General features: G+C 40.0%; 2 protein-coding genes across 2 annotated transcripts; both read right to left on the reverse strand.

Moving 5' to 3' along the window:
* Window positions 1-21,059: 21,059 nt before the first annotated feature.
* Window positions 21,060-25,895, reverse strand: LOC106801593 (serine peptidase inhibitor Kazal type 9). The gene is made up of 4 exons (XM_014786226.2): window positions 25,841-25,895; window positions 24,774-24,805; window positions 22,184-22,311; window positions 21,060-21,105 (listed from the first exon to the last, which is right to left on the reverse strand). Exons 1-4 carry the CDS (start codon window positions 25,893-25,895, stop codon window positions 21,060-21,062), a joined length of 261 nt encoding a protein of 86 aa, XP_014641712.2.
* Window positions 25,896-40,674: 14,779 nt separating this feature from the next.
* On the reverse strand, window positions 40,675-58,229 carry LOC147917227 (serine protease inhibitor Kazal-type 7-like). Its single transcript, XM_087430276.1, has 5 exons — window positions 58,154-58,229; window positions 43,933-44,010; window positions 43,049-43,074; window positions 42,168-42,292; window positions 40,675-40,740 (listed from the first exon to the last, which is right to left on the reverse strand). The coding sequence occupies exons 1-5, from the start codon at window positions 58,227-58,229 to the stop codon at window positions 40,695-40,697; spliced, it is 351 nt and encodes a 116-aa protein (XP_087286402.1). The 3' UTR covers window positions 40,675-40,694.
* Between the last annotated feature and the right edge of the window lie 3,578 nt (window positions 58,230-61,807).

Here is a 61,807-nt window from a genome sequence, read left to right on the forward strand (position 1 = left end):
GAAAGACTGTTTATGTCTCTTATCTCCTCTTTTAACAATTAAGCCTACATTGTTTGCGAAGCCTTTACAAAAGAATTAATTCTTTAGTGGGTTCTCAAAAGATGAAAATAACTTCTAAAATTGGATATGAATATGGAAAGAAGGATAATTTAATTAGAGGGAATTATATAGACAAAGACAAAACTGGAATAGCACGGACCCCAAAATAGTTTAAGTTAACTAGAACCTAAGGTGAGAAAAGAGGAGTTCTCCTTTTAGAGAGAGAAAGAGGTTGAGTTAAGGAGGGTATTGTAAATCATGCAAAAAAGTTTATCCTGAGGGTACCAGTAGTCATTGTTTTATGGAGGGATGTGTCTCAATCAGATTTGCATTTTAGAAGGCTCATTCTTATGGTTGTGGAGAAGATTAGTGCAGGGATTAACGAATTTTTCCTATTAAGAACCAGGTAGTAAATATTTTATGATTTGTAAGCCATAGAGTCTCTGTTGCAGCCTGAAAGCAGCCAGAGACAATCTATCAACAAACAAGCATGACTATGCTCCAATAAAACTCTATTTTCAAAAATAGGTGGCCAAAGTTTGCCGATCCTTGGATCAGACTCAACGCAAGGAGATCATTAGATGGCTTTTGTAATAATATGGGCAAGAAGTGAGAAGGACTTGAATGGAGGCAACAGCAATGAATTTAGACGGAGGAAAAAAATGAAAACACAAAAATTAGGGGCTTTAATTGCTGATGGTACATAAGGAGATGAAGGAGCAGTAAGAGATAGGGATGAGTCCTGGATTTCCCCGGGATCTATTTTGATAAAGAAGTTCAGATTGAACCATATGAATTGCCATTATACCATTATGGTCAAATATTAGCAGTTTCATAGAGTTTTATATGGTTCAACCTAATAGAAATACTACAAGCCTAATGTTGGAAAAATATTCTTATGCAAGAAGTAGCAAACTTACCTTATATGCGACGTTACCCAAAATATCTGAAACGAAAATGTTTAGAAAAAAGGATCAAATAAAACTATGTTGAGATGTGAACACTTAATTAGCCCATTATGTAATCACATATAAATTAATAACCATGCAAGTCATAGAAAAAAATGTAGCTCTTTCACACAAGTTTATCTGGCCATGCCTGATTCCCAAACATTGTTTCCTTCCTCTCCTCCTGCCTGGAACACGTAACGTCCCATCTGAGAATTCAGCCTTAGCCTATTCTTAGGTTTCATGCTGACTTTATTTATTTATTTATTTTTTAAAGATTTTTTTATTTATTCTTCCCCCAAAGCCCCAGTAGATAGTTGTATGTCATAGTTGCACATCCTTCCAGTTGCTGTATGTGGGACGCAGCCTCAGCATGGCCGGAGAAGCTGTGCGTCGGTGCACGCCCGGGATCCACGCCCGGGATCCGAACCCGGGCCGCCAGCAGAGGAGTGCGCGCACTTAACCGCTAAGCCACGGGGCCGGCCCTTCATGCTGACTTTAGGCGGGAGAGATTTAAACCCAAGCTTTGTCCTCTTGGACTCAGCATATTGTCCACTGCTGGGCTGCTCAGACATGGTGTAGAACCCTTGTAGAGAAATGTCTAGTTCTTGATAGTCATCTTGGCTACCTGCTGACAGAACCTGCTTTCATTTTTTATTATTGCCTGTCTTGAATATATTCTTTTTCCAAACTCTGTTTCTAAGGAAGCCTCTTCCTTTGTTTGACCTCTGTGTCAATAATTGCTTGCCCAAGCTTGTTAATGATTCCTATTACCTTCGTATTTTATATTCTACTTCATAGCTTTGACTTCTTTCAGCTGCTGCAGCTGATCCTCCTCCCTGCCTCCCTGTCTACCTGCACCATCCTGCCAGCAGATTTAGTTTCACCTCCTAGGCTTCCCTCGTTGGTATCGTTTTGCTGGAAGATTATTAGGAAGAGCTGAGCCCTCTCTTGAGATTTGATAACGTCGAGTTGTGCTGTAATAGTAAGCCATGTCAGAAACTGACACTGCTTTGTATGGAAGGCAGTTGTGTGTGTGCATACACACAAAATACCAGTGTGTGGGGGAAAGTATTAGGAAGAAGAGGGAGGAGATATGGAATTGATTATCAACTCAAAAGACCAAATTATTTGTCAAATATTGATTATACTTTTCATAGATCATCCCTTATAATATCTCAAGTCAGAACCTGTCTGTGGCAGAGTTCTTGGAATATTAAAAAATGTATTCAACCACTGACATTCATTTTAGTTGAGGTAGTGATTTCTTTATCTCTGAAAGAAAATTCAAAGTTTCAAAAATCTCTACATCTAGAAAACAGTTATCATTGGCTTATTACTTCCCTTGGACGATCAAATGTTTACTCCCTCCCCAACTTTCTTTGACAAATTCTTACATGAGAAATAGCCAGCAGCCAAGATAGCCACAAAGAAAGTTTTCATCTTTTCCATAAGGAACAACGTGATTCATCCACCAGAGTTCCTTCAGTCAAGAGTTTCCTAGCAAATCCTCAAAGGCTCAGTTCTCTTGATGAGCAGAGGGCTATGGCCCCAATGTTAGAACCTCGGACCCCATTATGAAGTCACTTTGCAAATGATCTGTTTACATGTGACACCAAGGGCAAAGTCACCAGGTCAACAAAGACCAAGAAGACGTCGAGGGGAAAATACTTCATTCCTAGCAGGTTGTAGAGGTGTGGAATGACAGAGTGATTTAACGTTGTTTTGTTTGATTGTTCGGTTATTGTTCAATTCCACAGAAGTGCATTCTGTTTTTTTAACTAGCAAGAAGAAGCAAATGTCAAAAAGATGAACTTAGAATGAGAAATTCTGGGGGACTTTTCAAAATTTACATCCGCCTTCAACACCTGCTCCCTTCAACCCAAAGATTCTGATCCAGAGTGTGACCCAGACACATAAAACACACACACACACACACACACACACACATTTAAGTGGCATAGTAGAGTCTAATTCACCTTTTTAATTGAGAACCAATGGATTAAGAGACCACAATTTTATACTAAAGACCTAATTTTCTGGGTCCTTTCCTCCCATACTCCCTAAAGGCAGTTATTCTGTTTCATTAGACAATCTGTTTATCCTTTATTATTACCATACCTATTCCTACTTCCCTAATCATAGCATCTACTGTTTCATATTTAACATAAAACATAAAGAAGTAACCAGGAGGCATACATGGAAACTCAAGTCCATTATGTGTGATTTCTATTATAACGTCTGGCTTGCATAACAGGGCAAGGGCTTGGAGATCATAAAAAATCAGTAATTCTATACTGAAGGTTGTGTTTTGACCAGGTGCAATGGGCCTGAGAACATACTGTTACCAAAACAAAGACATGAGAAAATCAGGCCTAGCTCATAAGGAAGGAAGTCTTCTTTAAAAAATACCACCAGTTCTCAGATTTCCCAGGGATACCAGGTTCTTCTCAGTGCTAGGGTCTGAATAATAAAGGTGGACAAACTTAGAACAGACAATTCTTTCTATAGAGTCACAAAGATTCTTTACTTGACTAAACTTTAGTCAGGCCCCTGAACTTTCTCTTAGGTCCATCTGTGCAATTCCTTGTAAAATCTAGTTTTAGCAAGGACCCTGCCAAGTCAGTTTAACCAGAACCGCCTCCTCCCCCTGTGATATCTGATCACCTAAAATATCTGATCACATTCCTTATCCTCCACCATCCCCTGGGGAGTTGTCTGATCACATTGGCCTGCCTTAAGCAAAAATCCTGTTGGATCAGTTTAGCCAGAATCCCCCTATCCTTGATGTTTCTTCTTCATCCACTGCCCCCAACCCTCATCCTTGGCTATAAATTCCCACTTGCCCATGGTGCATTCAGAAGTGAGCCCATTTCTATACTGAGATCTCATCTCTCTTCCCCTATTGCAATAGTCCTGAATAAAATCTGATTTTACCACTTTAACTGCTATCCAGGTCTGGTTTTTCTTTGACAAGAGCAGTGGGGTAAAAAGAAAAATTGAGTCAAGAGACCTGGGTTCTCCCTCTGTCTCTGCTAGTAGTGCTTTATGGGACAAGAAAGTCCTCCTCTGTTTCAGGCCTTCAGTTTTCTGTCTGTGGAAAAAACAGCCTTCCTAGAGGACCATAATCTTTTTTTTAGATTTTAAGACATAATGTACTGAAAACTTAGGAAAATATTCTCCAGTCAGACCATATTTGGGGGTAATATGTTAAGTTCTACATATCATACTTGAAGTGGGACTCTGTAAGGAGATCAGGGTGCTGAAGGATCTGGATACCAAGTCCTATGAATGGATGAAAGAACTGGGATAATTTACTGTGGAAAATTGAAGATTCAGGAAGACATGAGAGTGTCTTTAATCTCCTTACGGCTTTCAAGTACAAGAAGAAGAAGCTTGTTTTCTGTGTCTCCATACAGAGAATAGGACTAATAATAGTGAACATTGCGTTATTCCTCATAACAACTTTGTCAGTTAGTACTATTAGTATCTCCATTCCACAGATGAGAAAACTGAGGCAAAAAAAATGGTGAGGGAATTTCTTCAAGACCACAGAGATAATAAATTTTTTTTTCAGCATTATTGGGGTATAATTGACAAATAAAATTGTAAGATATTTAAAGTGTACTTTGTGATGATTTGATATACATATACATTGTGAAAGGATTCCTCCCATCTAATTAGTTAACACATCCATCACCTCACATATTTATCTTTTTTGTGTGTGTGAGAACATTTAACTTCTACTCTCTTAGCTAATTTCAATCATACAATACACTGTTATCAACTATAGTTACTAAGTTATACATTAGATACTCAGACTTTACTCGTCTTATAGCTGAAATTTTGTATTATTGGCTGAATTCAAGCCTGGAAAATCTGGCTCCAGTCCTCACTAACTTAACCACTCTATTATTCAGCATTTTGGCTCGACATAAAGAGTTCATTGAGGACAAGGATGATCTTACTCATCATTGCGTCTTGGGCCCCTAGCCCAGTGCCTGGCACATGATACATTGATAGATGTTGGTTAAAAGATTGTGAGAAAACAATTTTCTAAATGCTCAAGATGCCTAACAATGAAACAAGCTGTGTTTTTGAGGCCCAAATTCCCCATCATCAGAGCTACACAGACAGAAGCAAAAGTTGAATGACGATCTCTCAGGGATATGGAACAAGAGTCTTCTCTGAATGGAAAGTTGAAGAAAAAGATCTTCAGTCTTTTTCAAGCTCTGAGATTCTGTGATTCTATGATTTCTTGATAGTCATAAAAATGCATTTTCACAATGTTTTCCAGGTGAAAAGTATATCCACCCACCTGTGAGGTGACAGTATCTCAGAATTCTCTGGGCAGAAGAAAGTCATGAGGCTGCTGTTGCCTGGGGAAGGGCTAAGGGCAGTGGTGAAAGGGAGACATACACTGAAGACAGAGGCAAAGGCAAGGACAAAGGGACAAGAGGTAAGTGCTGTTCTCCTGGGGTTGAGGTGACCAAGGGCAGCAAGGTGGAGTCAAGACAAGTGACCTAGTAGCGTCAGCCAAGCCTCCTGTATTTACATTATATTCAAGCAAGAGAATTTGTCTTGATTATTAAGTCAACTATTAGTGATCTGAGATGTTAAAATCATGCGAGAAACATTTGCTGAGCTGTGAGAAGGCTTCATTTAGGAGAAGAAAGCTTAGAGCCAGAATGTAGAAATAGGGATATAAGACCTCAAATCCCTCAGGGATACCCCCAATTCTGCTGGTCTAGATTTTAAAATACTTAAACCCAGAAGAGCTTCTTCAGACTCACAGCCATGACAAATGTAGATTCTCCTTGATATAGTATCAATGACTAGGTCTTATAAAGTTCAAAGGAGTCAGCATTACCAAATACTATCCATGTTCCTGTAGCACCTAATGGTTTTCCAAGCATATTCTAATAATAATAATAATAGCAGCAACAACAACAGCATTTATACAATCGAACATTGTTAACATTGTTATATGTTCTGAGCACTTCCCTTTCGCATGTTATCTGTTAATCCTTATAATAGTTTTGAAAAGTAAGTATCACTGGTACCATATTTAAACTTTTACAAAAGAGGCTCCCTTACCCTGGACCCCCAAATTTTAGAGGGCTTCTCTCTGGCTTTTCTCTAGCCATGCCTTTCCCCACAGGGCTAGGAGCTTGCAGGTCAAAGACATATGTCTTGCACAACTTGTAATCCCCTTCTAGACTATACTGTGGAACTCTGAATACCTGAATTCCCTTTCCAAGCAGACTTGATCCCGCTTACAGGGCCTATGTAAACTTCTTCCTCAGGTCCATTCCTCCAAGGCAGCCTGTGTTGCTGGTAGGCACACCGTTCAGCCCAACATGTGACCTGGGGTGACTGGCGGGGTTTGAGTCAAGTTTGGACATACAGGCTTTGGGGTGCATGTCCGTGTGCGCAAGGCTCTTCATGAGGTGTGTCGGACCTAGGGGTAGAGCGAGGAGGCAGACTGCGGGCCGGGAGAGGGACCAGTTCCCTGGTGCCAACTTTTCCCACGCCACTACATTCCAGAGAGGAACTCTACGGAGTCTGAGAATTTTAAATTTCAACCTAGACTTTCATGTTGCAATGAAGCTAAATTTGCCAAGGTGGGAGAATATAATTTTACTTAAATGTGAGTTAGTTATAAATTTTGAGTAGTTGGACTAAAGAAATAGTAGACATACAGTACATGGGCTTTCATTTTAATTTTTACGCTGAGCCTCCAAATATTATGCATGGGCCTGAAGACTACTCCCATTTAAAAAATGTGTTAACAACTCTTGAGATGATAAGTGATTGGCTTATGATCAAAAAGGGAGACTAGATTTGAGGCCCGCAGTCTTTGACATGAATGCCTGTGCCCTTTCTACCACCCCACGTTTCCTTTCACATATATTCTGACATAATCCTCACTTCGACTCTGTGAAGTGAGGTTACTTCCGTTTCCATTTTTGCAAGTTGATGAGGGCTCTGAGAGCTGAAAAAACTGATCCAAGGTCCCCTGGCGCAGCAGTCATTAACCCAGCTTTTAGCTCCAAGTCTAACACGTTTTCCACTGTTTTATAAGTAACTTTTGAAAAGGTCAAGAGCTCAAATTGGTAAGTATTGTCATATGTTGTGCTTAGACGATAGGAATATTTCCAAAAATGTTTAACTTGGAAAAGAGAAGACTGAGCATCAGCCTTGAAAGTCATTTAGAAACCTATGATAGTTTGTGACTGGGAAGAAGAAACAGACTTGGTCTGTGTAGGCACTGCAAGACAGAACTAGAACCCATGGGTAGAAGCTAAAGGGAGAGATTCCGATTCAACAGAAGGAAGAACTTTCCAACCATTAGAAGCTTTCAATTGTGTCCATGTCAAGTTAATGAGTTCTCCATTGCTAGAGGTATCCAAGTAGAAGCTATCAGGCATGTTGTAAAGAGAATTTCTGCATTCATAGTCTGGATGCCTCAGGGTTCTCTGAAGTCCCCTAAAAATTCAAAATTCCAATACTCTGATTCTGTAACCAAATGGCCTTTAGTTGAAGACTACCTCCAGGGTAAGTGGAAAAATCCAAGCAGCCTCAGGGGCTGTGTTGAATATCATCAGTACAATCCTCCCTCCTCCCCACTGCTTTGTGCCCTGGGACACTAACTGGTATGGACTCCATCAAAGGGACCCTTTGCCCTGTAGCTAGTGGCTAATTTCATCCAGTGTGGGGTGCAGCCAGAAGATCAAGGAGGAAAGCTCCCTCCCTGTAGGGTCTCCACAGACTGCTTTTCCCTCAATGTGTCAGGTTCTGTCAGGCCATCCTTTCCACACAGGCCTCCCTCTTTCTGGGTTCCCTCCTGTTTCTGCTTCAGGCCTAGCGATGGTAATGGTCACTAGCTGCAGGTTACTGGAAGGTTCCCTGTGATTTCTGTATACTATGCCTATACGTTGGTAAATAGTCCCCTAATTCAATTCTCCTCAAAGTAAACAATTGGAGTGTGCCATCTGTTTACTGCTTGACCCCCAAATGATTCACAATAAGCTTCTCTAGCCTGAGGTGACCACAGTTTTCCTAAGGAGAAATCTTGGCTGCTATTCAGTACAGGACAACTTCGGAAAAGTCTCCTCCCTGCAAAAATGAGAGTCCAAAGCCCTTGGGATATTGGAGAAGGAAGAGAAAGGCTGAGAAAGGAAATAGCCCAGTGAAAAGCTGGTAGTTACTGCATCTAATATATACTTGACACTTTGGAAATGTTTCCCACTCAGAGTAGAATTATGCACCAGATGCAGCCACAACAAATTTTCCCCATTCTCAAGCTTGGCCACTGACTTAGCTGGTGTACTGGTTAAGAGTGTGGGTTCTGGAGTCTGATTCTCTGAAGTAAAACCCTGACTAGGTCACTCCCTGGTGTTGTGACTTTGGGCAAATCATTCTCTGAGCCTCATTTTCCTCATCTAAAAATAGGGATAATAATAATATATACCTCCTAGAATTGCTGTACAAATTAATTTATTCATGAAAAGTGTTTGCATTGCATGGTAGCTGGCAAATGGTAAGAAGGAAATAATATTAGCTATTATTTTTTCTTAGGCCTACTGCAATTCTGGAAACCTCACCTTATCACAGTCTCTGACATCAATTTCTTGTCTGTGGGGAAATCAAGTAAAAAAATCACACACTCAGCCCTTTTAGCAACTAATGCCTGTTCCTTTACTTGGGACCAGGGTTTAGTTGGTCCCTTACGGAGGGAGGGAGGGATTATTTTATCAGGATATTGAATACACAGCTGGGTTCAGTGAAGTGATGTGGTGGTTTCAGGGTGGGTTTTCTAGGGTAACCTTCAACATTAGTTCAGCACTTATTAAATGACCTCTAAGTGTGTTTAGATTCTATTAGGTCATGAACGCAGACGATGATTAAGACACAACCTCTTTAAGAGGTCCATACTCTTGTGGTGGAGTTTTGCTTATCAGAAGACAATTATGTTTCAGCGTGGCAAATAACGTAGAAACGTATATAACATGTAATGGTAGCATCAAAAATGAAGACAGCAAATATTGTTGGAGGAGAGTGAGCCAAGAAATCATCAAAGAAGGGGCTCTAGCTGAAGGATGGGTAAGAGGTCTTTAGTCACATTTATAGAGTAAGGCCCAGATACTTCAAAAGTTTTCTCACAGTGTTCTGGCCTAGTAATTATTTCATTCTCAGATTGCTTGTGATATTTAGTGTCTGTTCTTTAGTATTTATCCTATGGATTCCTGTATTATTATTTCTTTTTGCAAATACCCTCTGTGTACCTGGCTCCCAAGCCCAAATGCAAGCTCTGTAAAGTCAAGAAACATCTCTTCCATTTCTTTGCTTTTTTTGTTTTTTTTTTTTTTTGTGAGGAAGATCAGCCCTGAGCTAACATCCATGCTAATCCTCCTCTTTTTGCTGAGGAGGACTGGCCCTGAGCTAACATCTATTGTCAATCCTCCTCCTTTCTTTTCTCCAAAGCCCCAGTAGATAGTTGTATGTCATAGTTGCACATCCCTCTAGTTGCCGTATGTGGGACGCGGCCTCAGCATGGCCGGAGAAGCGGTGCGTCGGTGGGCGCCCGGAATCCAAACCCGGGCTGCCAGTAGGGGAGCGTGTGCACTTAACCGCTAAGCCACGGGGCCGGCCCTCTTCCATTTCTTTGAATTCTCAAAGAGTATTCATTGGAGATTTTCAAGTGAAGAATAACACAATGAAAATGCTGCTTAAACCAAATTATTGTTCACTCAATAAGTATTTATTGGGTGGCTATTATATTTAAGGTACTATGCTGGGTACGTCATGTTTCCCCAGCTACAAAGAAAACTCAGTAAGAGCAGGGACAGTGGCTATTTTGTTCATTGTTGTACTCCCAGATCCCAGCACAATACCATGCATTTAGGAATTCAATAATTGTTTATTTGATTAATGATATGTGCAAGAGTTTCAAGGATGATCAAGGCACCCTCTTTGATCTCCAAAAATCATACGCTCAAATAAGGGTATAAGATATTTCAGATCTGGTCTTGGATGAAAAAAAAGTAATGGAAGGACAGAAACTGACCCATTAGAACATGCATAACTCTATCTTGATTCACACCCTAGGCGATTCAGCGCAATCTGCTTGGGAGAGAGGGGACAGTCAGAGAGTCCTGATCCAGGGCAGTTCTCAATGTTATACTTCAGGGGAGATCAGCAACTCCTGGTAAAAGTACACTTCCTAGTTGTCTAAAGTCAAGGCTGCAATCTTGTTATATATAAAGCCTTTCCTTTCTTTTTTCAGGTTTTGCTAAGAATCCACATGAACCAAGAAAACCATAAGGTTTATTTCCCTAGCCTGGGTTAGAAAAAAAGCATATGTCTTAGACCCTTTGAGCTACTGATTCCCATTGTTGGCCAGGAAAGAAATTTCTAGCAAAACGTGGCTCTATAGTAGTCTACCAGCCATTAATTGTGACTAAAGTAAACCCCAAAGATTTAATTTCCATGCCAAAAGTTTTAGAAAGAATTTCCTTTAGGTCCATTTTACTTAAAAGCCGTTAAATTTATAGTGGGACATGAGAGGAGCCATCCTTTTCCTGGGAAATAATTGCCCCTTGTGCTTAGAATGCACTACAAATTATTTCAGAATTACTTCACTTTCCCAACTGTAGGAATTCAAGTTTATTATTACTTGCTTCATGGAGCGACAATAAAGACAAATGACAGATACTAAGTGTGTAAGCATTTTCTTAGCATCAAATTTCACCATAGTGACTTAGAAAACTTGTTCCTAATTGTCAACAATTTTAAAGAGAATGACTGTAGCCCAAGAACACCTTAGTGACTGATGTAATGCATTAAAGAAAAACATCTTTCAAAATTCATCATACTCAATTGATATCCTATAAGTAATGATTTTATTCATTGTTGTTTTTGAGGGAGTCAAAATAATTTATAAACTTTCTTTTATTCTAGATTATTACTTATTTTATTTTTTGGCAAGGGGTGAGGAAATCTGAATAAACTGCCAGATATATTTTATGCTTGTTTTCTGTCATAAATAGTACATTTTGGAAATAATTAAAATGAAAGATATTTACTTTCTAAAGTTCAATTGTAATTTTGTTGTATGTTTCTTCATATAGTACTAATGTGTTCTTTAAAATGACAATTTTAAAATTATTAGACTAGTCTATGTAATTTATTCTTCAAATTCTCCTTTGGGGCTCCTAGAACAAAATTGTCTTAGGTTTAGCAAAACATTTAAACCATTTGCCAGTTTTTAACATATAGAACCAAAAATGTGGCCTTTTTCTAGCTGTCAGAGCTGTCCAGAAATGTGTTTTGCAAACTAAGAGGGAGTGAGTTTCCTGCCACTGGAAGTATTCAATGTGACTTGGTAGGTCACTTCGTGGGCTTGTTGATGACAGACTTTAAGCAATGGATGTGTGGATGGGATATTTTATGATTCTCTGGCTCATCTTAGCAGCCAGCTTATGCTGTAGAAAAAAGAACATGATGGATCTGAAAACCCTATACATCAACAAAATACTATTCTTTAGAGCAAATGTATGAAAGATTAAGTCCCCCAAAATACCTTTTAAATGAAATTTATAAAACTTAAATATAGGACAAAAAGCCATTTATGTATTTCACTTTGGAGCAAAAGTGTTAATTTTAGGAATAGGTTTTGCCTATAGGTTCATAACTTTTGATATATGATAGCTCCTCCTGGTGGCAGCTTCCTATAAGAAAAATATTTTTATATCTTTTAATAATATATATTAACTGTTCTGAGCTATTATTGATTCTAGATATTGGGCTTTTTCAATTAATTCTGGCAGATTCTAAATACAAAAACCTGCTCCCTCTCTGTCTCCTACGAGATACATGAAGGAGATGAACCTCTGAATTGCTCGACTTCTCAAAGCTCTTGTTCTTTGTCGGTAAATAATCACACCTACCTCATGCATTTTTAGTGAGGAATAATAAAAGCAATCAAGCATGTTTAGTGCTTAGTATAGTGTATTACAAATAGTAAGGGCTAACTTAGTTATTATGTTTAGCTGTGACTTCAATTATACATCCAGATGACTGCAAAATCTGCATAGGTATCTCTTAGCATCCCAGAGTTCCCATTCTGAATTTCTCCCCAATTGTTGAACACTTCTACCTGAATATTCTGCAGAACCTGCAACCTTCACGTGTCAAAATTAAACTCATCTTCTTCCCCCTAACCTGCTTCTACCATTTATTTATTCTGCTTCTACATGTTGTGGCCCACTGTTTTTCAGGTATTAGGATGGATGCTGGAGTTATATAAGATATGATGCTGGCTAAGGAGAACCACAGACTAGTGGAGACGAGAATTACAATATTTCTTGAAAAATGTAAGCTAGCATTAAGTACAAAGGGTTGGAACACATGGAGAGCAACACATTCTGCACCTAGTTTTATAGAAGACTGTGACTGAGAAGTCATAACGTCACCATGTAACCAATTATCCAAACCATAAACACCATCAACATCCTAAAGATTTGACTCTTTCTCATCATCCATATCAGATAGTTTGCCAACTCTTTTTCAGTTCTATTACTAAAATTCCTCTGCAATCGTTCATGCTCCACTTTATCCTCCTGATCACTAATCTTGTGCAGAGGCATATTATAATTTCCAAATATCTCCTAACTTTTCTCCTTTCCTCTTTACCCCCATTCTCCACCCACTCTCCCTCCTCCATAGTTCACCAGAGAGCTGCCTCCTCCTTTACTCTCTCCTTGTATTTCTCAGCATCTGTTCATCTCATAGCTAAGCAGAGGCAGTGTGGTGTAGTGGTTAAAAGTAGGGACTCTGCTGCTAGAATTTCTGGGTTCAAATCCTGTCTCTGTAATCTTGGGAAAATTACTTAACCTTTCTGTGACTTACTTTTTCCATCTGCAAAGTATGGTAGAAGTATCTACTTTATATAGTTGTTACGAATATTGAATGAGTTTATACTCATAAAGCATTAGAATAGTAGCTGGCATGTAGAAGGGGCTATATGTATTTGCTATAATTATTTTTACTACTTCTGGCATTCTTGCTTGGAGAGTGATTTTTCTGAAGCACAGATCTGCTTAGAAACTGCCTGCTTATAATGCTGTGCTAATGTCCACAAGATAGAAGCTGAATGGCTCAACACCACACACATTAGTCTTCACTACCCCAGGGTAACTTCAAAGTCCAGTCCCATGACCCAACCTCCACCCTCTACCCTCTGCCAAGTACTATTTGCTTTAGGCTTGGCGAAATTCTCACTGCATCCAAATCAAGGTCATGTACCTTAACGCCTCTCCCTGTTTGCTTAGAAAAAAATCCTACTTCTCTCTCAAGACCAGCTCACCCATTCATCCCACAAACACTCTGCTTTCACCCTCTTTACAGCCTGCATGCTTCCTAGGAAAGAAAAATGGTAATAGCTGACATTTATGGAACTCCTGGCTAATTGCCAGGAACGCTTGGAAGACCCTGAGTGTGGTTTACCTTTTAATCCTTGCCATCCTTTGAGGTAGACGCTATTAATATTTCCTTAATAAAAGGAAACACAAACAGAAAAAAGTTAAGTAAATTTTCCAAAATCATATAGCTAGTAATTGATGAACCTATTACTTGAACCCAAGTCTGTGACTTCAAAGTACCTATTCTTAATTTCTATGCTAATTTATTACTCTCTTTTACTTATGAGACACAGCCTCAAAGAGAATTAAGGGTGTCACTTAGTTGAAAGTTTTTATTACCACATATGAGAATTCTTTAAAATATATTAATAATTTTCACACTGAATCAAAGTGAAAGGGTTAAATCATGTTCTTCACCCCCTGATGAGTAAGTAAAGAAACATGATATTTTGTAATAATACTAGCTAAGGGGCTAGCCCTGTGGTGCTGTGGTTGAGTTCGGTGAGCTCTGCTTCAGCAGCCTGGGTTCACAAGTTCGGATCCTGTGTGTGGACGTACACCACTTGTCAGCCATGCTGAGGTGGCGACCCACAAATAAAATGGAGGAGGATTGGCACAGATGTTAGCTCAGGGCTAATCTTCCTCAAGCAAAAAAAGAGGAAGATTGGCAACAGATGTTGGCTCAGGGTGGCTCTTCTTCACCAAAAAAATAAATAAATAAAATAAAATAAAATAATACTAGCTAAACATCCTGGAATTCTTTTTTTTTTTTTTGTGAGGAAGATCAGCCCTGAGATAACATCCATGTCAATCCTCCTCTTTTTGCTGAGGAAGACTGGCCCTGGGCTAATATCTATGCCTGTCTTCCTCCACTTTGTATGGGATACCGCAACAGCATGGTCTGACAAGCAGTGCATCGGTGCGCGCCCAGGATCTGAACCCGGGCCGCCAGCAGCAGCGTGCGTGCACTTAACCGCTACGCCACGGGGCCAGCCCCCATCCTGGAATTCTTATTATGTACCAACGGCTATGTTTAGCTCTTTGCAAAAATGATAGGATTCAAGCTCACAGCAATTCAATGAGGTAGGTATTATAATTATCCTTATTGTATAAATGAGGGAACTGAGGCCCAGAAAATTAAAATTATTTCTCCTAGTCACACAGTAACAAAAGCTGAGAACCAACAGAATTCGGTCTGCCTCTAAAGCCAGTACACTAGAACACTATGCTCTATTGACTCCATTTAATAATGGTTTGAATCTAAAATTCTCTCAATAAAACCAGCTTTGACACTTAAAGATGTAAATACTCAGCTACACAACATATCTCCAATGATTCTAGATAAATGATTCTGAATCATATCTTTTACATATTAAAAGATTTATGAAAGAGCTTCTGATTTTGAGATAGAAAAATTTATCCCAACTTTGAGGTTGCATAAAAGTAGTAATTAACACATGTTGTGAATGACCATTTCTCTAATCAAGCCAAGTGTTTTTGGAAAAAAAATCTGATTTTTCCTTCAGTTCTTAGTCTGTACAATCTAACATAGTGTTCTCTTCAAGGTTTTGAATCAGAATAATAATCAGGTTTGATGATTGCCCTTTTGGAGTAAGAATGGAGTACAGGAAAAAGGACCTTGGACTGAGAAGATGATTACCATAACGAGGGATTAGTTTAGTAAATGATGCCAGGCCATATTCAGTGCTCAACAAATATGGAATGGACAAATAAATGATATATTTTTAAATTCTTAAAATCTTGTGTCAGTCATATATGATAAGTTGAGTCAATGTTGATTTCTACTCAATAAAGTAAGAATATTCGATTGACTCAACTAGGTCAAGAATGGGCTGTTTTTTTGAAAAGAGAGTTTTTGCATCAAAGCAGAAGCTAGATGATGATCACTTCTCTGGGATCTCATAGGAAGCTTTCTTTTATAGTTAGGAAGTTGAATTAGATGAGCTTTATGGTCCACACCAACTCTGAGATTACGTGATTCAGCGATTCCTTGATGGAGAGAGAAAAATGCATTAAAATAAAAACAAAAACAAAACAGATTTGCTCATCTTTGTGATGAAAGAACCTTGGAATTCCCTGGACACAGGTTCTCAGTTGAAATTTCTAAAGATAAATGAATGTTCTGGGACCAAGAGGGACTATTGGTCCCATGATGCCGAAAGTGGCCAAGGGCAGTAAGGTGGAGTCAAGAGAAGTGACCTGTTATTATCAGCCTAGCCCATTTGAGCCTTGCATTATGTCCTGGCCAGATGTGTCATCTCTATTAAGAAAGGCTACTTCCCAGAACAGGACCCTAGAACAGGTTTAAATGACTCAATGAATCATGGGAAAGATTTCCTTGTGAAAGATGATTACATGATATGACCCAAATTAATGCATTTGGATGGTCATAAACAATTCTTAGTGCTTTTATGTATATTATATTATTTGATTCACATGTAAGTCTGAGTTGGGTAGTACCATCATCTCTAGTTTATAGAGGAGGAAACTGGGTCTTAGAGAAGTTAATAACTTGCCTAAGATACCAGAACTAGTAAATGTCTGAAACAAGTCTTCAAGACAGGTTCCTGGGTTCAGTACTCACTTTCTGCAATAGCATCATTTTCATCTGAGGCTGATGCAGTGATCAGTATGGCTATCAGCACCAACTGTCTTGGCCCTTTACTCAGAGTCCTCATCAACTGGAAGCCTGCCAGCTCTGGTTCCAGACTACACACAAAGCAGAGGAATCCATTCACTGATCTTGACTGACAAGTCTTAACCAGTGATCCATGCTCTACAGAGAATGGCTTTCTTAAAAGCCCCCAATTTTGTGGTGCAGGTGGAGCTAGTGAGAGAGCTAGCTGAATATCTACTGGGAATACCCCTAGTCTCTGTGGGAAGCTGCTTATTAAAGTTTCCTAAGGGGAAGATCACTGGTGTCCTCAAGCACAGGAATGAGGGTCCATGTGGGTATCTTTTTTTTTTTTATGGTAAGTAACATTGGCCCTGAGCTGACACCTGTTGCCAATCTTCCTCTTTTTGCTTGAGAAAGAGTGGCCCTGAACTAACATCTTGTGCCCATCTTCCTCTATTTTGTATGTGGGATGCTGCCACAACATGGCTTGATGAATGGCGTAGGTCCACACCCAGGATCCAAACCTGCGAACCCTGGGCCACCGAAGCGGAATGTGCCAAACTTAACCACTGCACCACCAGGCCAGCCCCTCATGTGGGTATCTTAAGAATCCAATGGTGCAGAAGCTGCACTGACCCTGATGTTTTGGCCATGAATGTTTTGTCGCCAAACAGGGTTAACCCTAAGAAGCCAAGTACAGTTTGACGGATCAAGAGCTAGAGACCTCCACTGCCTTCAGTGTAAAGGGACAGTCTTGGCTGGTGATATCATCAACTGCACTGCCATTGTCCAAAGGAAGGGCAGCATTTGCACTTCTCTCTGTGCCAAATGTTAGGAAGTAACTTACTTATCTTGAATCAAGATTTCAACAAAACATTCTTCATTTACGGTGTTTGCTAAATACTACAAGGACTCTTGACTATGTAAAACAACAATTTCAGAGAGCCATTCCGTGGCTCTGTGACAAGACCACTGGCAACTCCTCTTGCCTTTTGAGTTCATGAGCTAGAAGGCATTCTCTATAACACCAGTGGACATAGTGCATGGCCTGAAAAGTCGGTGTGACAGAGAACTCACATTATCTCCCCGTAAATGAATAAAGACAGCCAGTATCTAGTTGAGCTGCTCTGGGGATTGGGAATATGATGTTGCCTCAGACACACGGTATAGCAATGTTTAAGAGCTTGAGTGCTAGAGTCAAACAGAGCTCTTGTCAATCATAACTCTGCCATTTCCTTTTCATTTTGGACAGCATATGTGTCATCACTAAACTTTATTTTGCTTAAGTGAGAAAAAAGTAGATTCATTCATTAACTTACTACTCTTTTTTTTTTTTTTTTGAGCTTCTATCATGCTCCAGAATTAAATTAAGTGCTGTTTACCATGGTGAATATTATAAACACCCTCATTTATATTTCTATAAATTTATTATTAGAATTGTTTTGTGAATTAAATGAGATCCTGATGTAAAGCATTTATTATAGGACCTGGTCCAAGGTTTTCTTCAACTAATATTAGTAAACTCAGGAGGTACACAAGAACTACCTTAAAAACACCGAAAGAGTTCTTAATTAGACTTGTTCTCTGTGGCTCCCAGGACTATATTTAGGACAAATGAGGGGGTAAATAATATGGGGTAAAGCTAAGCTTGATAAAACTAAGAAATTTGGATAGTAAGAGTTCCCCCTTAATGACTGCCTCAGGAAGGAGCAAGTGCCTTCTCTCTCCAAGGGTCCGAGAGGAAGCTGCATACACATATATAAAGTTTAAATAATGACAACACCACCACGAATGATCATATGTCTCTCATGCAGTTTAAGAAATAGCACAAGCTGTACCTTTGAAACCTTTTTTATTACCCTTTCCTAACTCCTGTTCTTTACTGCTATTCAGGCTGCCAGCTCCCATCTAATTCTACCCATCTCCCTCTCCTCCAGCAAAGACACTTATGCAACCACAGACCCTAGAAACACTTCTCCATCTGTGGAGGAATTACGGTGGTTCTCCCATTCTCTGCCATTTGCTAAATAATACTGGTCCCTTTTGTTATTTCCAGGCAACGCAGAATTTAGTGTGGGACTCTTAATGCCCTTAGGGTGTTGAATACACGGCTTTCAATACGTTCAACCTAAGTCTGTTTTGATGGTTTTTGTCCTGACAGTTTAAAAATTACATATAAATGGCAGGTACTGCCTACTATATGTCAGGCAGTGGAGAAACAAATAAACAAATATCCCTTTTAGACACAAAGATGAACAGGATCCAATCCGCTGCTCTCAGGGTACTCAAAACCAGAAGATATTTTTTCTCTCTCTTTTTTTTTTTTTTACCAAAATTGAGGATAACCTAAAAAAAATCTTTCCAAAGTCCTTGATGGGAGGTTGTGTATTTTCCTTTCATTGCACTCAACTACTTTGCTGACTTCTGTGGCTGTAACAGCAATGATTTGCTCTAACAGAGCAAATGAACTGAGGTTCACTATGAACAGAGGTTCATAGTGCTGTCTCTCAGAACTGGGTTAGGCAGGGGTCAGGCAGGGATCACAGGGTGGGGTTGGGGAGAAGGCAGTGAGGGGCCAGAACCTAAAATAGAACCACCCATTGTGCTTAGGAGACAAACTTAGGACAACCACAGATTTTTGTTGTGAAATCATTCATTTATTGTTTGCTAACTATGTGCCAGGCACAATATTATATACTGTATGTACATTGGCTAATGCCAGTCTGTTAGGAATTGCTGTTGCCCCATTTTGAAATTCGGGAACTGAACTCAGAGGTTAAACCATTAACTCAAGGTTACTCAGAGGTGGCAAATCTAGATTTGACCTCAGGGCTCTCTATCTCCAAAGTCTCCTATTTTTTTTTCTTTAATTTCCTTAGGTTTTTTTTTTTTTTTTCCTGCATTTAAAAAAAATTGAGGGGCCAGCCTCATGGCCTAGTGGTTAATTTCAGCTTGCTCTGCTTTGATGGCCTGAGGTTCAGTTCCCAGGGGCAGACCTATACCACGCGTCCATAGCCATGCTGTACTGGCGACCCACATACAAAATAGAGGAAAATTGGCACAAATGTTAGCTCAGGGCGAATCTTCCTCAGCAAAATAAAAATGAAAAATAGAAAAATAAAAAAATTGAGATATAATTGGCATGTAACATTATATTAGTTTCATACGTACAACACAATGATTCCTTATTTGTATTTATTGCGAAACGATCACTATCTTAAACCATTATATTCTATAAGCTTCACAAATAACTTCAGTCTGATAGGGAGGCTGTTAATATCTAAAGAGTGTGGCAGGAAACAGATGGTAGTTTAGGCAGTCTATGGGCCTCATAGATAAACAAGAAATAACTAGAGCCCAGACAGGTTGCCAAAACAGAGCTAGGGTGACCAGGGAGGTGAGCACCACAACAGAAGTCAGCTAACACTTTTGGACATCTGCCTCTGGACTCTATTTCTAGAGGTAAAGTGGAGAGGAGGAAAAAAGCAAGGGGCACACCTAGAAATGCAAAGAACCAGACGGTCGGGCTGCTGGGTAGATTACACGGGTATAGGCCTCAGAATCCACTGTGGTCAGAATCGGGGTCTCACGCATGCGTAATGAGATTCAGGAACTGGGCGCAAGGAGAATGAAACCCGAAAGCCTGGCTTACTCTTTGGTGAGTCACGCAGGGCTTGGCTGGCACTGTCCTTAGTTGTTTTAACCTGGGAGCCTATTTTTGAGCATTAAATGCTTCACGTCCCAGGAAACAAGAGAGTAGGACTCTGGCAACTGGGAATGATTGGATAGTTTCCTGAACTCTCCAGAAGCATCTTTGGGAACTCCAGTAGTTATTTTCCAATGTTTAAGCTGGCACTCTTAAAAAACTTAATTTTATATTGACTCAGCCTTCCTTAAGAAACTCTGAACAGTTTTCAGGATGTGTGCATGCGGATGTTTGGTTACGGCATGTACATTTAGAGATCTGGCTTCCATTTCCTTGGTCTGAACTCTTATTATGGTTAATTAAAATTCCAGAGTCAATCCTTCAGCTTGACTTTGATTTCTGAGAGAGACATGAGTTACCTGTTCCAGAAGGACCAGTTTACTGAGTGTAGTAGGGCCTGCTTTGCTTAAATATGAGGCAGAACCAATTAAAAATGAAACAGAGTGAGATTTCCTATAATTTGAGTAGGCTTCACTTCTAGCAACAGGTTTTGGCAACGTATTTAATTGTTTTTATTTTATTTATGCATCTTTAAAATTTTATGGAAATTTTATTCTCATGTTACAAATGACAAAGATTTGCAAGAGATGACTGTAGAGGACAGGACTATAATGAGGGGTTTTAGACTGTGGGTGTGCAAGGTAACTGCCATCTAGGTCACTCTCCACAATCTCTAGAAAGGCATTCATTGCTCTCTCTTATTTGTGTGTCTGTGGATTCTTTTTATGGGAACTTGAGGCAACAGTTCGGAGTTCGGGTTGTCACAGAATGCAAACAGAGTGCTCTACATTAGAATGCTGTACAGTCTAATGCCTGAGCCAGATCAGGAGTTGACCTCTGACTGGGGGGTTATCTGGGGTAAAACACCATAGTTTCCATGCTTACTTGTTGATAGAAGTCAAATTTAATTCATTTTAATTTAATTTAGTTAATTTATAAAGCATTAACTGAACACCCTCTTTATATTTTCACTTTTCAGGACTAAGTATTGCACAGGGGTGTTTTCCTAGCCTGAGAGAGAAGGAGGCATGAGTTTCAGGACCTTTGAGTTCCTGGTTCCCACTAGTGGTCTTAATTGGTCCCTTTCCTCCGAGGATGAGGCCTTAAGATGTTCTATTAGACATCACACAAATCTAGAAGACTCAACTCTTAAACAAAAACAGTCAGACATATATTTATTTCACTTAGGTCTACTTTATTCTACGAAGAAGTCAAGACATCATGGTGACAAGATGAGGCAATGTGGCATAGATTATACGGGATAAAAAAATGTGTCTTTTGTGAATTGGAATCATAAGATAGACTCAACACTCTCCAAAATGTACAAATTTAAGTTTGTGGTCAGTTTTCCTGGGGAGAGAAAATGACAACAGATGAGAATAGCTGAGGCCATAGGCGTTTCATTAGCATTCACACTTCACCAAAGAACCTAAAAAAGGTACCCAAGTCTCTCCACTTACTGATGTTTCTATAAGAAGTGACTACAATTTAGGAATATTTTAGCAACTGGTGCTGATTACATAAGTATGATGCTCAAAATATATCACAGTTTATATGCCTGAGAACATATTTTCACGGAATTTTTTTATTTAAAGGAGACACACATTTAGAAGCCTGTTTTCAGAAAAGATTGTAATTTTTTTCTTATTAAAAAAGAACAAGAACAATATGCCATACATACTAGGTGTTTGTTTTCATTCATGTATGTTTTGTAAATACTTAAAAGGAACTGTATGTTTCTGTGTATTCTGGTACATCAGTCATCATTTAATATTTTTTGAGCTGATGCTACTATAACTTGCAGATGATTACTTTGTAACCTTTAAACTACTTTTGGCTATTTGATTTTCCAAATTTAATTTTTGTTATAGCTCCAACATCTATTGTGTTGAGAAATAATATTCTGAAACAGAACAAGTTCTTGAGGTTGTTCAGATATAGTCCCCTTTTATACCAATCGTTAGGGGGCTCTAAGATTTCCAAACGTAGTTGTTGAAGCTGAACAATGAACACGGCTCATTCTAACGGACGTGGACTGGCCTGCCTATGAGGAGGGATGTTCCTTATCTCTGGAAATAAACATGCATAGACTGTGAAGTGACTTGGTGACTTTTTTGTCAAGGGAGTTTGAGCAATAGATTAGTAAGTAGAAGTTGCACTAGATGACCCTTAAGTTTCCTTCCAACTTAGAGATTCTAGGATTCTCTGATTCACTATTACTGCCAGAACATGTAGGGATACAGTGACACTAGGGACTCCCAAATCTTATAAATTGTGAGAATTCTATTCATTAGAGTCAATGGGAGATGATTCCTATACTCCTTATGCCCTAAACTACTTCTTCTAATTGAGGTACATTTGTCTTAACACATTAATTTTTACACTTTAAATATAGAAAAGAAAAATATTTCAATACTTCAATACTTACACAACTTCAGAACAAAAGACACAATTATTGCTATAAGTGTGGCCATCAGATCCACAAATTGGGGCATATAGTTGATAACACATTCTCTCTTCTCCTGGCGGTAACTTTTTAAACCCACTGCAATCAACCTGAAAACACATATGAAAAAGCTTCAATTTCTTCTATCAAATCTTTATTCCCAGGATTTAGGATTTTCCAAGGAAGTTCAGAGGGATTTCAATGCATATATTTCTTATTCCAGTTGTTCTCAAACCCTCTTGAGATATGTCCAGTATAAAGATCTTTTGTTATATCAGATATAAAATCATGAACCAGCCCTGGTGATCTAGTGTTTAAGATTCGGCACCCTCACCGCCACGGCCCAGGGTTCATTTCCTAGTCAGGGAACCACCCACCTGTCTGTTGGTTGTCACACTGTGGCAGCTGCATGTTGCTGTGGTGCTGGAAGCTATGCTGCCAGTATTTCAAATGCCAGTGGGGTCACTATGGTGGATAGGTGTCAGTGGAGCGTCCAGACTAAGACAGCTTAGGAAGAAGGACCTAGCCACCCACTTCTGAAAAAACTGCTGTGAAAATCCTATGAATAGTAGCGGAGCACTGTCTGATACAGCACTGGAAGATGAGAGGATGGTGCAAAAAGGCTGGCTAGGGTTCCACTTGGCTCTACACAGGGTTGCTAGGAGTCAGAATCAACTCAATGGCACTAACAACAAATAAAATCATGAGTGATAAACTTCCTTATGGTAGCTGGTAACCCAATCATGATTTATTTAAAAATAGAATCTTACCGCTCTACTGGTTGATGCATCTGTTGTCAACACACACAACATATTCATAAGTGCCACCATCCTCATGGGAGCACACAGAAGTGTAATCAGTTTTCTACATGCCCTGCTATTCCTTTCATTTAAAAAACTCTATCTGAAGGCAAGTGTGAGATGCATTATAGGGATAATTACTATAGTTTCAAGAACTAGGATATCACTGGCAACTTTTACCATTAATGGTCGGTAACAAATTACTTATACACTTCACCAGCACATAGACTGACTAATGTATCTTAACATTGTAGTTGAGAACCACTCTTCTAAATTCCTGGAGCAAAACAAGCAAGTTGACGAGCTGCCTGTGGGAGCAAGTACACAATTGCCAAGAAAGAATTTTCTGGGTTTTTAGTCTATGAGTAAATTGAAGAGTGTGGACAGTAAAGTCAAAGACTTCGGAATTCAAATCCTGACTGTATCATCCTGACATTATTTTACCTCTCTAAGTCTTGCTTCCTTTATTTAAAAAATGAAGGTGATAATAACTACATTGTCAGGTTAAAGTGAAAAATATATAACTGACAAGCTATCTGTAAAATACTTAGCACTACATGGCATGGAAAATACTGAATAAATAATAACTATTATTTTGATCCCTTGGCTTCACTTCCAGGCCTACACAAACTTTGGCTCTGTATAGAGGACTGTACATTTCCAGCTCTTTCTATCCTAGAGTTCCAGCCGTGATAGTTTACTAATTGTTGAATATCTGCACTTGGATTGTCTGAAATGTGCTCAAACTGAAAGTTGAATTCATCTTCCCCTTCTGATATGTTTCATTAATTAATTTATTCATTCCTTCAGTTACTATATTCCATACACCTTCTAAGTTTTAGGGCTGAGCTGAGTTCTGGCAATACAAAAATTAGTAAGCCTGACGTAAGAACAGGAGGACCTTGGAGGCTGTGGAGCAGTGTGGACATTGCGGTGCCCCGAGATGAGTAGATGCCGGCAGGTTTTCACCTCCTCTCCTCGCCTGCTCAAGCCCCAGTGCCAGAGATAATGTCATACTCACATTGTGACCAGGAAACTAGCACGGCTTAATATTCCTTAACCCTTTTCATTCTCAAACAGCTACTAAATCATGAAGGATGGCTTGAATTCAGGCCTCTTTGACTCCAAAATTTGTATTATTAATTCTATTATTTTCTTTAATAGGTAAAACAAAAAATTCCCGGTGTGACCTCTGCCTAGGCCCCAGGGACCTAGAGCTAAAAAGCAGTAGAACTTAGACTAGAGCCCAAATTGCCTGACTGGTGGTTTAAAGTTTTCATTCCCACGCCTAGATCTTCTCAACAATAGTCACTACTTAATGTGAGTTATGAAGGAAAGCTTAAAGTAAAATCTTCATTCTCTGAGATAGAGAACAAAGATGTGTGTGACCTACTTAAAAAGTGTAGAATCATGACTTGTCCTTTTGAGCTTTACAGTGTGCTGGGTACTGTGCTAAACTCTTTTCAAACATTATGGTGTTAAGTCTCACAAAAATCTTATGAAGTGGGTACTGTTGCCCAGGCCGCCCAATTCCAGAGAGCTGGAATTGAAGCCCAGGACTTTATTACTCTCGTGGGATGCGAGGTGGCTAACCACTTTGTTCTTCCGCCTCTGTTTTAGAAACATCTGTCTACAGTGTTTGAAGTAAACGCTTTGTTACTTAAGTAAATCTTCAAATATGTAGAAATTTAATTAATGCATAGTATCCAATATTTTCTTATTGTTACTGGCTTTAAAATTACATAAAAGTATGACATGATGGGTGTACTGACCTGTTGACCTCTGTTTTTGGCACATTCTACATCTGTAAGAAAAACAAAGACAAGAGAAAATGAAATTAAACTCTGGAAGAACCTAATCTTATTAGAAAAATAGTCTTTCATTTGTGTTTCAGCTCTCAGCCTGTCATAAAAATATGACTCTCCTCAGAGCTGTGCTTCAGCATATCGAGGTTGAAGCTTTAACACAGATTTTTAAAAAAATTTTTTGGCGCAGGATTAGAGTGTAGCCAAAAGGATGGAAAAGCTGCTATAATGATGAAGAGTTTGTCTTATTATTTCCTATCTCATAATCAGAGCTTAGGAAATATTGAAAAAAACAAGCAAGTTTGATATTTAGAAAGTGTCTGCTATTAGGTAGCAGGCATGAATGGCAGAAGTTGGACCAGTGGTTGAAAATTCTAGGGAGGCAGATTTAACTCAATAATGGAAGAATAATAATAGTTCATGCTGGGGTCAGCCCTTGTGGTATAGTGGTTAAGACTGGCCAGCTCCACTTTGGCGGCCCAGGTTGAGGGTTCAGATCCTGGGTGTGGACCTACACCACTCCTCAAGCCATATTATGGGAGCAACCCATATAGAAAATAGAGGAAAATTGGCACAGATGTTAGCCTAGGGCTAATCTTCTTCAAACAACAAAAAAGAAAGAGGAAGATTGGCAACAGATGTTAATTCAGGGTGAATCTTCCTTGCTGCACCCCCCCCCCCCAAATAATAATTCACTCTACCAAACAATGGATTGGACTGTTTTATGAAGAAATGAAGTTCCCATAAATGGTGATATCAAGTCAAAGCAAAGTCTGGATGAACACTTCCCAAAGAAGTTACACCAAGTATTTATATGGATAAGAATTTGGGCTTAGCTGACCATTTAGGTCCACTCAGCCCCTGAGATGATATGATTTAGTGATTTATTGATGGAGACAAAATAAAAGTTTGAAAATTGTTTCTCTTATTATCTATGGTAGTAAGTGGTGAGCATATCCCAGCATTCTGTGGGCAGAAGATGACATGAGCTATTGGTATTAGGGCAGGGGCAGGGTTATGAGGGAGATACTCACGAAAGTTGGTTGTAAGCGCCAGAACCAAGAGCAAGACGAAGGCTGTTCCTCTCATGTTGCTGAAGTGGCCAAGGGCAGTCAGATGGAGGCAAAAGAAGTGACTTTCTGGCGTCTGCCCAGCTCAGTTGGGTCCTGCCTTATATATTGTCCGGAATTCCTGCCTCAATTGTGAAATAGCCATCTCCAGCAACAGAATCCTGGGAAGAAGTCAGAAACATCTACCAGGTATGCAAATTCTTTTATTGTGAAAGACAAGTGACTGCACTTGATCTTTTAATAAATAATGAGGCTCAATTATGCTGGCATTATTTCCTTCCCTCTTTCCATGATTAAAAGCTTGAGTGCTTCCACATCTATTATACAATTTGGTCTTCATAACAAATCTGTCAGATAGTCGTTACTATTTTCTTTGTTCTACAGATGAAGAAGTGATGTCACAAGGAAGTTAAGTAATTTGACTGGGTTTAGCACATATTGTTTGCTGTACTACTTTTCCCAGGAACAGTCATCAGCATGGCAGCTTTATAGGTTTTGACATTTTCCCAGGTTCCCTTTTTTCCTTTTCTCTTCTCCAGCACCACATGGAAAATGGTGCCAGTTGGACACCAGACTGGGCACAGAGGAAAGGTATCAACACCCAAGCCTTGATTCAGCAGAAGAAAGCAATGATTCATGCTCTTTTAGCAGGGGGATAATTTTCCCAAGAACCCCCCAATTTGGCGAGATGGTACAATGAGTTAGCTGGTGAGCACTCGCACCACATTTACCTGCCGCGTAGCCGGTGGAAGCTTATTTGTCAAGGGATCTTGGGAAAAGGGTCTTCTCAAGGCCAATGATAAAGAGCTATGTGATCATCTTAACAAAGAATGATTTAGTGTCTGCAGTGTCTCTGAAGCTTTGGCCACGATTCTCTAGTCCCCAAACACAGGCTGATCGTTCAAGAATGAGATGTTAACTTTGCCCTGAACCATAGTTACTTACATGGCCAGTGACATCTTCTGCTGGTACAGTCACTTTCAATAGACAAGCCACCAATCATTTGGCTATGGATTAAATGAGTTTAATTGTGCTTTCATCAAACCATGCTTCATTTGAAATCTTTAATAAAGGCTACAAGAACACTTATTTTGGAATTTGCCAATTTTCAAATAGAGCGACTCTATGAGCAGACCTTGGAAGCAACTCTTGCAGTTTCCCTAGACAGAGTTGGATGACACAGTCTACAATGGAATTAGCGCCAAAGACTGAGAGATTAAAATTCATAATTGTTTGCCTTCGAAATGATAAAGACAGCTGGAACCTGTGCGGGGATGGTCTGAGGGCCGGCATCATAATACTACTGAGAGCTGAAACTCTAAGTCTTGCAGAGCTGAATTCATTGCCAGCTCCACCATTCGCTATGTGACCCTGTGCAAATTATTTGACTGCTATAAGCCTTAGTTTCTTTGTCTTCATTTGATCATTCGGGAAATATTTATGAGCATTTACTCTGTCTTAGAGACTGTATTACAACTTGGGTGTACCATGATTTATGAAAAACTTTGCCACTGTCCTCATTGTAGCTTGACAAAGACTCCTTGGCCAAACGTTAGTTAGGCTTCTCTGAGTCCTTTTCTTCACTATGTCTTGACCTTGTCCCCTGCCTCTGCCCCACCTCATGTCATTGGCCTGCCCAGCCCTGTTTTAGCATAGAATCCTGCTAAGTCATCCCCCTACCACTGATATTTGATCACCCTTGATTTCTAAACTAGTTCTTCATCCCTCACCTCTAATGTATAAGTCCTTGGCTTGCCTAGAGCAAAATCCTGTTAGGCGAGTTTAACAAGGATCCTCCTATCCTTGAAAACTCATGTTAGCAAATTTCCATCTGTTGACTCCCTCACCCTGCTCCCAGGCTACAAATCCCCACTTGTTGTATTTGGAATTAAACCCAATCTCTTTCCTCTATTGCAATAGGGGTATTCAAGACTATACCTTGAATAATGTCTTCCTTACCATTCTAACAAGTGTCAGATAACTTCTCTTTAACAAGCTTACAGAATAAATATATGCAATAATAGCACCATCATCCTAAGCTTGTTGTGAATTTTAAATGAAATTGTATATGTAAACCACTTATTCAGGGTCTGGCACATGGTAAGCTCTCAACAAATGTTAGTATTTGATGACAGTGACCATGATAATGAAGACGATGATGCTGACAGTTATCTGGAGAAGAAAACATTCAGAAAGTACTCAGGAACTATCTTAAATAAGCAAATTATGTATCTTTTTGGCCTTACTGGAATAATAGATCTTGGCATGATAGAAAAAGGAACTTAGTGATGATCAGAGATGTTTGATAATGACTAGAGGTAATGAAAATCTTATCTTTTAAGTGTCCTATTGGAGGCCAGGTGACTACTTGTCAGGAACCCTACAGAAGTGATTCCTTTACTGAATGTGAGAATAGCATCATCCATATTTTTTTCCAACAGATATTCATAAGTAAGCTCTCATAACTAAATTACAATATTACAAACAAATTAAGCTTTTAATATGTAAGTTACTCTCAACAAAAAGAATTTGTCTCATTACCCATCTGGTTACCTATGCCAAAAACTAGAAATCTGACCAAGCTGTGCCTAAGTACATGCAATTAAATACCTTCATCTCTCTCGTTAAACATTTCCAATTAATCACCAAGTCTTTGCTAATTATGCATCCAAAAATATCGAATTCAGTTTCTTACGTCTATCACTTTTGCCAAGGATTTATTGAAGTCTTCAAAAGCTCTAATCTGGAAATTTTTGCAGTAGTCCAGGTGCAAGATTCTGTGGGCTATACTTAACTAGGGTGGGGGATTTGGAAGCAGGGAAAGTGATTAGATTTTGAAGATATTTTGACAGTGGAGCCAACAAGGTCTGCTAATGGATTAGATGTGGATGTATTCGAGAAAGAGAAGAAGCATGGAAGCCACTGAAACTTTTGGTTGGAGCAGCTGCTGAATAGTGGTGCTGTTTCCTGAGATGGGGGCTGCTGCTGGAGGAGCAAGTCAGGCAACTGAGATTGAGATTGTGGTTTCAGATACGAGCACGGTAAGTGTTCAACGTATATTTTTACAAATTGAGAAATTGTGTTCAATAACTAATTCTTATGCATTTTTTCAAGTTCTGTGCCTTTGTACTTGCTTTTCCCTTTACCTGGAATTCCCTGTCCCCCACATAACACACTTACTGGAATGAATTACAACTCAAGAGGAGGCTTCCTCTACACCCTAGGCAGAATTAGACTTACCTTCCTCTATGGCCCCGTAGCAATTTAGTAACATTTATGAAATACTAACCATGAATCAAGCATTATACTAATCACTAGGTATACAGAGGTATAGTCCCTGCCCTCAAAGAGCTTACAGTATAACAGGGAGTGGGGGAACACACCCACAAGCTATTCAGTACAATGTGATAAATAATATTATATACAAAATGCTATGGAACTATAGGTAAGAGAATGGTGGGCAGTCAGGCAAAGGCACTAATATTTATTGAGTGTGTATTTGTCATGTGTAAGGTATTTTGTGTTATTTCATTTAATAATCACAACAGCCCTATAAGCCAAGCATAAGGGTTTAAGTACTCACACAAAGTTTTACAGCTTGCTTGTGACAGAGCTAGTTACATATCAACCCCTGACTCCTAAGCCATTTCTCTGCCAAACCAAATGCAGAGGAGGCTTCATAGGAGGGATAAACTTGAGCTGAAGCAAGAATGATGAAGGCCATTCCCTGCAGAGGATACTCTGCATGTGCTATAAACACAGAGGGCTGGGGGAGTTAGAGACAGTGTCCTTCACAGCTAATGCTAGGAGAGGAGACTGGACAGGTAACACCGTGCACGGGAGTCTGGATTTTATCCTGTAGGCAATGAGTAACAAATGAAGGATTTTGAAGAGAGAAGTAATGGGATCAGATTTACACTACGGGATGATTATTCCAGTATAGTACCTAGTGTAGACTTATATCACAGCTTTATTAGACTGTATAATTATTTTCTAATTCAGGTTTATCTCCCCCTCTAGAGTTCAAGGGGGAGAACTCTAGAACTCTAGAACTTTAACCTGTATTTGTGTGTGTGGGTGTGTGTGTGGGGGTGTGTGTGTGTGTAGTACTGACTTTAATTTAGCCTTATTTATTTTAGTATCTTTAGTGCCTAACATAGGGTCTGGCAAATGGGAACATTACATAGTAGTAGTTGAATTAATGAAAGAAAGAAAGATGGAGGAAGACAGAGAGGGCTGAAACTAGAATTTAAGGTCTCCTAACTCCAAGCCTTACACTGTCGTTTCTATGCCTAGTTTTCATTAGCTTTAATAAAAGATTTAAAAAGCTCTGTGTAAGTAACGACCAGCTGATCCACTTATGTGAAAAAAAATCATGATATTGCTACTTTCAAAGAAGTACACTGATCCACTGGTTATTTTGTCATCATGAAGATACAGCCAACATAATCCAGCATCCAGCACTGTAATATTTTTGATATCAAGGAGAGCCTTAGATACTCAATGTATCACATACCTTTCATTTCTTTCTAATTTCTTTAATTCTTCTATTTAAAAACGATAAATAGGGGGCCGGCCCCGTGGCTTAGCCGGTAAGCGCGCGTGCTCCGCTACTTGTAGCCCGGGTTTGGATCCTGGGCGCGCACCGACGCACCGCTTGTACGACCATGCTGAGGTGGCGTCCCACATACAGCAACTAGAAGGATGTGCTTCTATGACATACAACTATCTACTAGGGCTTTGGGGAGGAAAAGGGAAAAACATAAAGGAGGAGGATTTGCAATAGATGTTAGCTCAGGGCTGGTCTTCCTCAGCAAAAGGAGGAGGATTGGCATGGATGTTAGTTCAGGGCTGATCTTCCTCACACACACAAAAAAAAGTAAAACCCATAAATAAAGATGAATTCAGTTTCCTCAATTTTCAGTGTGGAGTATAGAACCCAAATTGTTTGTCATAGGCATGTGGGGCCAACACCAAGCACATGTAAGAAATTATATTGGGATTATTGGTTTGCAAACATGAGGAAAAGCTAAATGACCAAGGCAAAGTTAGGATAAGCACCAAGGCAGGTCGGGAGCCTTAGAATGCTCATCACAGACAGAACCTCTGGGCACTGCCAGGTGAACAATTCAGCACCAGTGGGAGGGAGGGCGAGACATCGTGATTGACAGTCCCACCAAATGAGAATACGAATTAGGATAAAAAATGCAAATAGATAGCACTTATAAAAACTTCTTAAGGGACAATCACCTTTCCAAGAAATGTGTGCATATTATCTCATTCAGTCTTTAAATAAGCCGATGAGAGAGGTGCTGTCTTTTATCTCCATTTTACAGATGAGGAGGTTAAGTAACTTGAATGCATCCATATTTTTAAACTTTTCTTTTTTAACAGCAAAATACTTTGTTTAATAATAATAGCAATAACAGTAATAATATTTACTGAGCACTGGTTATATGTCATGCACTGCTGGAATTGATGTATGTATGTTAACTTATTTAAATTTTAAAACAATTATATGAGACAAATACTATTACTACCAAGACTTTACAAATGAAGGAAATGAAGCACAGAGAGAATAAATAAGTTGTCCAAGGTCACAGGAGTGAGTAGTGAAACTGGACAACCTTATATAGAAGCATAGTAGATTACACTGATGTCAGAGGTGCTCTGTTACTTGATGAAGGAATGTGGGAGCTGGGTTTTCTAATCCCCATCTTCCCATGATGGCCCCTGAGTCACACTCATCAAGTCTCCAGGGTTCAATAGGGTAATTTAAAGATCACTGTTCTAGATGGGAAGTTCCCTAATTCCAGCATTGGGCTGTGATCAAGTTTTAGTTGTTATGGTGCAAAATTAGAGAATGTTTAATGTCACTAACTACTTTTTCTTTAGGAAACCTACTTAAGACCCTTCTTTAAATTTTTAAAAAATAATTTTACTATCTTGCAAGTTACCCAAGTGAGGGAAACCACTGGTATAGATGATCTCCAACATCTTACCTCTAACCTTAAGTTTCTATCATTCTCTGACCTTGAGAGAAAGTGACTTGACTTCTTGCCTCTCTTTCCAGAGATCACGTCAGAGAGAAAATGGAAATATCCATGTCATGTGAGTTATTTAGCAGCCTCTTTGTCAGTCTCAGGTTTCCCTCTGTAGTCAGCCCAACTATTCAATTTAGTAGAACTTTAGAATAGTGGAGGGCATTTTGTGAGGAAAGATCCAATAGAACTTCATATATCAAAGAAGAGAGTGAAGGCTTATTTAATACTCATAATTTGTCCTTGAGAAATCTTCCAAAAAGCCACGTGAAGTTGAGCCCCTATTATGTACGGCTATGCGTGCACCACCCTTTCCAATTATAGTCTTCCAAATGTTTCCCCTCATCTGTCATGGAAGCTCATCTAGTACAGGTTCTAGAAGTACCTGTAAGTGTTACTATTTCCATTGTACAGAGGGGAAATGAGGATCAGAGAGGTTAAATAATTTTTCCAAGGTTTCTGATTAAATGACTTAGTTTGCATTGTAAGGCAGACTAGTCTGTCTCAAAAACCCCAGCCTTGAACTCTTACACAATCCTGCGTGTCTAAGAGGTGTAAGCCAACTGGCAGGACCAGCTCTCTTAAGGGCATGGCTACCTAAAGATACCAGACCAGATAAGTAGCAGTCACCTAAGGCCCATCATAGTAATAGGTACCCTCACCAGGACTTCAGAAGGAGAAACGAATTCAGTGAGGGAAGGACTACCTGAGGGAGCTGTCTGGATCAGAGAGCCTCAGATACTTGGCTCTGGTTGGAAGAGTGTGAATGCAGAGGGGAGAAGAGAAGAAAGAGAGGATGATCTAGAAGGAGCAAGGTGACAGAGAGTCCCTTGGCCATAATAAGGGACACTCAAGGTCAGGGAACAAGGCAGTTATCTGAACTGAAGCTCAAGAAGAGAACTGAATCTCAAGATTGTAGACACAAGATCAGAGGAGGACTAACATGAAGGTCACTCTTGGAGGGTGTCAGAGGACTGGGCTGAGTGGGGCTATAGTTGCTTAAACCTCGTCTGCTTCTGATAAGGACTGGCCCCGGAGTTTGGGACCTGTTCATGTGTATACAAGGATTGAGTGTTCACTTCTGGGAAGAGAACCGTTGCAGGATCTGGGAACCAGGAAATCCTTACCACAAAGTCACCTGAGCTCCTCGGAAATGTCTTTCAACACAATGGCAGTCCTTTCCTCCTATGTAAGCAAGACCTTTAAGACAGTCCTGAATTATGCTGAAAAAAACCTTAAAAATGTCACTATGAAATTGAGGTTTCTTTTCCTAAGGAATTCTGAAATATTTTCAGTATATATTGGGAGTGGGGGAGGTGAGGAGAGCCTTGTAGTTTATTTGAGAATTTACTTAAGAGCTCAGCCCATGTAACATAAGAACAGGTTTATCAGGTTACTAGTACTTGCATAAGGATTAAGAATACATTTTTATTTTTATTTTTTTATTTTTTATTTTTGGTGAGGAAGATTAGCCCTGAGCTAACATCCGTTGCCAATCCTCCTCTTTTTGCTGAAGAAGATTGGCCCTTGGCGAACACCCATGCCCATCTTCCTTTACTTTATATGTAGGATGCCTGCCACAGCATGGCTTGATAAGCGGCGCGTAGGTCCATGCCCAGGATCCAAACTTGCGAACTCCAGGCTGCCAAAGCAGAGCGTGCGAACTTAACCACTACGCAACAGGGAAGAACACATTTTTAAATTTTAACTTTTTATTTTGAAATAATTGTTGCAATTGGAGAACAAAGAACTTCTCATGTACTCTTCACCTCAAAATTCCATTCAAATTTTCCCATCTGTGCCAATACTGCCTTTATACTAAAATGATCCAATCCAACAAGACGGAATATTGTTAAGATGGCAGTACACCCAGTCAAAGTCTCAGCTGCCCTTTTCAGAAAAATGGATAAGCTGATCCTAAAATTCATATGGAAATACAAGTTACCCAGAACAGCCAAAACAATCTTGAAAAAGAAGAAAGTTAGATGACTCACATTTCCCAATTTTAAAATTTACTACAAAGTTATAGTAATCAAGACAGTATATAGTAGAATTGGGAATCCATACATAAAGTCTTCCATTTATGGTCGATTGATTTTTGACAAGGGTGCCATAACAATTCATTAGAGAAAGAATAGTCTTTTCAAAAATCGGTGCTAAGACAACTGGATATCCACATACAAAACAATGAGGTTGGACCCCCTACCTCATTTTATATAAGAAAGGATAACAGAAATTAACTCAAAATGGATCAAAAACTTAAATGTAAGAGCTAGAACTATAGAACTCTTAGAAGAAAACATGAATCTTTGTGTAAATCATTGTGACCTTTGAATGAGCAGTGGTTTCTTAGATATGACACTAAGAGTACCAGAAACAAAAGAGAAAATTGATAAATTGGACATCACCAAAATTAAAAATTTTCACACTTAAAGGACAGCCCACAAGAAGGGAGGAAATGTTTGCAAATTGTATATCTGATAAGGGACTAGTATCCAGAATATATGAAGAACATTACAGCTCGACAATAACCAGACAAATAATCCAGTTAAAAACTGAGCAAAGGATTTGAATAGACATTTTCCCAAAGAAGATATACAAATGGCCAACATGTTCATCATCATTAGTTATTAGGGAAATGCAAATCAAAACCAAAATGAGATACCATTTACATCCATTAGGATGGCTAAAATTTAAAAAAACAGATAAGATGTTAGCAAGGATGTCGAGAAATTAGAACCCTCAAACGTTGCTGGTGGGAATACCAAATGGTGCAGCTTCTTTGAAAAACAGTTTGGTAGCTCCTCAAAAAGTTAAATGTAGAGTTACCATATGACCTAGAAATTCCATTCCTAGGTATTTACCCAAAAGAATTGAAAACATAGGGGCCGGCCCGGTGGCTTAGTGGTTAAGTGCGCGCGCTCCGCTGCTGGCGGCCCGGGTTCAGATCCCGGGCGCGCACCGACACACCGCTTCTCCCGCCATGCTGAGGCCACGTCCCACATACAGCAACTAGAAGGATGTGCAACTATGACATACAACTATCTACTGGGGCTTTGGGGGAAAAAAAAAAAAGAATTGAAAACATATGTTCACACAAAAACTTGTATATGAATGTTCATGGCAGCTTTCTTCATAATAGCCCGCAATTGGCGACAATCCAACCATCCATCAATTGACGAATGATTGAATGCAGTATAGCCATAGAATGGAATATTACTCAGCCATAAAAAGGAATGAAGTAGTGATACATGCTACAACATGGATTCACCTTGAAAACTTTGTGATAAACGAAAGAAGTCAGAGAGGAAAGACCACATATTATATGATTCTATTTATATATGTCAAGAATAGAAACTCTATAGACAAAAATTAGATTAGTGATTGCCAGGGGCTGGAAGAATGGGAGAATGGGAGTGACTGCTAATGGGTATGGAGTTTCTTTTTGTGGTGATGAAATGTTCTGGGATTAGATAGTGGTGATAGTTGCACAATTTTGTGAGTAGACTAGAAATCATTGAATTATATACTTTAAAAACAAGAATTTTAAATGGTATGTGAACTATTTCTCAATAATAGTAATAACAATGATGATAAAAGGTCCATTCAGGATCATGAATTGTAATGTCCTTCAGTGTCTTTCAAAGCAGAACACTTAAAAGGCCCTTCCTTGGTTTTTGAAAATTATAGACTAGTTATTTTGTAAAATGTTTTTTAAATTTGAGTTTGTCTGATGTTTCTTATTGATTATATTCAGGTTGTGAATGTTTGGCAGGAAAATCCGGAAGTCACCCTATGTTCTTTGCTCTGCATCCTTTCAGATAGTACACATGATGCTGATTGGCCCTGTCACTAATGATGCAGGCTTTGATCACTTGAGTAAGTTAGTGTCTGCGAGGTTTCTCCACTGTAAAGTTAGTCTTTTTCCTTTCAAAATTAATAAATATTTTGTGGTGAATTCCTTGAGATTATGTAAATATCTTATTTTTCATTGAAATTTTACTCATGATATTGAGTGAAGTGAGGCCATGTTCAAATGTGTGTAAACTTATATGTTCAAACTACACATTCTCCTTTTCACTTTGTGTTCTAACTGTGTTCTAATGAACAGAGATGTTCCCATTTCTCAAACCAAGAAAAAAAACTAAAAATTTACTGGTCATGTATCTTTACGCTAACCTGTCAAGCATATTGCAAAGAATGTGGTATATGTGTTTAGGACTTGGTAAATGTTGGAGAGGGTTGGGCATACAGATCATAATCATCCCATTTATTTCTATAGGACTTTATAGCTTACAAAGCATGTTCACGTGCTTTTCTCATCTGACTCTCACAATGTACTGGCTAAGTTACAGATTATTATTCTCTTGATTTTATCAGCAAGGAAACAGATATTGTGCACACAAAACCACACACCTGAAAATGTTCGGGCTGAGGTAAGAGCTGAAGCCTTCTGTCCCAAGGTTCGTTGTGTTCTCCAGAGCTGCTTGGTGGAGTTTTGTAATGAAGACAATGATGGTGAGGATGATAAAGATCCCAGTGACGCAAATGCTAATGAGTACACAGAGGAGCCAGTAAAACGGAATAAAGTTATTTCTTCTCCAAGGCCTAACCTTGGAAAGGTAATATTTAAAAAATAAATCCACTTCTCATTCACATTGATGGTGATTTAGCAGCTTCCCTTGTGGTGAAGATTTACTTTTCTCTTACTTTTCCTGGCGGGGAAAAAGGAGAAAAAAAGAAAATTAATACATATGCCATAGGAAGAAATACATATAAATTCCATTGATGTTAAACAGTTTATAGTGAAAAGCAAGAGGCTTCATTGCCAACATCACACCTCAGTGGGAACTAATTTTAACCATTTCTATTTTAAGGTTGTTACCATCATAATTCTCAATAATATACTTATACTTCTATTTCTTAATTTATCAACTAAAATTGTTATTTATTGACTCCTATCAATGGAAGAAAAATTTGTTGATTTACATTACTTTCCCATTTTTTACCTCTTCGCAATTTTTGATAGGCATATCACGACTTTTTAAAAAGCTTGCCTGTTACCTTTATAACTTTAAATAACATATGTTAGTCACTACTTCTATTATCCTCATCATTAGACAGCATCTCATAACTCTATAAGAACTTTATCTGCCTCTATACACTTCCATCAATCAGCTTTTCTCTCTGAAGACTTGTGACCTCTACTTTTATTTTTACATTTCACACATTAAAAATACAGATGTTCTGTTCTGAATATCGTAATTCATTATTCTATTGTTTGTCTATAGGTTGATTCTAAAATCTGAAGAGCAATAACTATTTTTAAACATCATTTTAAATACTAAAGTGATTCTGGGAATGTATCAATTGTAGGGCAAATCTAGACTTCAGTTTCAGAAAGACTGGAAATCTTTTTTAGGTAATGAGTTTTAGTAAATGTTGGAAGAGAAGGGCCGTATTACCAACGCCTAATATTTGCTTTGGATGGAGTATGGACTGAAGAACGGAGGCTGCTCAGGTCTGCAACGAAGCTGGATGTTTCCTAAGCTTCTTTATACAGTAGGATGTATAGAACAAATGTTGGTTAGACTCTGAGCCAGCAGAACCATCTACCACTTACAGGTCTGCAATTTTATCCATTGTTCCCCTTTGGCAGTGTCAGGGAGGGGGAAACTCCCCCTTCTACTGTTCTTAGGTTCTTATAGCAGGGCTAGTAATAAAATTGACAAAAGGCCAGATTAACAGAAGAAAAACCCAATTTAATATGTACATACTGGACATCATAGAGAAATGATGCCCAAAGAGTGAATAAAGCAGGCAGTAGATATGTCTTTTGTACAAAGAAACAATCAATTTGTGAGGAATGACAAGAACAAAGAAACTTAGGTTTGAGATACATAATTAGTGAGGAATTTAAGCAGAGTTAAGGCTTGAGGTAGTAAATTAACAAGGTTTGTTTATATAGGCTTCTTGGCCCTGAATTCCCTAGATCTGGTGATAAGGAGGTAGGGAGAGCACCTTTCACCTGGGAGATTTATTTCCTGCTTTCAGGGGAAACAGAGAAGAGGGTCAAAATGCCATTTCTTGCATTGGCTGCTTCTTAATTCAAAATAGTCAATATGGCATTGTGGGATATTTTGGGGTGGCCTGCCATGGGCCCCAACAGGTGCTCCCTTTATCTCATCTGGAAAGTGAGGCTGAGTATGTCTACTTCATGACACTATGTGAGGCTTAAATGAGACAGTGTATACGAAAGTATTTTGTGAACTATGAAGTTTTACAAATGTTACGTACTGGATCGTTTCATAAAAGGAGTTTGATTCCCAGGAGTCATGAGATGTGATGCATGAAATTCTGGAAACACTATTTGGGCCCTGCATTAGGAGTAGCAGACCTGGGTTCTTGACCTGTTCCTCCATGTGAGGAATGAGGCATTTCCAATTTTTGGAACTCACTGTTTCCATCCATAATATGAGGCTGTTGACTGGCTCTCTTCCATCCCTCACAATCAGAAATTCTAAGCAGAGGTGTGTCTTTTGCTCATATTTTGTGTCATGGTTCCATTGATATCTTTACCTAATCTTCATGCACAGTTGACAGGGGTTGTCATAAATTTTCCATCTGTGCCACACACAGGGGCAAAGATGAGCTCAGAGTATAGGGGTATGCCCATGCCATGATCTTTATATCTATCACAATCCAACTGCAGGGAGAAAGAGAGCTTTCACGTAGACAGAGAAGTGAGCTTCTTAGCGTTCAGGTCAGCTGAGGAGAAGTGAATGAGGTCAGAGGGAGAATGAGAATGACTGAGGTAGCCAAAATTTGAAGGAAGCAGAGGAGGAGGGAGGAGGTTAGACAAATGGAGCAACATGGAAATCAGGGCTCCTGAAAAGAGAGAAACACCTGAAGACAGGTAAGAAAGAATCTGGTGAGGAGCACCAGAAAAATGTAGGTGTTTGTTTAACACAAGGTAAACAGTATTAGGTGCAGGGACAAATTAAAACAGGGAAAAGGAAAGACAAGAGAAGCTGAAGATAGGAGAGGGTGAGAGGGACAGACACCATGAGAAGAACATAGCAGACTGGGAAAACAGAGGAGCTGTGGGCAGTTCTGGTGAGGGGCATGGCCCCACCCACAAGAGCAGGTGTGAGCGACTCAGGAGAGAAGAGTTGTTGAACAAATGCATGTGCTTGGGATCTCAGAACAGGGAAATGAGAGCAGCGGAAAAATGGGTGGCAGCTGAAGAGATCCAAACCGCCAAGGCCATTTGACCACCTAGTCCAGGCTCCTTCACTTTCCAGATCACCATTGCTCCTTTCTGCTGCTTTCACTTCAGCAGCTCTGTTTGTCTAAGCTGTTTCCTTATCCTGTTCTTCTTCAAGGTTTCCATGGTTGACTTGACCATAATCTGGCTTGACCTTGACTTTGAACTTGACCTTGGACCTGATTCTGATTCAGACCCACGTTATCCCAATCATCCTGACCATGTTAAGTGTGTCCTGATTATGGGGACAGTGTCTGTAATTATGTGATTATATAGAACTAACTCTAGCAAAAGAATATAAATAAAGGCATGACCAACTGCTTATGAGTCTTTTTATATTCACTTTATGGAGATGGGAAAGGGGCAGCCTCCAAAACTATGGATTCCCACTCTCTCCTTGAGTCTATGAGGAGATAAGATTTCCACAGGCCTCCTTGTATCTTTGGGGCAGGCTGCAGGTGGGCTGGACCATCCTCGGTAATCTTTGGGCCAAGAACGTTTCTGGAGCAAGTGAGGGGAGAAGTGAATTTGGGGAGGAGAAAATGATAGCCATGCAAGTATATCAAGGCCCGATCTGGGTTACTAATTTCTTGTGAGCTATGCCCATTGATAGAAGCTGCTTCAAAGTGCTGTGGTCACATAAATATCCTCTATAGAAGGAACTCTAGCGCCATAGCTAAGAATGAATTGTATATCTTTGTATTTAAAATAAAAATGTACAATTTACCAATACTGTCAAAGTTTTCTTGGTGAACAGTGATATATACATTTAATAAGTAAGGAAGGCAAATCTTAGAGAGGATCTCAAGCCATGTAGTAGTCAGACCCAGGGATGTTCTGTTACGGCTACAGCAGGGGAAGTAGCGAGGGGAGAGACAAGGGAAGAAAAATTTTACTATGCTTATGGAAAGAAATGGGCAGAAAAATCTTCCCTCTGGGGATGACTTGTTGTAATGAAGGAGGTTTCCTTTTAAGGAACTTTGGAAGAGACCAATATAAAGAACCACTATGTCCATAGACCAGTTCCCAGTGGCAATTACTGATTAGGGAAAACAAGGATTCCAAGAGGGGATGAGGCATTCACTGGTATTTGTGTGTGTGTGCACGTGTGTGGATTTGTGTATGTGTGTGCATGTGCATGCGTTTCTTGGAAGCCAGGGGGATTCTTTGTACAAAACTTTCTCCTGAACAACAAGATTTATATGTTCTTCAGTTTTCTTTATAAACTGAGATAATACACCCTGATCTAAGAAACAAATACAAACAAAAGTAAAGATAAACTCTTTGGGGAGAATCTTTTATTGAGGTGAAAAAAACAGCCAGTCAGTCAGTGAGGCATGCATTTGAATGAGAGCACGACAACTCTGTCCACTCGACAAAGATGACTTCGAATCCGTCTCTGCCCCCCTCACAGAACCTTGGCCAACATGAGGGATAAGGCAGTCACAGCCCGGGATGATGAAGACGCCGATGAAGGTATCATTGCTCTGTATCCATGTCTATGGAGAAGTTAACAACTTCCTTCATGAAGAAACTGAACCTTCCCATTGCTTTTCCTATGGGAAGACACAGTTAGAAGATTTGTCCACACCAGAGGAAATTTTATATAACATTAGAGCTGAAAGGAACTATCGAGATTATGAGGCAGATGCTCATTTTACAGATAAGGAAATTGAGTCCCTGAAAAGGAATGTCTTTGCCCAGGCAGTTTCTGGCAGAGGCAGAAGCAGAAGCAGAATTTCCCTAGTCCAGTGATACTTCCATCCCACCTGCTGCTTCCACCATCCCAGAGCCTGGGCTGATCATCCAATATCTTAAAACAACAAAGAAGGTGAGCTTCTGACACGAGAGGTTGAGGGGGCCTGCCCCTCACCCTTTGCTGGTCAACAGTGCTTGTGATCAAGCTGGATCCTACATTAGTGAGGAGAACTTCCAGCACATTCCCCTTCAGAGTCCTTGAACACAAGCTAGTGTCTAGGCCAAGGTCCCGGTGTGTGTGCCTGTTACAGAATCTTCCCTTTTCTGAACTAAAAGTTTCCAAACAGGAATAGATATGCAGACATATCCTACTCGGCTCAGAGCCTAACCTAAGATTCTAACTTGTTAAGAAAATCACAAAGATGAAAAACGCAAGATCTAAGACAAGTAGTCAAAATCCAGTGGTCTAAAGAGAGTTAACAGTGAGCACAGCGGACTTGGTGTAAGACAGTAAATGGTAAGCTGCCTATTCTGCACCAAGGAAGTGACATCCACCTAGTTATATTGTCTTCAAAAACACTGTGCAGGCCGAACAAAATACTTCAGCAAAACATTTCCATGGGATTCCGGTCCAAGCACTGACAGCTTGCGTCTCTCTATTTTAGATTAAAAAAAAAAAGTCTTGATAGTAGTCTTATTCTCCCTATCGCTCTAAGGCTATAGATATTTAGAGCTGCTAGGAAATTGAGGATGATAAAGGCCTTCTAGCCACAGTTTGTTTAAGAATCAAGCTGGATTATAACCATTAAGTCTTTTAGAAGTCATGGAGGATAGTTGTTTTCAATTATTTTTTAGTGTGGAGTGCAGGAACTTTTCTTCAAACCAAGTATTGTGTGTAACTCCACTAATTAAAATAGTCAAAAGCTGTACTTGAGGTGGGAGATCATCCCAAATGCTGCCTTAACCCTTTGTTGGCTCCTGACTTGCCTATCCAGAAATTCGGGGCTCCAGGGACACCAATTTGAAAACTCATGGTCTTGTTGGACTCTCTCAATTGACAGACTGGAATTGGAGGTTCTGTCGTGGAGGGACCAGTCCAAGCTGGCAGAGCAGGTGGCCCAACCCTAGTCTGACAGTGAGGCACTCAGTTTTCTGTTTCTACCAGCTGCTTCTGGGGGGGAGTAAGTACAGCTGATAAAGAGTTAAGCAGGCTCATGGAAAGAGGAGAGGTTTGCAGTGGAGGACACTGGCTCCGGCTTCGTTGTTCTACCCACGAGGTACTCACAAGCTCTCGGTGCACAAGTGGCATTCATTCCCATAGGTGATGTAGTCAGAACCACAAACAGGCAGGTATGTGATGGGGCAGGGGATGGCCGCCACTGGGTACTTCTTGTAAATGCTGCAGTCCACCTGCGACAGACACAAGAGAATGTCCTGCTTTTCTCCTGGCCCCTATGCGAGGCTATCCCGGCCTCTGGTGTACGGGAAGCAAAATACTATCCTGCAAGTCCCAGCTCAGACACATATTCGCATGCTGCTGTGTCTACTTCTATTCGTAATAATATTACCACTAGGACAAATACTAGTCATATGAGCACAACTTCTATTATTACTAGTACAGTTAAGATTTCCTGAGCATTTCTACGCCAGGCATTAAACTTAAAACTTACATGAATTTTCTTTGTTTAATCTTCAGAACAACTGAATAGGATAGAGTCTACTTTTAGCTCTATTTACAGATGAGGGAAACTGAGGCTTAAAAAGAGAGAACTTGTATATATAGTTCTACCTAACTTGTATAATGTAAAAGCTCGTAAATGGTGGGGCTGGGATTTGAATCCAGAGCTAATGCGATTAACCAAGGTAACACTGTCCGGCCTCTCACATGTTGTCCCTTCCATGGAGACTTCACCAACCTCTCAGCTGGAAGTCCTCTCTCTCTCCTTTAACTCTGGAATATTTTTTTTAGGTTATGGTTATTTCTATGTATGTCCTATTTCATCAACTGCCTCTGGAAAGCAGAGGCTATTCTTTATCTGTGTCTGCCTCTCGCTTTTACCCCCACTAAACATACTGAATTAATCCTATATATACATTTCATAAATATTTGTGGACTAAATGAAAGTCAGTAGGAATTGAGATTAAAATGTAATTCAATATACTCACTGTTGTTGAAGACAGACTAGCAGCTTCTGAAAGACAGATACAGATGGAAATGTTAAAAATGAAGCAAAGTCTTAAAATCTCATTAATTAATGTAAATTTAGTCCCATAGATTAAGATTCTGTAGTTCCTCTGGCAATGAGTCTCAGCCCACATTCCTTCCTTACACAAAATTCCAGCTGTTTGCTGAATGGCCAATGGGTTAAATAAGCCCTTGGTTCAGGCAAGATAGTTATCTGAATTTCCTCCCTTTATCGACCATGGGATGCTTCTGGAGCTCCCAGTATCTTTGATAATGATTCAAAGTCAGAGAGCAATCAGAAGTATAGTGGTCACTACTCCTAAGAGCTTGGAACACCATCTTTGATATTCCTTCACTCCTAACTGATAAAAAAGAATGTAATGGAATGTTTTTAAGGTGTTAGAATCTGTTCTAACGCCTAATTTATTTAAGTAATTTTTCACCATATAAAAGTCTAGTTGCTGACTCCTGGGCTTTGGAGAATTGTGTTTTATGTTGATTCTCCTGGATTGACCTGGTGAGACATCCACATTTTTCTGCATCTTTGCACTGAGGAATAGTACCTAGTAATACCGACAACTTCCAATGTCCTTATGAAATGGTAGACCTGCGAAGAATTTAGTTCATTTTTTTGTTCCATGGATAGAAATAAAAATCCTTGAAAGGGAATACACTAGACCCAAATCCCCCAACTCCCACTGGGACATCAGATTCTCCTTCCCCAGGCCACAGCAGTTTCTGTTATAAACCAGTCCATTTTAAATGCACATGACCAGACATTTCTCTCAGATGCTGACATCCCAGGAGAGGTTAGTGGAAAAACTATCTTAATGGCTGTGCAGGGCGCTATCTACCCTGAACTCACCTAAAGTGCTGCAGAAACAGATCACTGTGCAGAGCAGAAGGAGACCCCCAGTGATCTTCATAGTGGAGATGGCAGAGGCTGCGCAGGGCTCTCACAGCAGCTGCATCAGCCATGCCCTAGGAAGCACTCGTGTTTATATGGCAGTGCTTGGTTTCTCCACCTTTCCTGTGAGGTCATCCAGAGTCAGTGTCAGCTCTAAGAGGCCTTCAAAGCACAATGTCACACCCTGGGTGGTGTGGGAGTCACTTAATTCCTACTTCCTATCTAACTAACTAATTGATTATTTGAGGTGAGAAGTATATTTTTGCCTGCCCCAGAGGTGGGGAAGGTTACTTAGAATTCTGAACTTCATATAGCAGAAGAGATTAATTATAGGCTGCTTGGCCTAGTCATGAAATAAGTGAAAATATCAAACTTTCTTTATTTCACCAAAATGGAGGATATTAAACCCAATTAGACAGATTGCACTTACATTTATATTTTGGTTCCTGGGAAAATATTGTTTTATTTTTGAGGCAATGAACCTGTGAAGCAAGCTGAGATCTAGTGGAAAGAACAGTGACCTTAGCGTTTATGAGGCTTAAAGAAAGGCATTGACATTTCCCAGCTGTGTGATCTTGGGTCAGTCATCTATGTGCCGTGAGCCTATATCAGCCATGAAGACCTGGTTATGTTGTAGTAACATATAACACCGAGATTTCTGTGACTTTGTACAAGTTTATTTGTTACTCAAACTACACATGTACAGTGGTCAGCTGATGGTGTTACATTGTCTTCAGTAGATCCCAGTGGACAGAGTAGTCACTATCTGGAATATCGTTCATTGTCAAGGTGAAGTGAAAAATGCATTCTTCAGGATTTCCCTTCTCAGCGATGAAATATTCCATCCCAGAAGTGACCCCACTGTCACTTTGCCTCACCATCATGTGGCCTGACCCAACCATAGAAGTTACAGAGTGTGATCTTACCTTGTCCCTTGAAGACCAGAAGGGGGAGAACTGGAAATAATTGGTGAATGACTCAGAGACAAACCCAGAGCCTTAGCTTCATCCCCTGTCAAGTGGGAACTATTGCCAGACACAAGCGAGTTCACATAATTGGAGTCATTTACGTTAAGTGTGTTCTAAAGTGCAGTGCATGCAGTTGTTATTGTGATTGTTATTGTTATTAATGATGAGCCAAGAGTCTCGCCGACATTAGATTGTAGACTGCATTGTCCAAGCACAATGGTCCAAATGGCTGTTGTCTGTCTATGGAGCTTAAGGACGTACAGCTGGGGGAAGGCAGTAGACTGCACTCTACCAGTCCTTTGCTTGGCAGGTTTGATTTTGTACGTTCTGAAACACAGCATCTACAAAAGATAATAAGTTAATAACAAATGACATTGCATGACGCCCTAAAATTTCAGCTTTCACATCTGTTTGGGAAGCAGTATAATCTAATAGTGAAGAATATGGGCATTGAGTCGAATGGATCTTATTTGGAATCTTGTTTTTAATAAATGTTGACTATGTGACTTTGAGTATATAGGTTAAGCTCTGGATATTTTAGTTTCCTTATCTGTGACATAGAAACAATATTTACAGGGGGTGAACTCAAGATGGCGGCGTCAGCAGACTTGGAACTCACCTCCTCCCGTGGACACAGCCAATTTACTACTACTTGTGGAAAAATTACCCCTGAGACAGAACTCAAAACTGGATAAGAGGAACTCCTGCAACAACGGACCATCCTAACTGAGGTGGAAGAGGCAGAGACTCCCTTCTGGAGAGGAAGAACGCTGCCTTCACAAGCCGCCAGCTTCATGGCCGCCGGGAGCAGCTCACAGGTACGCAGCCCTCCCTGGAGGCGCGGGGCCCTGAGCCGGGAGCGCCCCCGCTGTGGGCATTTTGTGGACCCAGCACAATCGACACCAGTGGCATAATATCTGACTTTGCCTGCTACTAAAACATTGGGGAGCACCCACAGAAAACCCGGTTCACAAAGAAACTAAAACCGGCTCTTAAAGGGCCCGCGCGCAAATGCACCCGTTTCAGAAAGCATCCTAAAATCACCAGAACGAAAGGTACGCAGTTCTGTGGTGAAAAGAGACTCAGCTAATAGGCCCCGAGTGCATCTCAGTGAGAGGTGAGACCTCTCCAGGGACTGAGACATTGGCGGCGGCCATTGTTGTGACCTGGTGTGGGCGTGCTGACACAGATGCCATTGGAGTTCTCCCTGAGGCCTGCTAGCCCAGGTCTGCCCCACCCGCTAGAGCACCGACTTAATCCAGCTCTGTCAGGGCAGGCAGCCCACCCTAGAGACTGGCCCCACCCAAAAACAAGCCCTCAGGCAACTTGTGGGCCTGCATAGATTGGTGACTGGATTCTCTGCAGCCTGGCAACTGAGCCGACTTCAGCGGGGCAGGGCATGCACAAGGAGCGGGTGGAGAGTGTAGGGCGGTGGCGGAGTGTGTGGGGCTCCCGCCATGGAGAGACTGGGTCCGCTTCTGGAGGTCGGGGCACGCACACGGGGCAGTACTGTGTTGACTATGTGTGTGGACCTGTGGACAGCAAGGGCTTGTCAGCTGCACAAGACTTGTGTTTCTCAAAGACCCACATAGGGGTTTTGCCCCACCTTCCAAAGCCTGAAACAATTGGGTGCTCCTGTGCCTGAGGCCAGCCCCACCGAGCTGCAATCCACAGAGAGCTGACAAGAGCCCTAATAGGCTAGAGACTTACAGCAATTGTAAGGCCCTGAGCCTAACAACCTGCCACACTGGGGGTCTACTCACTTAAAAGAAACACTGCAACACAAATGTGGTATTAGAACTTGCAGCCAACTCTGCTGGGGCTCCCCACACCTGATACTCCCCACACAACTACAAACAGCTGAACATTACAACAGCTGACCAGGAGCATAACTCGGCCTACCTGGGCACATACAGGGAGAGCAAACAGGCCACAACAGAAGGACACACGTAGCCCACATAGGGGTCACCCCTGGTACATTGAGAACTGAGGGAAGCACACTGGAAGCCTCCTAAGGCATCACTTACATAAGGTCACCTATCCAAGAGCAGAAGACGTTGCTGACCTACCTAATACGTAGACACAAGCACATGGAAAGAGGCAAAATGAGGAGGCAAAAGAATACATTCCAAGTAAGGGAACAGGACAAAACCCCAGAAAAGGAACTAAGTGAAACAGAAATGAGCAACCTACCCGACAGAGAGTTCAAACAAAGAGTGTTAAGGATGCTCACTGATCTGGGGAGAAGAATAGATGAACTCAGTGAGAATGTCAACAAAGAAATGGAAGATATAAAAAAGAACCAATCAGAAATGAAGAATACAATACTGGAAATGAAAAATTCACTAGAGGGACTCAAAAGCAGAGTAGAGGATACAGAAGAACGGATCTGTGAGCTGGATGAAAGAGTAGAAGCAATTACCCAAGGTGAACAGGTAAAAGAGAAAAGAATTAAAAAGAGTGAGGACAGTCTAAGGAACCTCTGGGACAACATCAAGCGCACTAACATCCGTGTTATAGGTGTCCCGGAAGGAGTAGAGCGAGACAAGGAGGCAGAGAATCTATTTCAAGAAATAATAGATGAAAACTTCCCTAACCTAAGGAAGGAAACAGACATCCAGGTACAGGAAGCACAGAGAGCCCCAAACAAGATAAACCCAAAGAGGCCCACACCAAGACACATCATAATCAAAATGTCCAGAATTAAAGATAAAGAGAGAATCCTAAAAGCTGCAAGAGAATGTCAAGTTACATACAAAGGAAACCCCATAAGGCTATCAGCAGACTTCTCAGCAGAAACCTTACAGGCTAGAAGAGAATGGCACGATATATTTAAAGTGCTAAAAGGAAAAAACTTACAGCCAAGAATACTCTGCCCAGCAAGGTTATCATTCAAAATGAAAGGAGAGATCAAAAATTTCCCAGACAAGCAAAAATTAAAGGAGTTTGTCACCAAGAAACCAGTGCTACAAGAAATGTTAAAGGGACTGATTTAAGGGGAAAAGGGAAGACCACAAATAGGAAAAATTATCTAGTTCCATGATAAGAAGGTAATGGATACAAATGCACAAAAAAGAAGTTGGATATGATATCAAAAACATGAGGGAGGAGGGGAGTTAAAGAGTACAGCTTTCAGACAGAGGTCAAACTAAAGTGACCATCAATTCTGTATAGAAGAAGAAAGGAACAGAGAAGGACTACTAAAACACTGAGAAAAAAAAAAGGTTAAAAAATGGCAGTAAGTACATACATATCAATAGCTACTTTAAACGTCAATGGACTAAATGCTCCCATTAAAAGGCATAGGGTGGCTGATTGGATAAAAAGACAAGACCCATATATATGCTGCATACAAGAGACACACTTCAGACCTAAAGACACTCATAAACTGAAAGTGAAGGGATGGAAAAGATACTCCACACAAATGGCAATGAAAAGAAAGCTGTGGTAGCAGTACTCATATCAGACAAAATAGACTTTAAAACAAAAACTGTAAAAAGAGACAAAGAAGGGCATTACATAATGATCAAGGGAACAATCCAACAAGAGGATATAACACTTGTAAATATCTACGCACCCAATGTAGGTGCACCTAAGTATATAAAGCAATTATTAAGTGACATAAAAACAGAAAGAGACAGTAACACGATAATAGTAGGGGACTTTAACACTCCACTTACACCAACAGATAGATCATCCAAACAGAAGATCAATAAGGAAACATTGGCCTTAAATGACGCACTAGCACAGATGGACCCAGTAGATATATACAGAGCATTCCATCCAAACACCGAAGAATACACGTTCTTTTCAAATGCACATGGAACATTCTCCAGGATTGATCACATATTAGGCCACAAAACAAGTCTCTATAAATTTAAGAAGATTGAAATAATACCAAGCATCTTTTCTGACCACAACAGTATGAAACTAGAAATCAACTATAGGAAGAAAATCAGAAAAGCCACAAATACGTGGAGATTAAACAAAATGCTACTGAACAATGACTGGGTTAACGAAGAAATCAAAGAAGAAATCAGAAACTACCTGGAGACAAATGAAAATGAAAATAGGACATGCCAGAACTTATGGGATACAGCAAAAGCGGATCTAAGAGGGAAGTTTATAGCAATACAGGCCTATCTCAACAAACAAGAAAAATCTCAAATAAACAATCCAACAATGCACCTAAAGGAACTGGAAAAAGAGGAACAAACAAAGCCCAAAATCAGTAGAAGGGAAATCATAAAAATCAGAGCAGAAATAAATGAAATAGAGACCAAAAAAAAATAGAAAAAATTAATAAAACCAAGAGCTGGTTCTTTGAAAAGATCAACAAAATTGACAAACCTTTAGCTAGACTCACCAAGAAAAAAAGAGAGAAGGCACAAATAAGTAAAATCAGAAATGAAAGAGGAGAGGTTACAACAGACACCTCAGAAATACAAAAGATTATAAGAGACTACTATGAAAAGCTATATGCCAACCAATTCAACAATCTGGAAGAAATGGATAAATTCTTAGAATCATACAACCTTCCAAAACTGGACCAAGAAGAAGTAGAGAATTTGAATAGACCAATCACCAGTAAGGAGATCAAAACAGTAATCACAAACCTCCCCAAAAATAAAAGTCCAGGACCAGACGGCTTCCCTGGTGAATTCTACCAAACATTCAAAGAAGACTTAATACCTATCCTTCTCAAACTCTTCCAAAAATTGAGGAGGGGGGGAAGCTCCCTAACTCATTCTATGAAGCTGACATTACCCTGATACCAAAACCAGACAAGGACAAGACAAAAAAAGAAAATTACAGGCCAATATCACTGATGAACATCGATGCAAAAATCCTCAACAAAATACTAGCAAATCACATACAACAATATGTTAAAAAGATTATACACCATGATCAAGTGGGATTTATTCCAGGTATGCAGGGATGGTTTAACATTCGCAAATCAATCAACGTAATACACCACATTAATAAAATGAAGAATAAAAATCACATGATCATCTCAATAGATTCAGAGAAAGCATTTGACAAGATCCAGCATCCATTTATGATAAAAACTCTGAATAAAATGGGTGTAGAAGGAAAGTACCTCAACATAATAAAGACCATATATGACAAACCCACAGCTAATATCATCCTCAATGGTGAAAAACTGAAAGCTATCTCTCTAAGAACAGGAACCAGACAAGGATGCCCACTCTCACCACTCCTATTTAACATAGTACTGGAAGTCCTAGCCAGAGCAATCAGGCAAGAGAAAGAAATAAAAGGGATCCAAATTGGAAAGGAAGAAGTGAAACTGTCACTATTTGCAGATGACATGATTTTATGTATATAAAACCCTAAAGAATCCACCAGAAAACTTTTAGAAGTAATAAACGAATATGGTAAAGTTGCAGTATACAAAATCAACATACAAAAATCAGTTGCATTTCTGTACACTAACAACGAAGTAGCAGAAAGAGAAATTAAGAATACAATCCCATTTACAATTGCAACAAAAAGAATAAAATACCTAGGAATAAACTTAACAAAAGAGGTGAAAGATCTGTACACCGAAAACTATAAAACATTTCTGAAAGAAATTGAAGAAGACACAAAGAAATGGAAAGATATTCTGTGCTCTTGGATTGGAAGAATTAACATAGTTAAGATGTCCATACTTCCTAAAGCAATCTATAGATTCAGTGCAATCCCTATCAAAGTTCCAACAACACTTTTCACAGAAATAGAACAAAGAATCCTAAAATTTATGTGGAACAACAAAAGACCCTGAATAGCTAAAGGAATCCTGAGAAAAAAGAACAAAGGTGGAGGTATCACCCTCCCTGACTTCAAAATATACTACAAAGCTATAGTAACCAAAACAGCATGGTACTGGCACAAAAACAGACACAAAGATCAGCGGAATAGAATCGAAAGCCCAGAAATAAACCCACACATCTATGGACAGCTAATCTTTGACAAAGGAGCCAAGAACATACTATGGGGAAAAGAAAGTCTCTTCAACAAATGGTGTTGGGAAAACTGGATAGCCACATGCAAAAAAATGAAAGTAGACCCTTACCTTACGCCATACACAAAAATTAACTCCAAATGGATTAAGGACTTGAATGTAAGACCTGATACTGTGAAACTTCTAGAAGAAAACATAGGCAGTACGCTCTTCGACATCGGTCTTAGCAACATCTTTTCAAGCACAATGTCTGACCAGGCAAGAGAAACAATAGAAAAAATAAACAAACGGGACTACATCAAACTAAAAAGCTTCTGTACAGCAAAGGAAACCATCAACAAAATGAAAAGACAACCTAACTATTGCAAACCGTACATCTGATAAGGGCTTAATCTCCAAAATATATAAAGAACTCATGCATCTCAACAACAAAAAAACTACCAACCCAATTCAAAAATGGGCAAAAGTCCTGAACAGACATTTCTCCAAAGAAGATATACAGATGGCCAACAGACACATGAAAAGATGTTCAAAATCACTAACTATCAGGGAAATGCAAATGAAAACTACAATGAGATATCACTTGACGCCCGTCAGAATGGCTATAATTAACAAGACAGGAAACAACATGTGTTGGAGAGGATGTGGAGAGAAGGGAACTCTCATACACTGCTGGTGGGAATGCAAACTGGTGCAGCCACTATGGAAAACAGTATGGAGATTCCTGAAAAAATCAAGGATAGAACTACCATATGATCCAGCTATTCCACTGTTGGGTATTTATCCAAAGAACTTGAAAACACCAATTTGTAAAGGTACATGCACCCCTATGTTCATTGCAGCATTATTCACAATAGCCAAGACTTGGAAGCAACCTAAGTGCCCATCAAGGGACGAAAGGATAAAGAAGATGTGGTATATATACACAATAGAATACTACTCACCTATAAGAAACGATGAAATCCAGCCATTTGTGACAACATGGATGGACATTGAGGGTATAATGCAAAGTGAAATAAGTTACAGGGAGAAGGTCAAATACCGTATGATTTCCTTCATTAAGTAGTAGATAATAACAACAATAAACAAACACATAGAGACAGAGATTGGATTGGTGCTTACCAGAGGGGAAGGGGGGAGGTAGGAGGGTGAAAGGGATAATTTGGTACATGTGTGTGGTGATGTGTTGTAATTAGTATTTTGGTGGTGAACATGATGTAATCTATGCAGAAATAGAAGTCTAATGATGTACACCTGAAATTTTTACAATGATATAAACCAATGTTACAAACCAATGTTACTGCAATAAACAAAAAATTAAAAAAAAAATAATATTTACCTCTCAGAGTGGTTTTGAGTATTAAATGGAATTATATATATATAATTGTGTATGTGTGCGTACATGTGTATCAGAGTGTGAAGACCATAATTATAGCTTGATATAAGGCAGCTAATGATAGGAATGTGATCTTCATGACAACTCATGAGGAAGGAATTTTTACTACCCTAATTTTACCAGTGAGTAAGTTGAGGCTCAGAGGATTTAAATAATCTTTCTAAGATCATGATACCAATTAATGGAGGAGACTATGTTGCGTTCAGAAAAGAAGGGAAGTGAATGTCCTGATAAAGAATTATAAGTTTTATCGTTTCCTGTGAAAATTTGAAGAGAATGAATACTGAGAAAAAGCCATTATGTTTCAAGAAGAGGCGTCTTTGTTGCGCTTTGAAAATGCAATTTTAGCCAAGAGGAGTGGAAATGGGATCAAAGGGTGATGAAGATGAAGGGGAGGGATAGGGTTACAGTGTTTTTAAATGTTTGATAGTGAACGAGAGGAGGGGAATGGAAGAAGCTGAGGCTTCAGAAGGGTCTAGCATAGCTGCATGTCCTAAAGCTGAAAGGAAAGAAGAAATTTAAGATATGTGATGGAGGGTGGCTAATTAAAGGAATATGGAAAAGTAGGAAATAAGATTGAGAGCACAAGGTGAAATATCATTTCCTCTGACACAGGAGACAGAGAAGAGTAGATGAATGTAGAGACAGAGATATTTTCAAAGGGAGAGGAAGAAAGATAAAGGGTAACCCATTGTAAGGTTGAATCCGGCTGCTAAGTTATGGGGTTGCCTTTTGAGTGGAAGAATTGGGTTAATCTGGAAGCTGGAGAAGGATGGAGAAGGCTTGGTACAGACATGGATGGGAGCATGTCAAATAGTCAACAATGGCTATAAACTTTAATGACCACTAGACAAAATTAGCACTAGATTTTTGCAGGTTCAGTCAGTACCATGCTGAATATTTCTCCCAAACTTTGTTTTAATGCTGAGTGAGAAATGGAAAAAAAATGATTTTATGGATTGGGAGTGTGTACATCAGAGACTTGAGAGGGGCTTGGAAGAGAGTTAAGTGTTCCAGAAGGTTCTGATGAACTATGCACAGCAATAGTGTGAGCAATTAAGGGTTTAGAGGTCCAAGTTCAAGAAAAATGTGGACTTAGTAGTAATAGTAGGTGTAGGGAATGTGAACAATTGTTTATGGAGGCTGTGACTAGTAGGCAAAGGATCAAATTTAATTTCTCAGAGGTGGGGCTGAGACAATGATCCACAGGGTGTATCCTCACATAAAGCAGACAAAAGATGGTTGGAGATAAAGGTTTTGAATTCAAAAATGTGTGGAAAAGTGAGGTCAAGGGATCAGGGGTGGGGTTGCTTTGGGTTTTGGCAGCTGTTTACATGGAGAGGAAATTTCCAAGCTGCACAGTGAGCCAGAAATTATAGAGGGTGCTTCAGGGGTGAAAGATGAAGACTGTGAAGATAAAAAAGCAGTCCCTTTTAGGCTGAGAGCGGTTTATTGATTCCTCCTAATATTCCTGCAAGGGAGGGAAAAGTTGAGGCCTGCTAAAGAGGATTGCTCTGACCATGGTTCCATTCTAGGGAAGGTGAAATAGCATTAATGCAGGAAAAGGTAAAAGTGAAATGAGAGAAAAGTTTGAGAGTATTGGGGCTTTCTTCCCCGTTGGATTTAGGATACCACAGGGAAGAGAAAGATGACCCATTAGAAGGTCAGAGAAGGGTGAGAGAAATGAATTGGAGCAGGGTCTGAACGAAGAGTTCCTGGGTCGGTTAGCTGGAGAGAAATAGGGGAGACGGCACTGTGGTGGGGCAGTAATCCAGGTAGAGAGTGACGGCTGTAGAAAGGGAGAATTATGATAAGAAAATTAACCATATTTTAAGCACGTACTATGTGCTACAACAGTGCTATGCCTGTTGTTGCATGATCTCATTTAAGACTCACAACAATCTTAGAGAGAGATGTGGTTATTGGCCCTGTTATTTAGCTGAGACAACAGAGACTTAGAGAAATGGCTGGTTTAAGGCTAAGAGTCGACGCTCTGTAGTCCTCTGGTGGATTGCCTTTAAATCAAATCTAAGAGGTAGATTTGGAGACACATTGGAAATTGGAATAACAGAAGTGAAACTGGCTGGATTAGAGTGCTCAGGAAGGACAGCTGATGTTTCAAACGAGTAGACAGAGTGGGCAGAGCGCTGGATCAGACTGCACGGCATTTTCATATGTGAGGATCACCTGGACAGAGCAGGGTCCCAGTGAGGAGAAGGGACGATTGAGAGTTGGGTGACAAGGATCCTGCCCTGCACCCTCCCCCCCATATCTATGTAAGGTACAATGCTGTGACAGTCCCCTCTCCACTTTGTGCCTTGTGCTTCTCCCACATCTAGGGAAATTCACCTAGATTGGTGCTTCAAGTTTTCAAGTTAAAAATCCCTCCTTGGACCACTAATATGAACAACTGAAAAATAAGGCTGAGTATTATGGGGGATGGTAGGAAGAAGCAGTTGGAACTTTACTACTTAATTCTGTTTTTCCCTCCTAATTGCCGTATCAGCCAACCCCCAACCCCCAGGCTCCTTCCTTCTTGGCACCCAGCACACACTCCATCCAGTATCCTCAAGGCCTTCTTATGACAGTTTTAAAATCGGTGGCCTAGATTTGGCTGGACCAGCTCCGGCTTCCTGTCTGTCCTCCTCTCCCTTCCCTGTGTGGCTCCTTCACACTCCTGCTCTTTTCTTTTCATTTCGTTCTTTGGATGTAGCCCCCACTGTAATCAGGCCCTTTTCTGCACTGGGGCACAGTGACCTAGAGATCAGGATATTTGCATTTTGGTCTTGTGTCTGGCAGCAAGATCCTTGTTCCCGGCCTCTCATGGGAACAGGGAGTTAGTACATCCGGGGATCCTATGCTTTGGTTCTATTCAATTTTTTTGAATCACTGAGGCTAAATAGTTCCAGTCATGGGACAAGACATTGTGACAAAACAGTGGCACCTGTTTTTTCCTGTGAGTTCATGTAGCTCCTAGGTGACCTCACACTATCTGGATCTAGATTACACACACACACACACACACACACAGCTCACAACTCCTATTGGTAAAATCATATCTACTGTGCTCAGTGGTGAAGGGGACACCTGTAAGCCCAGAGTTAGCCAACGTTAGAGAAGATATTAATCTGCTAGCACTATCATAACAAAATACCAAGGACTGGGTGACTTCAACAAGACAAATTTATTTTCTCATAATTCTGGAGGCTGGAAGTTCCAGATCAAGGTATTGGCAGGGCTAGTTTCTCCTGAGGCCTCTCTCTTTGGCTTTTAGACAGCCACCTTCTCACTGTGTCCTCACACGGCCTTTTCCCTGTGTGCGTGACCCCTGGTGTCTCTTCCTCTTCTAATAGAGACACGAGTCCTATTAGATTAGGGCACTACCTTTACCACCTCATGTAACCTGAATTACCTCTTTAAGAGCACCATCTCCAAATGCAGTCACACAAGGGGTTAGGGCTTCACCATGAGAATTTTGGGAGGATACAGTTCAGTCCGTAACGTTCTATCCTCTGCCTCCACTCCCTCCAGATTCATGTCCTTCTTACATGCAGAGAATCATAGGCCTTTGATCTTCAAGACACAGTATCCCATGAAATGTTAACTAGCATTTTTTGAAAAATGGATTGCTGGTCCACTACACTTGAGAAACACTGATACTCTATCTCTTTTGAGGGGATTCACAATGCATTTTATCTTTGCTTATTTTTATTTATTTATTTATTTATTTATTTATTTATTTATTTATTTTTTGTGAGGAAGATCAGCCCTGAACGAACATCTGATGCCAATCCTACTGTTTTTGTTTTTTTTTGCTGAGGAAGATTGGCCCTGGGCTAACGTCCGTGCCCATCTTCCACTACTTTATATGGGATGCCACCACAGCATGGCTTGGCAAGCAGTGCGCGCCCCGGGTCCGAACCTGCAAACCCTGGGCCGCTGAAGCAGAGTACGTGCACTTAAATGCTGTGCCACTGGGCTGGCCCCTACAATGCATTTTATTTTACTAAAGGCTCTATTAAATTTTCTGTAATACAGAAATGTTTTCACTTTATTTAGCTCAATTTTCCCCAAACTAAATTTGCCATAGTTGGCTTATTATTTTACAGAATATTTAATAACGTATAAAGGGGTTTTAGTGTTTCCTTGGACATTAAGAAATAACAATTTAATCTGATTTTCCATTATGTCATGATGTCAAATATAAAAACTTGTTACCAAGGAGGATCACTGAATTTTGGGTCTGCTTGGACTTCTCAGAAAGTTTTGATCCTACTGAACGGAACTGCATCTCTAAATGGCTTCCATACATTCTAGTTCTCTACAGTGGAGCTTAATAGAATGAGGCTGCTCTCTCTTTCCAAGTATATCCCTTCACATATGCAACAGAAGTTCTAGAGCGCCTGATAATGGTCGTTTTTCTCCAGTAAGCATAATAGGGAATCAAAGTTTGGGCAGATTCTGGGCAAAAGTGTGAACAGACATAGGTACAGTCTGGGGGAAGCAGTTAGGGAGAAATCGCAGCTCATGTCTTGCATTTCCCCAGTCTGTGAGCCCTCAGCCTCGCTTCTCAGGCTGTGCCCTCAAAACGATGGTGAAGGAAAAACCCCCAGGTCCTTAGGTGAGGAGACTGGAATGTGAAGCTATTGGAGTGGGTTGACTCGTCAAGTGCAAAGGCGCAGAAGTCAGGAGAGTGCCTGAGTCAGGTGTGTGTCAGAGAGGAGGGATTTAGGAACCAGGGTTGTGGGAAGGAGACAAAGCTGTAGACAAGGAATCTTCACGGAAGGAGAGGCTGGGCAGCGAAGAAGGAGGATTAAGAGCTGAAACCCAAGAGGAGGGATAGAGAAGAGGCGAATTACATGGGAATTTTCTGTTTCCTTATTTCTCAATTGGGAAAATGAAATATGGTGAGAAAGAGTTTTCGCGTCAAATTGCGTAATAATGTCAAATTTAATGAGGACTACAAAGGAGGAAGATAACAAGACAGGCGCTTACAGGGAGCCCCAGGGCCTGGAAGGCCAGAGAGATGGAGAGGAAGTTTGTCAGGGGCTAGAGTGATCAATGCTGAATACCAAAGCATCTGGCAGCCTTATTTCTTTACTTAGTTCCATGGATAGACTTCAGCTTCCTATCTGAGACTTGTGGCCTGAGAAGATCTGGACAGCAATTTTATAAAGGATTTAGCCCTATGGTCTAAGGACAACTGGATTGTGGAGGACATGAGCCATCTCACAATGCAGGTGGAGGGATGGTAGGACACAAATGTGGAACCTGAGTACCATGAAGTCTTCGACAAGCTTGATAGGAAAGGCTGCAGACATCACCCTAAAATCTATTTTTTTCTAAAATGAACAATCTTTCAATATGTCAGCCAGCCAATATGGAATAGACTTTCCAGATAGGTGGTGAGCACTCCATTATTGGAGATGTGCAAGCAGAGATGGTATTTTGATCATTTGTCAGAGACACTTGGAAAACAAGAGAGGAGTAGACTTGGCTGGAGAAAACTTTGCACTTGAGATGAGAATCCCTGGGATCAAGTGTGGCCTCCACCACATACTTATTCCTTCTTACCTTTCTAATTTAATTGTTTTCATTTGTTTAATGAGTACCGTAATGCCCACTCCAGTGATGTGACTATCAAAAGAGAAACTGACCAAATTTTCATCATAAGCTTTGAAGTGATTTATCCATGTATTATGAGGGAGTATAAATTTTAATTTAAACATCTTAGCAATATAGACACTCTGCTTATCCATAACAGGACATGTATTCAGTCCTCCTGGGAGGCCCGGAAAGGGGAGTCATTATCCCTCTCAAAGTGCGTGTTCTTCTCTCTTTTCTTACCATCACTCGACTCTTTGAACCGACCTTGGAACCTGTCCAAAAGAGGCATAGCTAGAGAGACATAACCTCGCCCCATTGCTATGCCTGACTTCTGGGGAAACTCTGCTCCTCTCCTTCAACATGTGTCTTCTGTTCACAGAGGATCTTGTCACTCAAAGCCTTCTGGCCTACAAAAAACTGAGAGTATGTGACATGGGAACATTGTTCTTCACCAAACTCTACTCCTGCCCAAACAAACATACTGAGGGAGAGGATGAGGCTTTTAAAACATACATCTTTTTGTCTCTCATCCTTTGCTTATCTTCTCCCTGGAGTCTCAGCAAACTGCTGACTCTTGTTACCTGCTAACACCTCTCTTCAAGGTACTGTAATTTCCTTCTTGTATGACCAGCTAATCCCCTGCTCTTGTCCAGGGTCCTAGGGGATTTTGAGCTCTGGGCCCCAGTCCTGTCCTGGATTTTGTGTCACCTTGATTCCCAGGACCCCTCTCCTCTCAGCGCTTTGTGACAGCATTTTGATCCAGACAATCAAAGCCCCTTCTAATCACAGCTATCCTGCACATACGCCCTCCACTGGCCAGAATGTCCTCCTCACGGCGTAGTGGGTGAACTCCCCCTCCCTCGACATCTCCCATTTCGACCCTACCCTCTGACAACTTCCCTGCCACCTCCAGTGCTCCCCAGTAAGCATGGTCACCCAACACATTCTTCTCCTCTCTCAGCTGAGTGCCCTGCTCCCAGTCTCCTGTTCTCTTGTTCCAATTTTCTTGCACTTCCAGGGTGTGACTACACCTTTGCTCTTTTCCTCTTTCCCCATCAGTATCTCTTGCCCATGGTAATTGCTTATTTTGGCCAGGCTGGCCTTTTTTCCTGACAATACCAACATCCATTTCTTCCCATCTCTGTGAGTATTTTGCCTTATCCCATCAGCAAACATTAAATAACCTGGGAGTGTGTGACCAAGAGAAGGGGAACTCCAAACTTTTATCTTTGTTTTATCCTATTCGTACTATTTACTCTCTATATGGAAATAATAGGATTTATTTGGGTATGGGGTTTATGGGCTAGTTTTTGTTTTCTTTTCACCGCTCTCTCTGAAAAATAGATCTAAAGTCAGTTTAAAAAACAAAACTAGACATAAAACTCTTCTGAATGGAAAATAAGAGAGAACTAACATCCTAATAACTAAGCAAATAGTCCTCTAATTACAGTAAACTCTGATTTCCCTGTGAATACCAAACCTAATCTTCCTCTTCTGGATCTTACAACACATGCCCCATTTCAGGTCCTCCTTAAATAACACCAACCTATTGCAAAACTCTTCTAACTCATCTTTCTTACTTCAACAGATCCCCAATCCAGTCTAAAACACAGATTTGACCATGTCAGCACCCTCCTTATGAATGTCATTGGCTCCCATTTATTTTCTTAGTAAACACCTGAGTTCCCAGTTTGGATTCAACCCTATATGCAATCTCCGTCAATCCTGTTTACTATCCTGATATTACATTACTGCTTTCAAAGGAATTACTCGCTACTGCTTCAAAACACTGCATAGCTTCCTTTCCCTTATTTTTATACTGTATATGCTGGCTGGATGTCTTATAGACGCAGGTACTGAAAAAAAGGTGACCTGTCCTTGAAGCCAGTTCCAAGTCCGTCTCCTTCATTATGTCTTTCCTGACGTTCACAAAGTGAGGAGACCTTTTACATCCCAGCAGCAACATAGCTGCAATCTCCTTATAACACTCTATTTTTATTAATCATTGTTTCTTATCTCTCCCCTTCCCTTTACCCAACCACATTGGACTAGATACCTCCTAAGGGCAGGGACTTCAAGTGTCATAAAGCACTCAGAACAACACTTTTCATTTTTTGCAACTGATTGTCTGAACTAGAGTGAGTCTCTGAGATAGTCTGGCATCTAGCTACCAGATTTCATTAATTCATTTGGATGAAGGTACAAAACAGGGACTCAAGCAATACTTGTTTAAGTAATCTGTCAATATGAACACAGCTTGATATTAAGCTTTGGTGAAAGAGAGAGATGAAGCAGAAATAAACCAGATCAGTTCCTACCCTCGATAGTGAGGGCGGCAGGCACAAGCATATACAACAAATGGGAGGGAAGAGGGGAAAAAATGGGGATGGAAAATTGAGAAGTAAATTATATTGCTTACTGGGGGTAGAATACAACGTCAGGATTCCCAGTTAGACCTTTGTGATCAAGGTGTGAGAAGAGCCATTCTGTATGTCTCTGACCTGAAGCAGGCTTCCTGATTAACAGTATGCACTGTTATCATTGACTATATTTATATGAGTAACGATGTACCCTGAAGATGGTCAGCCTCTGGGAAGACGACTTTAGGTGAAAAGTCCTTCCTAGTTCTGTTCCTAAAAAGTAAGCTGACATCTTTCCTCAGCTACCTGGCCAATGATATGGAGGAGGACAACTGGGTCCCTAAACAAGCCATATTTGTCTTCTCTGGGAAGAACTACCAGTGTCATAATTTCCACAAGCTGTGATTCTATCTCATCCACCGCATGCCCTAGAAGACTTGAGTTTCCCTGGAGGAGTGTGTGGAGGTGGGACTGAGGGGATTTTCAAGAGTTGTTGGACTAGATTGGAGAGAAGGGGAAAATGGCATATGAGAGTCGGGATTTGGGGCCTGGAAAGAATTCGATGCTGGATGAGAAAAAAGAGAGCTCCATCTATCTGTAGAGTCATAATCTTTGCTGTTGTATGTTGTCTTTCCAGATTCAGGCTTATGATCCAGAATACTGGGTGTGGGGGTAAAATCTCACCGTTGCTCTCTAGAACCTCCCTTGATGAGACAGGCCCGAGATATTCAGCCTGAGGAGATCAACACCAGCAGCTGTTTTCCAATGTGCAATCTGTCAACTTTACAAAATAAATGCCAGACTCACAAACACTCCTTTAGAAGACAAGGTGAGTAAATGAGTAGTGAGATAACTCATTATGTTTGTGTTAATCAGAATATTTAAAGATGGGCTATTTTCAGTGTAGTGAGGCAGTTTTATATTCTATATTGCAATAGAATTTTATAAATATGGTTCAATGTAAAAACTGAGACATTTCTGGCTGAAATGAATGTTAAATACCAAAGAAGCACAACATGTAACAATAAAATTTGTGTCACATGAAGAAGAAATGTCGAGGAGTTATGAAACTGTAGTCAGAAGAATTAGAAAATAAATTGTGCAGAGATTTTACATTTACATACTCAATGTGATTACATTGCAGTCAAAAAATTGTTTCTACAAACTAATATAAAAAATGGCATCAAAGCTATAGAATTGTTATCAACAACTTAATATAGGACAGATATTTTACTAGTTTATTTTGAAAATGTTAGTCATATATTTACTATATTTAATTTAGAAGAGATTTTTGGTTTTGAAAATGTGCTATTCATAAAACGTTTTGCAATGGATGTTTCATGTCATATATATGTTAATATCCTTTATAATTTTTCTTTGAGATGATTTTTGCTCTTAGACCTATTAAAGTCATATAGCTAGACGGAAGTTCTGTAACAGTTCTGTAAATGTACATATTTTTATTAAATGTTTCATTTTCAATATTGAATGGTTAAAATTTAGTTGTACTTTTTAACTTATCTTGATATAATTC

This window comes from Ceratotherium simum, chromosome 4 (genome assembly GCF_057802395.1).
Source record: "Ceratotherium simum simum isolate JZ-2026a chromosome 4, ASM5780239v1, whole genome shotgun sequence".
NCBI classification, from domain to species: domain Eukaryota; kingdom Metazoa; phylum Chordata; class Mammalia; order Perissodactyla; family Rhinocerotidae; genus Ceratotherium; species Ceratotherium simum.

Coding starts and splice junctions, on each gene's coding strand:
- LOC106801593 (XM_014786226.2), bottom strand. CDS start 25,895: ATGAGAGGAACAGCCTTCGTCTTGCTCTTGGTTCTGGCGCTTACAACC. Junction 24,806..25,840: donor GGCGCTTACAACCAACTTTC/GTGAGTATCTCC, acceptor TTTTTCTTACAG/ATGTAGAATGTGCCAAAAAC. Junction 21,106..22,183: donor GTCTTTTGTTCTGAAGTTGT/GTAAGTATTGAA, acceptor TTCTCTCCCCAG/GAAAACTGACCACAAACTTA.
- LOC147917227 (XM_087430276.1), bottom strand. CDS start 58,229: ATGGGGCGAGGTTATGTCTCTCTAGCTATGCCTCTTTTGGACAGGTTC. Junction 44,011..58,153: donor GTTCAAAGAGTCGAGTGATG/GTAAGAAAAGAG, acceptor AGCCCTGCGCAG/CCTCTGCCATCTCCACTATG. Junction 40,741..42,167: donor CACTTGTGCACCGAGAGCTT/GTGAGTACCTCG, acceptor GTCTTCCCATAG/GAAAAGCAATGGGAAGGTTC.